The sequence below is a fragment of the Anolis sagrei genome, chromosome 4, assembly GCF_037176765.1.
Source record: "Anolis sagrei isolate rAnoSag1 chromosome 4, rAnoSag1.mat, whole genome shotgun sequence".
Taxonomy (NCBI): domain Eukaryota; kingdom Metazoa; phylum Chordata; class Lepidosauria; order Squamata; family Dactyloidae; genus Anolis; species Anolis sagrei.
Genome location: NC_090024.1, coordinates 4,816,479 through 4,872,169, shown reverse-complemented (window position 1 = coordinate 4,872,169; position 55,691 = coordinate 4,816,479). Strand labels below are relative to the sequence as shown.

General features: G+C 45.8%; 1 protein-coding gene across 1 annotated transcript; it reads left to right on the top strand.

Moving 5' to 3' along the window:
- Window positions 1-8,277: 8,277 nt before the first annotated feature.
- C4H8orf82 (chromosome 4 C8orf82 homolog) lies at window positions 8,278-32,048 on the top strand. Its single transcript, XM_060775991.2, has 3 exons — window positions 8,278-8,506; window positions 17,038-17,086; window positions 31,351-32,048. Exons 1-3 carry the CDS (start codon window positions 8,366-8,368, stop codon window positions 31,800-31,802), a joined length of 642 nt encoding a protein of 213 aa, XP_060631974.2. The 5' UTR covers window positions 8,278-8,365; the 3' UTR covers window positions 31,803-32,048.
- The last annotated feature ends 23,643 nt before the right edge of the window (window positions 32,049-55,691 follow it).

Below are 55,691 nucleotides of genomic sequence, written 5' to 3'. Positions count from 1 at the left end.
AAAATAATATAAATATAAAATAAATATAAAATATGATATAAAATAATATAAAGTAAATATATAAAATATACAAATAAAATATAAATATAAAATAAATATAAAATATGATATAAAATAAATATAAAATATACAAATAAATATAAAATATGATATAAAATAAATATAAAATATACAAATAAAATATAAATAATATAAATATAAAATGAAATATAAAGTAATAGAAAATATAAAACAAAATAAATTATATAAAATATAATATAAAATAAAATATAAAATAATAACACCTGAAATATAATACGAAATAAAATAAAGAAATAAAAATAAAATTTTCGCGTCCTGGGTAGGCCGAAACTGCATTCTCTTAAACTGCGGATACGGAAACCCATCGGGTCCCTTTATCCGCTAGTCAACGGATCGCTTCGAAAATGGTGTCATTCTTCTCCTGGGAGAATTCTAAGACTAATGGCTATCTCGGTTTCGCTCCGCTGCCCCTTCCACCCTGGGAATAACCTTTTTTGCCTCTGAAACCCCAACCTGGAGTCCAGCTGTTTTTCCAAAGACGTTGCCTCACTGCCACCATTTTATGGGAAGTATCTTGGGAAGTCTGACTTGGCCACGGTGGTACATGCTTTGGTCACATCCCGCCTTGACTACTGCAACGCTCTCTACGTGGGGCTGCCCTTGAAGACGGCCCGGAAGCTCCAGCTAGTTCAACGCGCGGCAGCCATGTTGTTAACCGGAGCGGGACGCAGGGAGCACACAACGCCCTTGCTGTCCCAGCTCCACTGGCTGCCGATTTGCTACCGGGCCCAATTTAAGGTGCTGGTGTTATCCTACAAAGCCCTAAACGGTTCCGGCCCAAAATACCTTGAGAACCGCATCTCGGCCTACGAGCCCACGAGGACCTTGAGATCATCTGGGGAGGCCCTTCTCTCGGTCCCGCCTGCCTCACGGGCACGCCTGGCGGGGACGAGGGATAGGGCCTTCTCGGTGGTGGCCCCCCGGCTGTGGAACTCCCTCCCTGCTGAAATCAGACAGGCGCCTTCCCTCATGGCCTTCCGCAAGGGCCTGAAAACCTGGCTCTTCGAAAAGGCCTTCAGTTAAGTGCTATGTTTTTGGAATGACCACCGGAATGGACCATGACTATGAGATTGATTATGACCCCAAACAAGACGAAGCGGATTTTTAGTTTAATTAGTTGTGTATTCGTAGGATGTGTTATGGTCTTGATCTATTGTAAATTTTCGTTTTCTATGTTCTATGTTTTGTACACCGCCACGAGTCGCCTTCGGGCTGAGAGTGGCGGTTAACAAGTGCAAATAATAAATAAATAAATAAATAAATAAATAAATAAATACAAGGAGCCTGCCAATCCTGGGAAACTGTTGCGGTCAACCCATGGGATCCCTAAGATGTGGGCCTTGGTCCTTGGTGTGGAGGGATCTGTAGTTCTTTCCATGGATCTCGACCTTCAGTGTTGGCGGACGGCCATAAGGAGTCTGTGGACACTGGGACACCTTTTTCCCCTTGCCTTTTCTGGATTTTGCAACTTTGATCAACTTTCCCAAACTCACAAAAACTTTTGAGAACTTTATGGAACTTCTTCCCCCAGCCCTATGGACTCCCTTTTCATGATTAAGGGGTAATATGATTTTGCTCATGAACTTATACTTTTGGACACTGGTGGGTGGAAAGGGTGTATATCACATTCCTTTATGCTTCGTTATCCCTTATGTATTGTGTATGTGTCTGTATATGAAATATACACCCTTTCGTGACCCCAGCATGACACCAGCCTTGGCTAGTCCATTTCCCAAGGCAAATTCCTATTGATTTAAGGACTGATTGCATGATAATAACCCGGCTCTCCTCGAGTCTCAGAGCAGGACCACTTGAGGGGAGCCCCCACGTGAACTAGTCATCTACCAACAAGGAGACATCCTGCTTTCCTCCCTTTTGTCATTTCCCCATGGACCGAGAAAATCCATAAGATAACAAGATGATCCAATATCCAAGACAAGGAAATACCAGGGCTTGACGATCGTGCCAGCCATATCTACGTATCTCAACCTTTCAAGAGACCCGACCGGCTTGAGGAGTCTATTCTTTGATTTATCGCCAGCCATCAGGACACATTAAATCATTTTAATTCACTTCATTGTTCATCCCAAGGACCGCCTCCTCCGAGAGCCCAAAGTGCCATTGGTTTTCTGATTGGCTGAGGCGTAGCTAAGTCAGCCCTGCCTCCCCTCCAGCTGATGACAACAGCCAATCAGGAGAATGCCGGCTGAGGGGCGGCCGGCAGGAAATTTGAACTTTGACGGCTCTGTTTTTCTATAAAAATGTACTACCATGTATTGAATGTATGTCTCTCCTTGCAAAGGCATTCGACACAGTGAATCACAGCGCTCTGTGGACCATCCTCCAAAAAATCGGGTGCCCTGACCAATTCGTGAACATCCTGCGGCTCCTCCATGATGACACGATGGCAACAGTTTTGGACAGCAGTGGCTCCCAAAGTGACCCATTTAAGGTGGAATCGGGTGCCAAACAGGGATGTGTTATTGCCCCAACTCTATTCTCCATCTTCATCGCTATGAGACTTCACCTTGTTGATGGGAAGCTTCCCACCGGAATGGAAATCATCTATCGGACAGATGGCAAGCTGTTTAACCTCAGCAGACTGAAAGCCAAAACCAAGGTGACAACAACATCTGTTACAGAACTCCAGCATGTTGATGACAATGTCGTCTGTGCGCATTCAGAAGAAGATCTACAAGCCACTCTAAACACCTTTGCAGAAGCATACAAGAAGCTTGGCCTGTCATTGAACATTGAGAAAACCAAAGTGCTCTTCCAGCAGTCACCAACCAACCCCTCTCCAATGCCAGCGATACAGCTTAATGGTGTAACGTTAGAAAATGTTGATCATTGACACTGAAATACAACGTCGCCTGAGCTCTGCGAGTGCAGCATTCTTCCGAATGAAGGAGAGAGTGTTTGAGGACCGGGACATCCATAGGGAGACCGAGGTGCTTCTTTATAAAGCCATTGTCCTTCCAACCCTGCTATACACCTACAAGACGTGGACTGTCTACAGACGTCACATGCAACTCCTGGAATGATTCCATCAGCGCGGCCTCCAAAAAATCCTGCAAATCTCTTCGGAAGACAAGCAGGGAAATTTCAACATGCTGAAAGAGGCAAAGACCACCAGCACTGAATCGATGGTCCTCCGCCATCAACTCCGCTGGACCGGCCATGTTGTCCGGATGCCTGACCACCATCTCCCAAAGCAGTTGCTCTACTCCGAACTTAAGAACGGAAAATGGAATGTTGGGGGACAGGAAAAGAGATTGAAAGATGGGCTTAAAACCAACCTTAAAAACTGTGGCATAGACACTGAGAACTGCATCTACACTATAAAATGAATGCAGTTTGACATCACTTTAACTGCCCAGACTCAATGCAATGCAATCATGGGATTTGTAGTTTGGTGAGGCACCAACACACTTTGGCAGAGAAGTCTCAAGACCTTGTAAAACTACAACTCCCAGGATTCCATAGTAGTTCACGTGAGGCTGAACCGCATTAATTATACAGTGTAGATGCACCATAAGTGAGGCAACAAAACCAAAACATCTTCCATACAAAAGCAGAGACAGAAGTATAAGAACAGGTGGTGGTTATTGTGCTTTTCCCCCCTGTGAAATGACATTGGCATTATTACAAATGAGTCTTTGGGTGGAGGTATGCATCAACATTTCGCTTTGAGAAAGAAAGCGGCCTCCAAGAATTCAAATGCTTCCTTCTTTGCATAGAGAGAATTCCACAATCGAGTTTTTTGTTGCTAAAATTCCACCTTTTTCTTTCTTTCTCCTTCCCGCACTGACTTGCCCTCTGCATTTAAATTCAAATTACAGGCAGCAAAGAACTGAAAATGCCACTGGAGCACAAAAACCAAACCCAGTGCTATTGTTGTCAAACCAAAGGAAAGCTTTCTATAGATGGACGGAACTGTCTTTGGTGCCAAAAGGTGTTTTTGTTCTGCGAGATCAATGTGGCTTTCATATACATTTCAAAGAAGGGAAGAGATGACAACCCATTTTTAAATGTGCTGCCCTCATCTCAGTGCTTTTGATTACATCCTTACAGCTGGAGCTGTGATTTTTACCAGGGTTGTAAACTCTCAAGGCCCATCGAGGCTGAGACATAATGTAGTTTCAAACTGCACTAAACGGTCAGTGTAGACCGGTGTTTCTCAACTTTTCGGTCAGGACCTCGGGTGGGGGGATCGTGAGGGGGTTTCAGCGGGGTCACCAAAAACCGTGAAGCAATGGCTTCAAACTACAAGAGAGGAGATTCCATCTGAACATGAGGAAGAACTTCCTGACTGTGAGAGCCGTTCAGCAGTGGAACTCTCTGCCCTGGGTGTGTGGTGGAGGCTCCTTCTTTGGAAGCTTTTCAACAGAAGCTAGATGGCCATCTGTCAGGGGTGATGGTCTTAGGAAGCCCTTTGGCAGAGAAAGCTGAAGATCTCTCCACCTGTTCTTCTCTTCCTTTTTGGAAACAGACTGTGCATCCTCCCACCTCCTCCTGCTCTCTGGATGTAGGTGAACTACAACTCCAGAACTCAAGGTCAATGCCCACCAAACACTTCCAGTATTTTCTGTTGGTCATGGGAGTTCTGTATGCCAAGTTTGGTTCAATTCGATCACTGGTGGAGTTCAAATGCTCTTTGATTGTAGGTGAACTATAAATCCCAGCAAATACAACCCCCAAATAACATGCTCTATTTTCCCCAAACTCCATTAGTATTCACATTTGGGCATATTGAGTACCCATGCCAAGTTTGGTCCAGATCCATCATTGTTTGCGTCCACAGTGGTCTCTGGATGTAGGTGAACTACAACTCCAGAACTCAAGGCCAATGCCCACCAAACCTTTCCAGTACTTTCTGTTGGTCGTGGGAGTTCTATGTGCCAAGTTTGGTTCGATTATCTCATTGGTGGGGTTCAGAATGTTCTTTGATTGTAGGTGAACTATACATCCAGCAACCACAACTCCCAAATGTCAAGGTCTAGTTCCCCCAAACTCCACCAGTATTTACATTTGGGCATATTGAAGATTCGTGCCAAGTTTGGTCCAGATCCATCATGGTCATGGGAGTTCTATGTGCCAAGTCTGGATCAATTCTCTCATTGGTGGGGTTCAGAATGCTCTGTGATTGTAGGTGAACTATAAATCCCAGCAACTACAACTCCCAAACGGCAAAATCAATCCCACTCCCCAAACCCCACCAGTGTTCAACTTTGGGCGTATCAGGCGTTTGTGCCAAATTTGGTCTAGTGAATGAAAATACATCCTGCATATCAGATATTTACAGGACGATCCATAACAGTAGCAAAATTACAGTTATGAAGAAGCAACAAAAATAATGTTATGGTTGGGGGTCACCACCACATGAGGAACGCTATTAAGAAGTGGCAGCATTAGGAAGGTTGAATACCACTGTGGTAGATTCATGTATTGCGGTTGCATGCGTCTACATGGAAGGAGTTAAATGAGGTAATTCATGGAAAGGGTTAAACGGGGTCATTCATGGAAGGGCTTAAATGAGGTCATTGACCCCGACCCCCCCTCCAAATAAAAATAAACACTACCTCCTCCACTCAGGTTTGACTTCTACACCTCAATTTCTAGCATTACACACTTTAACATTTGAAGTTTAGCAAGACAACAGCCTTCTTTGGCAGAAGAGGCAAAAAAGAACTTTGAAAACTACAACTCCCAGGACTCCATAGCATAGAACCACAGGCGTTAAAGTTGTATTAAACTGCATTAATTCTATGGTGGTGTTGCCTTTATTATACGCACTCTTGGACACAAAAGTGTGATGATCATTTCTCCATCAGCAGGTGGTGATGTTGTCTTGTTGGAAGCCGAAATGCCTTCTTGGTTTACAAAGTCAAGTCAAGAGCTCAGTCTGCAACAGGAAAAGAGAGATAGGAAAAGCAAAAATGGTCCAACGGAATCCATTAAAAAAATAAATACATTTTATTTATATATTTATTTTTAATAAAGCTTTATACTAATAATTAAAACATTTTGTTTACGTATTTAATTATATCCTGCTTCATTTCTCCATTCGGAGATTCAGAACGGCTCACAATCGAAATCATTACAACTTAAAATATACAAATATACAACAATAAAATAGTATTATCATTATAGATTATTATGTATTATTATTATATTATATATGAATAGTAGTATTATATTTAATATATCAGTATTATTATATTACAATATCAGAAGACGCTTCCTTCTTGGGTGGAGAGCAATGTCCAATCTCGAGAAAATCGTAAAGAGTAGAGACATCAGACTGGCAACCAAGATCCATTGCATAGTCAAAGCCATGGTATTCCCTGTAGTCACCTACGGATGTGAGAGCTGGACCTTAGGGAAGGCTGAGCCAAGGAAGATCGATGCTTTTGAGCTGTGGTGTTGGAGGAAAGTGCTGAGAGTGCCTTGGACTGCGAGAAGATCCAACCAGTCCATCCTCCAGGAAATAAAGCCCGACTGCTCACTGGAGGGAAAGATACTAGAGACAAAGCTGAAGTCCTTTGGCCACATCATGAGGAGACAGCAAAGCCTAGAGAAGACAATTATGCTGGGGAAAGTAGAAGGAAAAAGGAAGAGGGGCCGACCAAGGGCAAGATGGATGGATGGCATCCTTGAAGCGACTGGACTGACCTTGAAGGAGCTGGGGGTGGTGATGGCCGACAGGGAGCTCTGGCGTGTGCTGGTCCATGAGGTCACGAAGAGTCGGAGACGGCTGAATGAATGAACAACAACAACAAAAGACTACGCTTCATGATATTTCCCTTTGGATCTTGGGAACTTTGCCTTTGCATTTAGGACTCTGTTTTGTCTATTGAACTTTTGCATCTTTACTTCTCTGTTTGATTTTGCTTTTTCTCAGTAAACTACAAAACCTACAGCCTTGGTGTGTGGTGGTGTCTTGAGCAAGCTGAATCTATCCTGAGTGTTGCGACACATAGGTCAACAGCAAGCTAGACTATTAATGGTCAGGAACTCACTCCAACCCGGGCTGGCTTTGAACTCATGACCAGTAGTGATTTACTCCTTATACATTATTTGTATAATAAAACCTTTATACAAATAACGTGCCATAGCCCGGTCTTATATATAGATACTAGCTGTCCCCTGCCACGCGTTGCTGTGGCCCAACCTGGTGATCTGGAAAATAAAGTAATGAGAAAGTGTTGGTTTCTAATATAAGTAATGTCTTTCTGCTTGTGGATAAGCAGTATTTCTTGCTGTTTCTTTATCAGTGTTGATGTGGAGGTTGTCTGGTTTGCCTACTCTGGAACATGCAAGATATCATTGTCCTTCTTTAAGGGTCCCTTTCAAATCTAGGATACTATATCTCTCTGTGTATGAATCATATCTATCTCTATCTATGGCTGGATGGCTCTTTGTCAGGAGGACTTTGATTACGTTTTCTTGCCCTGATGAAGGGAGTTGGACTGGATGGCCTTAAGTATGGGGTTTCTGTGTGGGAAGTTTGCCCCAATTCTGTTGTTCGTGGGTTTCAGAATGCTCTTTGATTGTAGGTGAACTATAAATCCCAGCAACTACAACTCCCAAATGTCAAGGTCTGTTTCCCCCAAACTCCATCTGTGTTCATATTTGGGCTTATTGAGTATTCATACCAAGTTTGGTCCAGATCCATCATTGTTTGAGTCCACAGCTCTCTAGATGTAGGTGAACTACAACTCCCAAACTCAAGGTCAATGGCCACCAGACCCTTCCAGTATTTCCTGTTGGTCATGGGAGAACTGTGCGCCAAATTTGGCTCAATTCCATTTTTGATGGAGTTCAGAATTGTCTTTGATTGTAGGTGAACTATAAATCCCAGCAACTGCAACTCCCAAATAATAAAATCATTTTTATTTTATTTTTGAGTGATGGTCACTCCTTGTGTTGTGAGACGTTTCGTTGCCAAATTTGGTGTGATTTCGTTCATGGGTTCTTTTGTTTTTAAGGAACTCAATATGCACAGAGCATTTTTATATATAGATAGATAGATATAGATATAGATATATATATAAACCTTTATACAAATAATGTTTCCTAAAAGGTTAAAACCGTAAGTACTGTAGAGTAAGTCCAAAATCCCTGGAGGGAGGGCCCAAGTTGGGTGTTGCCAAGCGGAACTCTTCTGCGCGGCCTCAGAACCCGGAGGGGCGCGTGTGCGTCGCTGCAACGTTCCCCCGCGGATTGTTGTTTTCTCCGCTACGACTAGGCCTCACTCCATTTCTGACCCGCGTTCGCCGGGATGCGGCTCCTGAGGGGAGGGCTGGGCTTCTTGCTGCGGCCGGGAGTCCACCGAGGGCCCGAGAGGCCGCTTTACCAGCAAGGCCAGAGCCCCTCGCCCCGGACCCGAGAGTACTTCTACTACGTGGACCACCAGGGACAGGTAGGCCGCAAAGGCAGGGAAGGAAGGAAGGAAGGATCCCTCTAGAGCAGGCCTGGGCAAACTTTCGGCCCTCCAGGTGTTTTGGACTACAACTCCCACAATTCCTAACAGCCTACCTTGTTGTTGTTCATTCGTTCAGTCGTCTCCGACTCTTCGTGACCTCATGGACCAGCCCACGCCAGAGCTCCCTGTCAGCCGTTACCACCCCCAGCTCCCTCAAGGTCAGTCCAGTCACTTCAAGGATGCCATCCATCCATCTTGCCCTTGGTCGGCCCCTCTTCCTTTTGCCTTCCACTTTCCCCAGCATCATTGTCTTCTCTAGGCTTTCCTGTCTCCTCATGATGTGGCCAAAGTACTTCAACTTTGTCTCTAGTATCTTTCCCTCCAGTGAGCAGTCGGGCTTTCTTTCCTGGAGGATGGACTGGTTGGATCTTCTTGCAGTCCAAGGCACTCTCAGCACTTTCCTCCAACACCACAGCTCAAAAGCATCGATCTTCCTACCTTGATCAGCCTACCTTGATTAGCATACAATGGCCTGACTATGCCTGGGGCAATCTTTTGTTGAGAAATGATTAGATGTCCCTGATTGTTTCCTCTCTGTTGGTTTGCTGTTGTAATTTTAGAGTTTTTTTTTTAATACTGGTCAACAATTGGGTCACACCGTTTACAGAAAACCCACACACACAGATAGATATCTACATAAAAGCTCCAACCATCACCCAAGTCAAAAAAGAAGCCCCATTAAAGCCTTGGCAGAGCGTGCGAAAAGAACCTGCGAAGCCCACCTCCTTCAAGATGAACTGAACCACCTCAACTGGGCTTTACAGGCCAATGGAGACTCCACCTCAGACATCAGAAGAGCTGCAAGACAACCGAGAAGAAGCCACGAGAGTCAAGACGAAGATCCACCCAGAGGAAAAGTGTTCTTGCCAGACATCAAGGGAACCACTGATCGCATAGGGAAGCTGATGAGGAAACACAACATACAAACTATCTACAGACCCATCAAGAAAATCCAACTAATGCTATGTTCAGCAAAGGACAAGAGGGATCCTCTCACTTCTGCAGGAGTCTACCGTGTACCATGCAGCTGTGGACAAGAAGTCTCCAAAGGGACCACCAAACGCAGCAGCATTGCCCAAACACGAATCAAGGGACATGAAAGGCACTGCAGACTATTTCAACCAGAGAAATCAGCCATAGCAGAGCACCTGATGAACCAACCTGGGCACAGCAGATTATTATTGGAGAACACAGAAATGATGGACTACTCGCACAACCACCATGTCAGGCTACACAGAGAAGCCATTGAAATCCACAAGAAGCATGTGGACAATTCCAACAGAAAGGAGGAAACCATGAAAATGAACAAAATCTGGTTACCAGTATTAAAAAAACTCTAAAATTACAACAGCACAACAACAGAGAGGAAACAAACAAGGACATCTAATCACCTCTCAACAAAAGATTGCTCCAGGCACTGCCAGGCCATCAAATGCTAATCAAGGTGGTCAGTTGAAACATTCACACCTAGCTCCAGCAGACAAGAGTCCTTTGTCCCACCCTGGTCATTCCACAGATCTATAAACCCCTTTTCCCTAGTTCCAACAGACCTCACTACCTCCGAGGATGCTTGCCATAGATGCAGATGAAAGGTCAGGAGAGAATGCCTCTAGACCATGGCCATATAGCATTTTATTTGAGAACACAGAAATGCTGGGCCACTCTCACAACCACCATGTCAGGCTACACAGAGAAGCCATTGAAATCCACAAGAAGCATGTGGACAATTTCAACAGAAAGGAGGAAACCATGAAAATGAACAAAATCTGGCTACCAGTATTAAAAAAACTCTAAAATTACAACAGCACAACAACAGAGAGGAAACAAACAAGGACATCTAATCACCTCTCAACAAAAGATTGCTCCAGGCACTGCCAGGCCATCAAATGCTAATCAAGGTGGTCGTTTGAAACATTCACACCTAGCTCCAGCAGACAAGAGTTCTTTGTCCCACCATGGTCATTCCACAGATATATAAACCCATTTGGAACTAGGAAAATAGGTTTATAAATTATTATTTATTTATTATTTATTTCACAGTTTTGTATACCGAGCTTCTCAACCTCATTGAGGGACTCAGCCCGGTTTCCCAGCCATAAAAAACATATACACTCATTAAAATATCATATATCACAATTACAAAAACAACTTTAAAAACACTATATATAAAACTACAGTGGTCAGTCGTCCTATTAAGATGGATCTGCATCAACGTCCATCCAGGTTCCTATGGTGTTGTCTCATTCATCAGCCACGTCTTCACCCGTTTCCTAAATGTTAGGATGGATGGGGCAGTTCTGACCTCCAGAGGGAGAGAGTTCATTGTCTCATTCTTCGAAGGCCTGTCTCCATAACCACAACTTCACCTGTTTCCTGAATGTCAGGATTGTTGGGGCGGTTCTAACCTCTGGTGGGAGAGAGTTCCAGAGTCACGGGGCCACCACCGAGAAGGCCCTGTCCCTCGTCCCCACCAGGCGCGCTTGCAAGGCCGGTGGGACTGAGAGCAGGGCCTGTCCAGATGATCTTAGTAATCTTGATGGTTCGTAGGGGAGAATACGATCGGAGAGGTAAACAGGTCCGGAGTCGTTTAGGGCTTTATAGGTCAACACCAGCACTTTGAATTGTGCTCAGAAGCTAATTGGCAGCAAGTGGAGCTGGCGTAACAGCGGAGTGGTGTGCTCCCTGTACCCAGCCCCCTGTGGAATGACCAGGATGGGACAAAGGACTCTTGTGTGCTGGAGCTAGGTGTGAATGTTTCAACCGACCACCTTGATTAGCATATAATGGCCTGACAGTGCCTGGAGCAATCTTTTGTTGAGAGGTGATTAGATGTGCCAGATTGTTTTCCCTCTGTTGTTTTGCTGTTGTAATTTTAGAGTTTTTTTTTAACTGGTAGCCAGATTTTGTTCATTTTCATGGTCTCTTCCTTTCTGTTGAAATTGTCCACATGCTTGTGGATTTCAATGGCTTCTCTGTGTAGTCTGACATGGTGGTTGTGAGAGTGGTCCAGCATTTCTGTGTTCTCAAATAAAATGCTGTGTCCAGGCTGGTTCATCGTGTGCTCTGCTATGGCTGACTTCTCTGGTTGAAGGAGTCTGCAGTGCCTTTCATGTTCCTTGATTCGTGTTTGGGCAATGCTGCGTTTGGTGGTCCCTCTGGAGACTTCTTGTCCACAGCTGCATGGTATACAATGGTAGACTCCTGCAGAGGTGAGAGGATCCCTCTTGTCCTTTGCTGAACGGAGCATTTGTTGGATTTTCTTGGTGGGTCTGTAGATGGTTTGTATGTTGTGTTTCCTCATCAGCTTCCCTCTGCGGTCAGTGGTTCCCTTGATGGATGGCAGGAACACTTTTCCTCTGGGTGGATCTTCATCTTGACTCTTGTGGCTTTTTCTCGGTTGTCTTGCAGCTCTTCTGATGTCTGAGGCGGAATCTCCATTGGCCTGGACAGCCCAGTTGAGGTGGTTCAGTTCCTCTTGGAGGAGGTGGGGTTCGCAGATTCTTTTTGCACGGTCTGCCAAGGCTTTAATGGTGCTTCTTTTTTGTCCTGGGTGATGGTTGGAGTTTTTATGTAGATATCTATCTCTGTGTGTGGGTTTTCTGTAAACGGTGTGACCCAACTGTTGACCAGTATTAAAAAACTCTAAAATTACAACAGCAAACCAACAGAGAGGAAACAATCAGGGACATGTAATCACTTCTCAACAAAAGATTGCCCCTGGCACTGCCAGGCCATCAAATGCTAATCAAGGTGGTCAGTTGAAACATTCACACCTAGCTCCAGCAAACAAGAGTTTTTTGTCCCACCCTGGTCATTCCACAGATATATAAACCCATTTTCCTACTTCCAACAGACCTCACTACCTCTGAGGATGCTTGCCATAGATGCAGGCGAAACATCAGGAGAGAATGCCTCTAGAACATGGCCATATAGCCCGAGAAAACCTACAACAACCCAGAAAACAAGTGTGCCTCCTCCTCAATGGGACAACCTTTCTAATATGTAAACACAGCTCTTATGTCTCCTTCTCTCAACCTTCTCTTCTTCAAGCAAATATCCCCAGTTTCTTCAGAGGGGTTTGTGGTTTCCAGACCTCTGACCCTTTTGGACTGTGAGAACTGTTCAGCAGTGGAACTCTCTGCCCTGGAGTGTGGCAGAGGCTCCTTCTTTGGAGGCTTTGAAACAGAGGCTGGATGGCCATCTGTTGGGGCTGCTTTGAATGCAATTTTCCTGTTTCTTGGCAGAATGGGGTTAGACTGGATGGCCTACGAGGTCTCTTCTAACTCTATGATACTATGATTCCATAAGTGTTGCATTTGGCAAGCTTGAATTAGCATTTGAGTAAACCATGAAGTGTCTGCAAAGTCAATGCTTACTTTACTTAGCTGATCCCTCGTAGCTCAAGGATGGTGGTCCTCCAAGTGTAGTGTCTTGGCAGTGGGTTTGTAGGTGGCTGTGGAGCCCTATTCTTGATCTGCATGTTCTCCCACAGTAAGGACATTGGTTTCCAAGTGGAAGGTGGTTCCAGTTGGGGTTGGCTTGACGCGCCTTCCTCTTGGCATGTTTCTCACTTTCGCCTTCCATTCATGCCTCTTCGAATTCCGCAGCACTGCTGGTCACAGCTGACCTCCAGCTAGTGTGCTCAAAGGCCAGGGCTTCCCAGTTCTCCATGTTTTTAAGGTTGGGTTTAAGCCCATCTTCAAATCTCTTTTCCTATCCGCCAACATTACGTTTCCCGTTTTTGAGTTGGGAGTATAATAACTGCTTTGGGAGACGGTGATCGGGCATTCGGACAACGTGGCCAGTCCAGCGGATAGTGTAGGAGCATCGCTTCAATGCTGGTGGTCTTTGCTTCTTCCAGCACACTGACATTTGTCCACCTGTCTTCCCAAGCGATTTGCAGGATCTTTCAGAGGCAACGCTGATGAATCATTCCACGAACTGAGCGTGACGTCTATAGACAGTCCACGTCAATTAATGAGGGTACCTGCAGAGCGGTAACGAGTGTCTATATACCTGTGGAAAATTGTCCTGGGTGGGAGAAAGAACCCTTGTCTGGTGGAAGCAAGTGTGAATTTTGCAATTAGCAAGCTTGAGTAGCATTGAGTAGCCATTAATTTGCTAAGTTAATCAGTGAGGATATCTTCATAGAGGTAGTGAAGCAAATGGAGTGTATATATACCTATGGAATAATGTCCAGGGTGGGAGAAAGAACCTTTGTTTCACAACCTCTGGGGACAGCCCGGAAAACCCTTTATTATCACTCTGTACTGCATCTGAAGAAGTGAGTTTATATCCAAGAAAGCTCATGCTAGAGTAAAAACAAGTTAGTCTTGAAAGTGCTGGGGCATTCTGATTTTTCTCCCTCCCTCCTGTTGACACCTCAAGGGACTAACACAGCTACTTCATTGAGAACGACTCTCTGGGGAGAGACTTCCTTTCCTGGCTGGCTCTCAAACCCAATCAACAGTGGAGTGAAGCAAACCCTGTTTGGCCCATCTCCAAGCCCTGAAGCTGTTTGGACCTCTTATTTAATCCATTAGCGTTAACCGTGGAATCACACGCTCGCCTCCTCTGCATTAAGGGTGTATCGAATTAGCACTGAATTAATCGTTACAGGAGAGATTAGGAGTTGTAATTAGTGTTAAAAGACGGTTTTGTAGCTGGATGGATGCTGACGCTTCTGAGGAAGGTGGAAAACCTCCTCTTGTGAGCAGGCGTTCTCTTCCCATTTATCAGCCAGAGAAATTATCTTTTTCCACTGCAATTTGTCCCTTTGCTTCTATCAAGCCTATTTTGGAGGGTGCGTCTACACTGCAGAATTAATGCAGTTTGACAGCCCTGTAGCTGTCATGGCTGGATGCTATGGAATCATAGGAGTTGTACTTTCTCCTGCCCTGGACATTCCACAGATAGGTAGGTAGGTAGACACACACACACACACACACATATATACACACTCCATGTGCTTCATTTCCAACAGACCTCTGAACAAACCTCTAAGGATGCTTGCTACAGATCTAGATGAAACGTCAGCAGAGGATGCTACTGGAACATGGCCATAGAATCATAGAATCAAAGAGTTGTAAGAGACCTCATGGGCCATCCAGTCCAACCCCATTCTGCCAAGAAGCAGGGATATTGCATTCAAAGCACCCCTGACAGATGGCCACCCAGCCTCTGTTTAAAAGCTTCCAAAGAAGGAGTCTCCACCACACTCCGGGGCAGAGAGTTCCACTGCTGAACAGCTCTCACAGTAAGGAAGTTCTTCCTCATGTTCAGATGGATTCTCCTTTCTTGTAGTTTGAAAGCATTGTTCCCTTGCGTCCTAGTCTCCAAGGAAGCAGAAAGGAAGCTTGCTCCCTCCTCCCTGTGGCTTCCTCTCACATATTTATACATGGCTATCATATCTCCTCCCAGCTTCTCTTCTTCAGGCTAAACATGCCCAGCTCCTTAAGCCGCTCCTCATAGGGCTTGTTCTCCAGACCCTTGATCATTTTAGTCGCCCTCTTCCTCTGGACACATTCCAGCTTGTCAATATCTCTCTTGAATTGTGGTGCACAGAATTGGACACAATATTCCAGGTGTGGTCTAACCAAAGCAGAATAGAGCATGGGGAACATGACTTCCCTAGATCTAGACACTAGGCTCCTATTGATGCAGGCCAAAATCCCATTGGCTTTTTTTTTTGCCGCCACACCACATTTTTGGCTCATGTTTAACTTGTTGTCCACGAGGACCCCAAGATCTTTTTCACACGTCCTGCTCTAGAGCCAGGCATCATCGTCCCCCATTTTGTATCTTTGCATTTCATTTTTTCTGCCAAAGTGGAGTATCTTGCATTTGTCACTGTTGAACTTCATTTTGTTAGTTTTGGCCCATCTCTCTAATCTGTCAAGATCGTTTTGAATTCTGCTCCTGTCCTCTGGACTATTGGCTATCCCTCCCAATTTGGTGTTGTCCTCAAACTTGATGATCCTGCCTTCTAGCCCTTCATCTAAGTCATTAATAAAGATGTTGAACAGGACCGGGCCCAGGAAGGAACCCTGCGGCACTCCACTCGTCACTTCTTTCCAGGATGAAGAGGAGGAAGCCTTGGGGAGAATCACCCTCTGGGTTCGTCCATTTAACCAATTACAGATCCACTCACCATAATTTTGCCTGGCCCACATTGGACTAGTTTCCTTGCCAGAAGGTCATGGGGGACCTTGTCGAAGGCCTTACTGAAATCCAGACACGCCACATCCACGGCATTCCCCGCATCTACCCAGCTTGTAGCTCTATCGAAGAAAGAGATCAGATTAGTCTGGCATGACTTGTTTTTGATAAATCCATGTTGACTATTAGCGATGATCGCATTTGTTTCTAAGTGTTTGCAGACCACTCCCTTAATGGTCTTTTCCAGAATCTTGCCTGGTATTGACGTGAGGCTGACCGGACATTGGTCATTGTTTGGGTCATCCTTTTTTCCCGTCTTGAAGATTGGGACCACATTGGCCCTCCTCCAATCTGCTGGAACTTCTCCCGTTCTCCAAGATAGACAGACAGATACATACACACACACACACACACACACACACACACACACACACTTACACACATACACATTCCATGTGCTTCATTTCCAACAGACCTCTGAACAAACCTCTAAGGGTGCTTGCTACAGATGTAGGTGAAACATCAGGAGAGAATGCTACTGGAACGAACATGGCCATATAGCCCAAAACACTCACAGCAACCCTATGTCTTTACCTTTCTCTGCTAGAAAATGCTGATGTCTCACCAAATTCCCAGCTCCAAGATTCCATAACATTGAGCTATGGCAGTTAAAGTGACTTCGGACTGTATTTATTCTACAGTATAGATGTACACAAATCGAAACACAGGCTGGATTCCCCGCTGCCCCCTGCATTAGTTCTACAGTATAGATGTACAGAAACCCAAACACCAGCTGGAGCTCCACTGCCCCATATCCCAGGATCTGATCCCAGATTATTTGGCAGTGTAGACACGTGTAATCCAGTTCAGAGTAGATAACCTGGGATCAGATCTCTGGATATAGCTTGGGAGGAAAGGTAGAGAGGAGGCATGAGAGACATGTTGAAATATTTGAAAAGAGGTCAAATGAGGAGAGACCAGGACACAATGGAGGAAGTACAAATGACTTCCTGTTGGAACCCTTTGGAGTCTCCTTCTCTGGAAATTTTTAAGCAGAGGCTGCATGGCCATCTGTCAGGAGGGCTTCGATTGTGTCTTCCTGCCTGGCAGAAAGGGGTTGGACTGGATGGCCATTGTGCTCTTTTTTGATTCAAGGGTTATGTGACCATTGGGGGCCATTTATTCCCTTTTGGGGGGGGGGCATCTTCAATCCTTGTACTGAAGACCACCTTGATTCGCTACACTCATTTTCTTTCCCCCCTTTTTTCTCTCTTTTTCATCCTACCTCCCACTCTGTCACATTTACACAGCTATTCCTGGATGATGCCAAAGTCAAGAATTTCATCACGTGCTTCAAAGGTAAGTCCTGCTGCTTGCGTCCTAGACTACATACGTGTAGACAGCCCCTGACATGATCTGGCCAGCTAGCTGTGCATATTCACTGCGGAGATTGGTTTTTATAAAAGATGGAGGCTTTATTTGGGAACAAAAGTCCCCAAAAAAGGCAGAAACCCACTTGTGATTGGAATGAAGCTTCTGTGATTAAAAGCCCCAAAACAAAAGCTGTATTAAGCTGGAACTTTCTTCTCACTGAAAAACCTTTTGAAAACCCTTTGGCCACCACCAAACTTAGAAGCAATGTTAAGGCCTTGGCATACTGGAAATATCTTAGGCAAGAATGGGTTGGATTAGCCCTCAGGCTTGTGTTCTTAGGTAACACTAAAAGATTGTTCTTTTAGAGTTACCTAAGAACACAAGCCTGAGGGCTTTAAATTATATGCTGCCACCATTAGTCTCCTGTTTGCTGCAGGAAACTACTTTTAAAACTTCGCCCACAGAGGTACACGTGAGGCAGATGTTGAGAACAACAAAACAATGATGTTTATTTAGGAGAACTGGAACAATTCAGGTATAAAGCTTAGCTGTTTCAGAGTATTGACTTAAATGTGTGTGGTTACTTTAAGCAGTTCAGACTTAGTTTCACAGGAACACTTCTCTCCTCCTACGCAGATATTACTGACAGAATTTATTCTCTGAAAGTAATTTCTAAACACCAGCACAGATAATCCTACCCTCGATCTATCTCTACAGTCCTCCACCAGCTATTTCCCTCATAGCTGTAAAAATCCTTTCACTAGCTATCTCTACTAGCCAATTGACCAATTTCAGGCCTCTCCCACTAACCCCTCACCACTAACTCCCAGCTCCTTCTTCCTTGACTCCCCCAGTCAATCTCCCTTGACACTCAGATTCAATCTGCCTGACAGGGTTTTAAAACGTCCCTTTAAAGCAGTGTTTCTCAACCTGGGGATCGGGACTCCTGGGGAGGTCACGAGGGGACATCAGAGGGGTCACCAAAGACCACCAAAAACACACAGTATTTTCTGTTGGTCATAGGGTTCTGTGTGGGAAGTTTGGCCCAATTCTATCATTGGGGGGGATTCAGAATGCTCTTTGATTGTAGGTGAACGATAAATCCCAGCAATTACAACTCTCAAATGCCAAGGTCTATTCTGTTTTGGTTAGACCACATCTGGAATATTGTGTCCAATTCTGGGCACCACAATTCAAGAGAGATATTGACAAGTTGGAATGTGTCCAGAGGAGAGCAACTAAAATGATAAAAGGCCTGGAGAACAAGCCCTATGAGGAGCGGCTTGAGGAGCTGGGCATGTTTAGCCTGAAGAAGAGAAGGCTGAGAGGGGATATGATAGCCATGTATAAATATGTGAGAGGAAGCCACAGGGAGGAGGGAGCAAGCTTGTTTTCTGCTTCCCTGGAGACTAGGACACAATGGAGCAATGGCTTCAAACTAAAGGAGAGGAGATTCCATCTGAACATGAGGAAGAACTTCCTGACTGTGAGAGCCGTTCAGCAGTGGAACTCTCTGCCCCGGAGTATGGTGGAGGCTCCTTCTTTGGTAGCTTTTAAACAGAGGCTGGATGGCCATCTGTCAGGGGTGATTTGAATGCAATATTCCTGCTTCTTGGCAGAATGGGGTTGGACTGGATGGCCCATGAGGTCTCTTCCAACTCTTTGATTTGATTTGATTTTAAGGTCAATTTCCCCAAAATTCCATCTGTGTTCACATTTGGGCATATTGAGACTGTGAGCCAAGTTTGGCCCAGAGCCATGATTGTTTGAGTCCACAATGCTCTCTGGATGTAGGTGAATTACAACTCCAGAACTCAAGGTCGGTGCCCACCAAACCCTTCCAGTATTTTCTGTTGGTCACAGGAGTTCTGTATGCCAAGTTTGGTCCAATTCTATCATTGGTGGGGTTCAGAGTGTTCTTTGATTGTAGGTGAACTATAAATCCCAGCAACTACAACTCTCAAATGACAAAATCACACACACACACACCCCTCCCCAACCCCACCAGTATTCAAATTTGGGCATATTGGGTATTTGTGCCAAATTTGATCCAGTGAATGAAAATCTGTCCTGCATATCAGATATTTACATTACAATACATAACAGCAGCCAAATTAAGGTTATGAAGTAGCAACAAAAATAATGTTATGGTTGGGGGTCACCACAACACGAGAAACTGGATTAAGGGGTCGCTGCATTAAGAAGGTTGAGAAACACTGCTTTAAAGTCATTTTTTTCTTTTTCTATGTAATTTTGATGATGTTGCTTGTTGTTTATGTTTTGGTTTTATTTTGCTGTAACATGTTGTCCGGGCTTTGCCCCATGTAAGCCGCTCCAAGTCCCCATTGGGGAGATGGTGGCGGGGTATAAATAAAGATTATTATTATTATTATTATTATTAGGCCTACTTTTTCCTAAGCTTTTCCTTTTTTAATTTTTAATAATTTCTCCATACAGATAACAAAACAATACAATACGAACCTTAGCCATCTAAAAGATAGCATCAAAAACTGTTTACAATTTTTATAGCTAGGATACAGGTTCTAATTGTGCTTCCTTTTACCGTATATCTTGATTGCTAACCCCTCTAAACCACCCCCCATCCCACCCACCCACCCACCTTTACCGCCCTCTTCCCACCTCCCTCCTACCCCCATCTGGGTTACTTGAATCAATACATTGATTTAATTGTCTGGAAGGCCTGATTTAATGTTCTGTACCTATCTTTTCCTTCCGTTTTGTCGATTAAACAAGACCATAGAATCATAGAATCATAGAATCAAAGAGTTGGAAGAGACCTCATGGGCCATCCAGTCCAACCCCCTGCCAAGAAGCAGGAATATTGCATTCAAATCACCCCTGACAAATGGCCATCCAGCCTCTGCTTAAAAGCTTCCAAAGAAGGAGCCTCCACCACACTCCGGGGCAGAGAGTTCCACTGCTGAACGGCTCTCACAGTCAGGAAGTTCTTCCTCATGTTCAGATGGAATCTCCTCTCTTGTAGTTTGAAGCCATTGTTCCGCGTCCTAGTCTCCAAGGAAGCAGAAAACAAGCTTGCTCCCTCCTCCCTGTGGCTTCCTCTCACATATTTATACATGGCTATCATATTGCCTAAACAAATCTTGTCTTGACTGAATATTCAAATATTTATTTTTCTTTTCATAGATGAAATGATTAATTAAATATTCAGAGAGATTTATTTATTTATCGTGTCAGGGGCAACCAGACAATTGTATTACATTTCTAACAGAACAAAACAAACAGACAAAACACAAAATTTGCAAGCTTGGTAGTTGATTAGATGTCCTTTGACCAGTATCAGGCCATTTGGAGTGCCTCTGGTGTTGCCACAAGGAGCTCCTCCATTGTGCATCATGTGGCAGGGCTCAGGTTGCATTGCAGCAGGTGGTCAGTGGTTTGCTCTTCTCCGCACTCGCATGTCGTGGACTCCACTTTGTGGCCCCATTTCCGAAGGTTGGCTCTGCATCTCGTGGTGCCGGAGCGCAGTCTGTTCAGCGCCTTCCAAGTCGCCCAGTCTTCTGTGTGCCCAGGAGGGAGTCTCTCATTTGGTATCAGCCATTGGTTGAGGTTCTGGGTTTGAGCCTACCACTTTTGGACTCTCGCTTGCTGGAGTGTTCCAGCGAGTGTCTCTGTGGATCTTAGAAAACTATGTCTTGATTTAAGTCGTTGACGTGCTGGCTGATACCCAAACAGGGGATGAGCTGGAGATGTCTCTGCCTTGGTCCTTTCACTGTTGGCTCCTGCTTCCCGGCAGACGTGAGGTGGTGCAATACCGGCTAAACAATGTAATTTCTCCAGTGGTGTAGGGCGCAGACACCCTGTGATAATGCAGCATGTCTCATTAAGAGCCACACCCACTGTTTTAGCATGGTGAGATGTGTTCCACACTGGGCATGCGTACTCAGCAGCAGAGTAGCATTGCGCAAGGGCAGATGCCTTCACTGTGTCTGGTTGTGATCCCCAGGTTGTGCCAGTCAGCTTTTGTATGATATAGTTTCTAGTGCCCACTTTTTGCTTGATGTTCAGGCAGTGCTTCTTGTAGGTCAGAGCACGGTCCAGAGTGACTCCCAGGTATCTGAGTGCGCTGCAATGCTCCAGTGGGATTCCTTCCCAGGTAATAATCCTCAGAGCTCGGGATGCTTGTCTGTTCTTAAGGTGAAAAACACATGTCTGTGTTTTAGATGGACTAGGGATCAGCTGGTTTTCCCTGTAATAGGCAGTAAGAGCACCTAGAGCTTCGGAGAGCTTCTGTTCAACCATCTCAAAGCTCCCTGCTTGAGCGGTAATGGCACGATCATCAGCATAGATGAAACTCTTTGTCCCTTCTGGCAGTGGCTGGTCATTTGTGTAGATGTTGAACATGGATGGAGGAAGCATGCTCCCTTGAGGCAGGGTTGGGGAGGGTTGGGGAGTGATCTCTTCAAGGGTTGGGAAGTGATCTCTCCAAGGTATCACTGAGGCTACTTTGGCACAGAGCACTAAGCAGCATCTCTTGAGTAGTAGGAAGTCATGCCATCTGTCAGGGATACTCTGATGGTGCTTTTTTTTGCACGGCAGCAGGTTTGACTGGGTGGCCCATGTGGTCTCTTCCACCTCGATTATTCTATGATACTAAGTTATGCAACCTTTTCTAGCAGATGGGTTGTTCCTGAGCACTCCCCATACGTTGTGTAAGTGAGATCTCTCGGCGAGACTTTAAGGATGCTCCGCTAAGCCTGCGCATGATCCCGCAAATCCCCGGCTTTGACACTTTTATCTTCTTCCGGAACCACACTCATCCCCTTCGGTGTCCCAGCATTAAGACCTGCCGGCGTAATCTTTAATCGGGGTATTAAAACCCAGGTCAGCTCAGCTCCTGCACCACGTCAAGTTGGTACAGGATCAGATCCTTCAGGGGAAGAACAGGCAGTGTTTACAATCCTGCACTAGTGGAGAGTTTCGTGGAGAAATTAGGGCAGATACTTTGGGAGAACCTCTCCCTGACCTCATTTGCTTGACCTCCTCCATTAATGGAATGAATATTGAGTTCCAGATGTTCTTCTGCTCTTTTTTACAGATGTTTCTGCCCCGTCTGTGCCCCTGACCCCTATCCCTTGATGCTTTTTGATAATCCATAACCCTCCATAATCATTCACGGTAGTCAACAAGGGATGAACCAAATCTCTGGCTAAATGAGGCCTTGCACGGCTTTAAGGCCTAGTGATATTCTGCCCATTAGCTGGCAAATAGGATTTTTGTGTCTTAAATTATTTTGAGCTGCACACTCTTGAATCTGAGGCTAAAACCCATTGAGCAATGCATTCGAAGCATCAGTCTTGAAGCTATGTATTGTCGAAGGCTTTCTTGGCTGGAATCACTAAGTTCTTATGGGTTTTTTTCGGGCTGTATGGCCATGTTCTAGAGGCATTTTCTCCTGATGTTTCGCCTACATCTATGGCAAGCATCCTCAGTGGTAGTGAGGTCTGTTGGAAGTAGGAAAATAGGGTTTATATATCTGTGGAATGACCAGGGTGGGACAAACGACTTTTGTCTGCTGGAGCTAGGTGTGAATGTTTCAACTGATCACCTTGATTAGCATTTGATGGCTTGGAAGTGCCTGGGGGAATACAACAGCAAAACAACAGAGAGTAAACAATCAGGCACATCAAATCACCTCTCAACAAAAGATTCCCCCAGGCACTTCCAAGTCCTTTGTCCCACCCTGGTCATCCCACAGATATATAAACCCTTTTTCCTAATTCCAGCAGACCTCACTACCTCTGAGGATGCTTGCCATAGATGCAGGTGAAACGTCAGGAGAGAATGCCTCTAGAACATGGCCATATAGCCCGAAAAACCTACAACAACCCAATAATAAATAAACTTATTAGTATTTCAATGGGAAATGTGGGCCTACTTTGGGCTGATGAGATAGAATTGTTGTTGTTGTTGTGTGCTTTCAAGTTGTTTCAGACTTAGATTGACCCTGAGCGAGGGCCAGGTAAATGACCTTGGAGGGCCGTATCCGCCCCCCGGGCCTTAGTTTGAAAAAGGGTTTATATATCTGTGGAATGACCAGGGTGGGACAAAAGACTCTTGTCTGCTGGAGCTAGGTGTGAATGTTTCAACTGACCACCTTGATTAGCATATGATGGCCTGGCAGTGCCTGGAGCAAACTTTTGTTGAGAGGTGATTAGATGTCCTTGATTGTTTCCTCCCTGTTGTTGTGCTGTTGTAATTTTAGAGTTATTTAATACTGGTAGCCAGATTTTGTTCATTTTCATGGTTTCCTCCTTTCTGTTGAAATTGTCCACATGCTTGTGGATTTCAATGGCTTCTCTGTGTAGTCTGACATGGTGGTTTTTGGTGTGGTCCAGCACTTCTGTGTTCTCAAATAAAATGCTGTGTCTAGGTTGGTTCATCAGGTGCTCTGCTATGGCTGATTTCTCTGGTTGAAGTAGTCTGCAGTGCCTTTCCTGTTCCTTGATTCGTGTTTGGGCAATACTGCATTTGGTGGTCCCTCTGGAGACTTGTCCACAACTGCATGGTACATGGCAGACTCCTGGATTTTCTTGGTGGGTCTGTAGATAGTTTGTATGTTGTGTTTCCTCATCAGCTTCCCCATGTGGTCAGTGGTTCCCTTGACGTATGGCAAGAACACTTTTCCTCTGAGTTGGTCTTTGTCTTGACTCTCGTGGCTTCTTCTCGGTTGTCTTGCAGCTCTTCTGATGTCTGAGGCGGAGTCTCCCTTGGCCTGGAGAGCCCAGTTGAGGTGGTTCAGTTCCTCTTGGAGGAGGTGGGCTTTGCAAATTCTTTCTGCACGGTCTGCCAAGACTTTAATTGTGCTTCTTTTTTGACTTGGGTGATGGTTGGAGCTTTTATGTAGATATCTATCTGTGTGTGTGGGTTTTCTGTAAACGATGTGACCCAATTGTTGATCTGGTTTGCGGATGACTAGGACATCTAGAAAAGGCAGTCTTCCTTCATTTTCTTTTTCCATGGTGAACTGGATGTTTGGGTGGATGCTGTTCAGATGTTCCAGGAACCTGTTGAGTTCTTCTTCTCCATGGCTCCAAATGGTGAAGGTGTCATCCACATATCTGAACCATATCGTGGGCTTTTTTGTTGCTGTCTCCAGGGCTTGTTTTTCAAAGTGTTCCATGTAGAAATTAGCTATGATCAGGCTGAGAGGGCTCCCCATATGACCATAGGATTTAATCATAGAATCAAAGAGTTGGAAGAGACCTCATGGGCCATCCAGTCCAACCCCATTCTGCCAAGAAGCAGGAATATTGCATTCAAATCACCCCTGACAGATGATCCAGCCTCTGTTTAAAAGCTTCCAAAAAAGGAGCCTCCACCACACTCCGGGGCAGAGAGTTCCACTGCTGAACGGCTCTCACAGTCAGGAAGTTCTTCCTCGTGTTCAGATGGAATCTCCTCTCTTGTACTTTGAAGCCATTGTTCCGCGTCCTAGTCTCCAAGGAAGCAGAAAACAAGCTTGCTCCCTCCTCCTCCCTGTGGCTTCCTCTCACATATTTATACATGGCTATCATATCCCCTCTCAGCCTTCTCTTCTTCAGGCTAAACATGCCCAGCTCCTTAAGCTGCTCCTCATAGGGCTTGTTCTCCAGATCCTTTATCATTTTAATCACTCTCCTCTGGACACATTCCAGCTTGTCAATATCTCTCTTGAATTGTGGTGCCCAGAATTGGACACAATATTCCAGGTGTGGTCTAACCAAAGCAGAATGGAGGGGTAGCATGACTTCCTTGGATCTAGACACTAGACTCCTATCGATGCAGGCCAAAATCCCATTAGCTTTTTTTGCCGCCACATCACATTGTTGGCTCATGTTTAACTTGTTGTCCACGAGGACTCCAAGATCTTTTTCACACGTATTTGTAGTCAAAGTGGTGTCAAAACTGCATTAATTCTACAGTGTCCATGGTAGTTACCTTTTTCTGGTTTGTGATTTAAAGAGCCATGAGCAGGAATCTCATTTTGGGCTTTTGAATGTTTCCAGCCACATCCAGACAGGTTCCATTTCAGCACAGATTTCAGGTTCAGCCGTTCGCCTGCAGTTTTCCCCCCTCTTCCATGTGCCTCGTTTACTGCCGCCATACAAAACAAAGACAGTTCCTTTTTGCATCTTAATTTCCTTTCCCCAATTACCTGGCTGCAGCTGCACTATTAATAACTTGGATTTACGACCCGCGTACCTGCTTTGGCTTGTAAATACCGCCGAGCCGGCCGAGCCTGTGGACCGCGGTGGTTCAGGCTTGGCGCCAAAGAAAAGGAGCGAGATGCCAAGGAATTGGGAGAAAAACACAGCAGAAAGACATCCTCCTGTGCAGGAAATAAACGATGCTCATCAACAAGGTGCTTTGCTTGCCTACTTTAATTAAGCCTCGTTGCTTACATTCCTCGATCGGGTCCCACTGCTTTTAGGGCTGGTTTCGCACGTAAACACTACAGTAAGGCAGAAATCTCAAGCACAGGCCTCTTTAAAGGCTTGCTCAACGTCTTTTGCTGCTATTATTATTAGTGTTATTTACACTCACTTTTATGGAACGGCGCTCCATGCAGTCCTGTAGAATCATAGAATCATAGAATCAAAGAGTTGGAAGAGACCTCAAGGGCCATCCAGTCCAACCCCCTGCCAAGAAGCAGGAATATTGCATTCAAATCACCCCTGACAAATGGCCATCCAGCCTCTGCTTAAAAGCTTCCAAAGAAGGAGCCTCCACCACACTCCGGGGCAGAGAGTTCCACTGCTGAACGGCTCTCACAGTCAGGAAGTTCTTCCTGTAGTTTGAAGCCATTGCTCCATTGCATCCTAGTCTTCAGGGCAGCAGAAAGGAAGCCTACTCCCTTTTCCCTATGACTTCCTCTCACATATTGATCCATGGCCCTCATCATGGCACCTTTCAGCCTTCTCTTCTGCAGGCTCCACATGCCCACCTTTTTAAGCCACTGCTCAGCCACAGATGTGGGTGAAATGTCAGGAGAGAATGCTACTGGAACATGGCCACGCTCCGAAAAACTCACAGCAACCCAATAGAAAGAACTTTCTGTTTCATGAGGAATTATTTCTCCTAGGCATCTAGTTTGGTTTCTTTCTCTAGATATTTTTAAATAGAGGCTGGACAGGTATCTGTTGGGAGAGTTTAGATGGTGCTTTTCCTGCATAATGGCAGAACGGAATTGGACTGGATGGCCCTTGAGATCTTTCATAGGATTCTATGAATACCTAGAGAGTAACAACGATGAGGCTGAAGCAAAGGTCTTCATCTATATAAATAAAAATGTAATGTTTATTTGTGGGATTAACATAAGTCAAAAACCTCTGGACCAATTGACACCAAATTTGGACACAAGACACCTCTCAGGCCAACAAGTGACCATCACTCATAAAAGCATTGAAAAACACAGTGGAAGGGACCTTAAAAAGCCAAAAAACCAAAAAATGCTTTACAACGCATGCGCAAATCCACATATATAAATACAAACATCTTCTGCTGTATTTTTCAATGTTTTTATGAGTGATGGTCACTCACTGGCCTGAGAGGTGTCTTGTGTCCAAATTTGGTGTCAACTCATCCAGTGGTTTTTGAGTTATGTTAATCCCACAAACAAACATTACATTTTTATTTATATAGATCATTTTATTTCATACAAGCCGTCCCCTGCCACGCATTGCTGTGGCCCAGTCTGTGTATATGTGTTTTGTGTGTGTATATATCTGTGTATATGTGTATATATGTGGTTTTGTGCATGTGTTGTATTTTTTTTGGCTTTTTTAGTCTCTTCTGCTGTGTTTTTCAGTGTTTTTATGAGTAATGGTCACTCATTGGTCTGATAGGTGTATTGTGTCCAAATTTGGTGTCCATTCGTCCAGTGATTTTTGAATTATGTTAATCCCACAAACAAACATCACATTTTTATTTATATAGATGTAAAACAAATATATACAGACTGGGCCACAGCAACGCATGGCAGGGGACAGCTAGTATATAGATGTGTGTGTGTGTGTGTGTGTGTGTGTGTGTGTGTGTGTGTATATTAGAGCTGGGCGGTTTCGTTTCGTTAATTCGTAATTCGTTAATAATTCGTTAATTTTTTCAATTACAAAACGATAACGAACCATTCTGGAGCAATTATTAAAAAAAACGAATTTTCAAAAACGTTTTGTAAATGCTTCGTATTTTGATATTGTATTCGTTTCGTTATTGTTTTGAGGTCGTTTCGTTATTATTTCCGCATGTCTGGGCCAGTTTTAGGGTTTAATTAGTGAAAAAAAATTATAATATCACACCAACAGTCAACAACAGAGGGAGAGGGAAGCTTCAGAAGGTTTTGGAGGCTTTTTAGCGTATTTCGCGGTCGCGTCCGCCATTAACGAATTGATTCGTTATTGGTTCGGAAATCGATTCGTTAATTTTTTACCATTTACGAAATTTCGTAAATATCGAACTTTTTAAAAGGAAAATTTTGTAATTATTTTAAATATCAAAACAAAAAACCCCCCAAATACAAATAGATTTAAGAAACAAATTTTTCCGTTGTTACCCAGGCCTAGTATATATATATATATATATATATATATATATATATATATATATCTCCCCAGTGGCACAGAGGTTGGAACCACTGAGCTGCTGAACTTGCTGACCAAAAGATCAGCAGTTCAAATCCAGGGAGCGGGGTGAGCTCCTGCTGTTAGCCCCAGCTTCTGCCAGCCTAGCAGTTCGAAAACATGCAAATGTGAGTACATCAATAGGTTCCGCTTCGGCGGAAAGGTAGCGGCTCTCCATACATTCATGCCAGTGGCCACGTGACCTTGGAGGCGTCTACAGACAACGCCGGCTGGAGTTAATGCCAAGGGAAACCCTTTACCTTAACCTTAATGTCAGAAACTGAGACTCAAAGCAGTACACAGTCTTAAAACCTATAATAATAATAATAATAATAATAATAATAATAATAATAATAAACCTTTATTTATACACCGCTACCATCTCCCGCAGGACTCGGTGCGGCTTACAAGAGGCCGAGCCTAAACACATCATAAAACAGAACAACAACAATAAATAACTCATAAAAGAAAAAAAACACAATACAATAATAACATGACACATTTCAAAAACCTGTGGCAGGGCCAAATGTAAGAATTAAAATTTTAAAATGCTGGACATGTCCAAGGGAAATAGGAGGGATATTTTTGGGATAGGTGGGCGTGCAGACACTTCTAAGTCTCTCGTAAAGTGCATTTAGGATGTATTGCTTAGGATTCCTTATTCTGGGAAGGCACACTGGAACATCCACGTTTTCAAGCTCCTTCTGAAGACTGCCAACGTTGGGGGCTGCCTGATGTCCTTGGGGAGGGAGTTCCAGAGTCGTGGGGCAACCACTGAGAAGGCCCTGTCCCTCGCTCCCACCAATTGCGCTTGCGAAGCAGGTGGGATCGTGAGCAGGGCCTCTGCAGATGAACGAAGAGATTGTGTGGGTTCGTATACAGAAATGCGATCACACAGGTAGATATGTCCCAAATCGTTTAGGGCTTTGTAGGTAAGCACCTGCACCTTGAATTGGGCCCGGAAGATGAACGCCAGCCAATGGAGCTCCTTGAACAGGAGGGATATCATCTTCAAAACCTCCAGCCTACTGGAAGGCTGTTAGGAATTGTGGGAGTTGGAGTCCAAAACACCCAGAGGCCCAAGTTTGCCCATGCCTTGGTGTAGATGCATCCTTTGTGACAATCCTTTCCCTCCTCCTTCCTTGCTGGATTGCAATTGAGATTTAATGTCTGTATATCAAGCATTTGTGAGCTCAGCGGGACCCCTGCCTGCCTATAACATTGAATATACAAATCAAAGCAAGGTCTCCTTGGTTGTCATTTTAGAACCACTTCTGGGGGGGAAACTGCAACTCCCAAGAGCCATTAAGGATGGCTTTTAAAGCGGGATAAAAGTGCTGCACTTGTCCAATGCAAAAGCCGAGCCAGATCTCTCCGCGGTTTCCCCCAAAGGCGAAACCCGCAGCGCTTTCATGGAAAAGGAGATGTATTGAGCAAGCCAGGCGCAGTCTCCAGCGAGTAAATAAAGGCTGCATGCAAAGCGGCTGCTCTCCTTCATTGCACAGCTGCCTGGTTAATGAGTGGAAGAACGGCCACCGGGGAACGGTCCTCATTAGCCCACTCTGCCGGCGGGTAGCCCTCCCTTTGCAGCACAGCTGGCCCTTGCCTCTTCCCATCTGCCGGCTTCTCGGGGGACAATTAACCCCAGCTCTGGGGACACCTCTGTTTTCAGGCAAAAAATAATGATAGCATTGGGAAGGATCCCCCAAAGGCCATCCAATCCAGCCCCATTCTGCCAAGCAGGAAGACACAATCCAAACCTTCCCTGCAGATGGCAATCCAGCATTCTGGACTCCAAGGCAGCAGCATATTCTACTGCCAGACAGACCTTGGTACCGGCATGGGCAAACTTCAGCCCTCCGGGTGTTTTGGATTTCAACTCCCACAATTCCTAACAGCCTACCGATTGTTAGGAATTGTGGGAGTTGAAATCCTGAACATCTGGAGGGCCAAAGTTTCCCCATGCCTGTCTTAGCATTACCATTGTTCCTGATTTCTTGCATTTTATTTGGGAAGTTTTGACTTGTTTCTATGGACATTGCTGGACTACTTTGTTCCTGCTTATCTTCCTACCTAATGGGATTTACCTATTTCTTTAAAGTGCTTTTTTACTTTCCTGCTTTTTTAAATTATCTATATAAATAAACATGTAATGTTCGTTTGTGGGATATTTATTTATCGTGTCAGGGGCAACCAGACAATTGTATTACATTTCTAACAGAACAAAACAAACAAACAGATAAAAAGAACACAAAGTTTGCAAACTTGGTAGTTGATTAAATGTTGTTTTTTTTACCAGTATCTGGCCCCTTGGAGTGCCTCTGGTATTTCCGCAAAGAGGTCCTCCATTGTGCATGTGGCAGGGCTCAGGGTGCATTGCAGCAGGTGGTCAGTGGTTTGCTCTTCTCCACATTTGCATGTCGTGGATTCCACTTTGTAGCCCCATTTCTGAAGGTTGGCTCTGCATCTCGTGGTGCCAGAGCGTAGTCTGTTCAGCGCCTTCCAAGTCGCCCAGTTTTCTGTGTGCCCAGGGGGGAGTCTCTCATTTGATATCAGCCATTGGTTGAGGTGCTGGGTTTGAGCCTGCCACTTTTGGACTCTCGCTTGCTGAGGTGTTCCAGCGAGCGTCTCTGTAGATCTTAGAAAACTATGTCTTGATTTAAGTCATTGACGTGCTGGCTGATACCCAAACAAGGGATGAGCTGGAGATGTCACTGCCTTTGTCCTTTCACTATTGGCTGCTACTTCCCGGCGGATGTCAGGTGGTGCAATACCAGCTGAACAGTGTAATTTCTCCAGTGGTGTAGGGCGCAGAGCCCCCATGATCATTTTGTTTGTTTGTGGGATTAGCATAACTCAAAAACCACTGGGCGAATTGACACCAAATTTGGACACGATACATATATCAGGCCAACAAATGACCATCACTCATAAAAACATGAAAAATCACAGCAAAAGAGACTTAAAAAGCCAAAAAACAAAAAATACATTACAACACATGTACAAAACCACATATATATAGGCAAACACACATATACACAAATATATACACACACATATATATATACACACAAAACACACATATACGCTCTGCAACTATTATGTGAGGAACACAAAATGCAAAATTTCCCCACCTCAAAACGCAGGTGCAACTATTATGTGATGAAATGCAGTAATGCACCTTTTGTAGCAAAAATCAATATAAGACCCAGGGGAGAATCAGCCCCAAATGGCTCTACAACTATTATGTGAGGAACACAGAATGCAAATTTTCCCCACCTCAAAAGGCACGTGCGACTATTATGTGATAAAATGCAGTAATGCACCTTTTGTAGCAAAAATCAATATAAGACCCAGGGGAGAATCAGCCCCAAATGGCTCTGCAACTATTATGTGAGGAACACAGAATGCAAATGTTCCCCACCTCAAAAGGCAGATGCGACTATTATGTGATGAAATGCAGTAATGCAGTTTTCATAGCAAAAATCAATATAAGACCCAGTCTTATTTTTGGTACCTCTAGCTGGCACTCCAGATAAACTTTGTATTAAAGTTTTCTGCTCAAACGTCTCATTGAAAGCTCCTCTGCTTGATTTCTCTCTTCTCCAGACAAGCAGTTCCTGGTGTTCTTCTTCAAGCAGCTCCAGGTCAACCGCAGCGGGCGCTACGAAGATGCCTTCCCCTTCCTCTCACCTTGCGGCCGGGAGCACAACTACATCCGCTGCGACGACGTCCCTGTCGTCTTCACCCACCTCTTCCAAGGAGCGTCCGGTGAGGAACGGCTGTCCTACTGCGGCGGAGCGGAGAAGCTGGCGGTGCCTTTCCAGCCCGAGAAGCTGGTGATGCTGCCTGAGAATGGGCGCCTCTACCACCCAGGTCCAGAAAAGGCTGGCGGAATTGGGCTGGTGAAGTCGGCCCTGGCCTTTGAGTTGAGCCCTTCCTTCGAGTACGAACAGGGGCCCGGGAAGGCACCCACCCACTTTCTCTGGAAGGACAGGCGCCACCTCCTCACCAATGAACTGCTGCCCAAAATTCAGGGCAAAGAGAAAGAGGGAGGCTGAGAGAGCTTGGAACAGAATAAGAGACAAATTTGGGCCCCTAATTGTGCCTGGATAAATACAGGAGTCCCAGTTACCTTCCTCCATGGCAATTGGAGACACTCCGGGCCACACATGTGCCGATATCTCATGTGCCTTCCCCTTCTGCCAATCCAAGGAAGGCCCTGCGAAGTTTCCATTCAGCACCAGACACTTTCCTGAGAATAATCACAATGAAAGGTACATGGAATAAAATGATTCTGCCTCTTGTGCCGTGAGCATGATGTGAGCTTCAAAGCTTTTCACCCAGGGGCCCTGGCGACCCAATGGGGCCATGTACCTGTGGTTCCATAATCTATATATATAAATCTGGAAAGGGCGTCCATAGGCAACGAAAAACGGGAAAACCCCCGGAGGAAAACTCACCAAACTTGACGTACACATTCCTCATGCCCCAAGGTATGACCAACAATCATCACAATTCCAATACACATCACAACAAACTCACAAGTTTTAAATAACATGGAGCATGCGCAGAGGCGTCCTGGGAGGCCCGGCGCGTGCACATGGCTGGACCACGCCCCCTCCGTGCAAGACACGTCCCCGCCCTGACCCAATCCTTCGCTCCTCCCCCGCCTCCTCTGCCACCACCCATGCCCCCTCCCTTTGCCGGGCCGCCCCTTCCCGCCCTGACCCAATCCTTCGCTCCTCCGGGAACGCTTCTGGCATTGCTTTTGGGCCTCTCTCGCAGTCACCACGGGCCTCTCCCACACAATTCCTCACAGCCGGTAATAATTTAAAGTAATAATGACACAATCTATTGAAATGCATTATAATCTTTAGAAGTGGCAGTGATGGGTCTCTTTTGGGGGGTTTTCGGCACCGAAAACTGTGAATACAAATACAACATTGACCTTGAGTTTAGGAGTTGTAGCTCACCTACATCCAGACACCACTACAGAGCCCACAAACCCTTCCAGTATTTTCTGTTGGTCATGGGAGTTCTGTGTGCCAAGTTTGGTTCAGTTCAATTGCTGGTGGGGTTCAGAATGCTCTTTGATTGGAGGTGAACTATAAATCCCAGCAACTACAACTCCCAAATGACAAAATCAATCCCCCCCCCCCAACCCCACCAGTATTCAAATTTGGGCATATTGGGTATTTGTGCCAAATGTGGTCCAGTGAATGAAAATTCATCCTGCATATCGGATATTTACATTACAATTCATAACAGTAGCAAAATTACAGTTATGAAGCAGCAACAAAAATAATTTTATGGTTGGGGGTCACCACAACATGAGGAACTGGATTAAGGGGTCACAGGATTAGGAAGGTTGAGAACCACTGTGCTGGGGGAAAAGGAAGGAAAAAGGAAGAGGGGCTGACCAAGGGCAAGATGGATGGATGGCATTCTTGAACTGACTGGCTTGACCTTGAAGGAGCTGGGGGGTGGCCACGGCCGTCAGGGAGCTCTGGTCTGGGATGGTCCAGGAGGTCACAAAGAGTCGGAAGCGACTGAACAAATATGACCCTATGAATGAAGGACCTCCAAGGTGTTGATTAGTCCTGCTCAGGTCTTGCAAAGTCAGGGCAGTTTCCAGAAGTCCTTCATTTCAATAGAGTTCCATAATACCCACGTTTTCACACATCCACACAAAGTTCAGGAGTGGATCCTCCACAGATACAATGTCCGTAATATATTTCCACGTTAGGAAAAATGATCAGCATCTTGCTTTCTTGTAGACAATGGCAAGGCATTCCTAGCTGATGTTCCCTCGCCCGGCGATAAGAATTTGCATTCCAGATATCGCCCTCAGGCTGTCTCTACCTCAGAAGTGCCGCAGATGTGAAATGTTTTGCAACTGACCTTGAAATGTCAGTTCCGGTGACCGGTGGAGCCATAAAGGCGGGCATATAGAGCAGGAGCTCAAGGCAGTTAGGAATACATGTGGCTGCCATGCACCAAGTCAAACCATGTGTCCATTAAACTCAATATAGCCAGCTTTGACTGGCAGCAATGGCTCTACAGCAGGCATGAGCAAACTTCGGCCCTCCAGGTGTTTTGGACTTCAGCTTCCACCATTCCTAACAGCTTCCACCATTCCTAACACCATTCCTAACACCATTCAGCTTCCACCATTCCTAACACCATTCCTAACAGCCTACCAGCTGTTAGGAATGGTGGGAGTTGAACTCCAAAACACCTGGAGGGCCGAAGTTTGCTCGTGCATGCTCTCCAGGATTTCAGGTGGATCTTTTCGATTTGAAGCTTCCGAACAGTCTCCAAAGGCAACCCTGCGTAGAGCGCGTTGCAGTAGTCTATCCTGGATGTACCGAGAATGTGAACTACTGTGGCCTAGTCTGACTTCCCAAGGTACGGGCACAACTGGCGCACAAGTTTTAATTGTGCAAAAGGTCCCCTAGCCACCACCACAAGAGGACTCTCAAGCTGCGAACCTTGTAGCCTTCTGTTCTCCAGGCTAAACATACCTAAGCCACTCCTCAGTAGGATTTATGGTTTCCAGACCTTCTCCAGACACCACCTGTCTCGTCTGTCTCCTTGAATTGCTTTGCCCAGAAGCAGCCTAGAATTGCATTGGCTTTTTAGCTGCTGCAGCACACTATTAAGTCCTGATCGAGCTTGTGGTCTGCTAAGACTCCTGAATCCATTTCACATGATCTGCTTTCAAACCAGGTGTCACTCATCCTATTTATTTATTGTATTTGTATACCGCCTTTCTCAGCCGATCGGCGACTCAAGGCAGTTTCCAACAAAACAGTACACATAATATCATAAAACAGATTAAAACAGTATAAAACAACACGCAATAAAAACAACATCATTGGCGTCTACTTATTATCAAGCATTGTCCAGTTCCATCATCAAGTCATTTAATTTCCTATATCGGTTACTCTGCGTTTGTAAACGCTTGCTCAAACAACCATGTTTTAACTTGCCTCCGAAACGTTAAGAGAAAAGGAGCCGATCTGATCTCCCTGGGGAGGGCGTTCCATAGCCGAGGGGCCACCACTGAGAAGGCCCTGTCTCTCGTCCCCACCAGACGTGCTTGTGAAGCAGGTGGGATCGAGAGCAGGGCCTCCTCCGATGATCTCAGATCCCTAGTGGGTTTATAAGGGGAGATGCGTTCGGATAGATAAGCTGGGCCGGAACTGTTTAGAGCTTTATGGGCTAAAACCATCACTTTGAATTTTCCTCGGAAGCTAATTGGCAGCCAGTTGAGCTGGCGCAACAGGGGAGTTATGCGCTCCCTGTACCCTGCTCCCATTAGTAACCTGGCTGCTGCCCGTTGGACCATTTAAAGCTTCCGAACAGTCTTCAGAGGCAACCCCACGTAGAGCGCATTGCAGTAGTCTATATGTAACCAGAGTGTGGACCACCGTGGTCAAGTCTGACTTCCCAAGGTACGGGCACAACTGGCGCACAAGTTTTAATTGTGCAAAAGTTCCCCTAGCCACCACCACAAGAGGACATTTGTAAATGCTTGCTCAAACAACCATGTTTTAACTTGCCTCCGAAGCTACGGGTGTAGCTTGTTCACAAGTTTTAACTGTGCAAATTCTCCCCTGGTCACCGTCGAAACCTGAGGTTCCAAGCTCAGCGATGAGTCACTATTGTTGCACACCATGACAGGAATAACCCTCTAACTTTAAAAAACATGTTGAGGGGGGAAAAACAATCCTTTTTACTGAAAATAAGTAAAAGCAGCAAAGTAAAAAAGCACTTTAAAGGAGTAGGTAAATTCAATTAGGTAAGAAGATAAGCAGGAAAAAATTAGTCCAAAGTAAGGTCCAGCAAAGTCCAAAAACAAAGTCCAGATTTCTCTAATAAAATCCAAAGAACCAGGAATCATTGATCCAAGGCATGAGTATGTCATCACAAGAGACAAAGAGTCAAACCACGAAACAAGAAACCTTAAACATAAATCTTCCCAGCAAAGGCTTCCATGAGACAAGAACAAGAACTTAGCAGGATTCTAAACAATGCTTCATCTGACTATTTCCCATGCTTGGAACTTTATATCCCCTTGTTGAGCCATTCCAAGCACTCAGAAATTGGTTTCGTTTTCCCTGAACACCTCTTATCTTTTTCTGTCGAAGCCTGGCAGAACGCCAAAGACCTTGGTCGAGCTGTCTGTTTTGGCTAATTTCCACCCGGCTGTCTATATGCCCATTAGTTTCTGCAGTTGCCAAGTTGTTTTCAAGCCCCCAATCCTGGGAACTCTCTGGGAGCAATTCAGGGAATAAACCATCATCCCTAGACTCTGTAGGAACATTATTATGGGAAACTACACTTTGAACAGGCGTCTCTCTGTCATTCTCTGCATCAATATCACTGACCAAACCATTGCCATCTCATTGACATCATTCCCCACTGTTGGGACTCAGCCTATGATTGAACCTGAGCCTGTGCTTGAACCTGTGAATGTGTTGCATTCTCCTGATGTTTCTGTGTCTGATGTGGGTAATGAGGAGGGAAAACAGTCCCCTGTTGCTTCTGATGTGGGGGATGCTGGGACTGACTCTGAGGTGCAAGATGGAGACATTTTGGTCAGAGTTTCATGCAGACACTGACAGAGAGGGTTCGATGCAAAGGGCAGATTCTCATGAGAATGTTCCTGTCAGGCCTTGGGAGAAAGGTTTACTCCCTCCGTCTGGGAGCCCTTCAGATTCTAGTTTGGAAAACAGTCTGACACCTGCTAAAGTTAATGAGGAGTCAGATAAGCAGAGTCAGCGGCTGTAGATGAGCCAGCCGCCAACTGGCTAATCTCCAACTACGTAAACATTGGGCCCAACAAGAAGCCCAATGTTTACGTAGATCCGAAAGAATTCGTCAATTAAAGTCAAAGACTGGGGGAAAACAAAACCAGGTTTTGGGATTTAAGGTTTGCCTATAGAAAATCTTGTCAGATCAGGCATCGTTTGGAAACCACGTTCTTGTGCCATGGAAGTCTTGTTCAAGGGATCTTGTTTCTGTGGAGTTTTTTTTAGCCTTTTGGATTGTCTTTCATAGAATCAAAGAGTTGGAAGAGACCTCATGGGTCATCCAGTCCAACCCCTTGCCAAGAAGCAGGAATATTGCATTCAAATCACCCCTGACAGATGGCCATCCAGCCTCTCTTTAAAAGCTTCTAAAGAAGGAGCCTCCACCACACTCCGGGGCAGTGAGTTCCACTGCTGAACTGCTCTCACAGTCAGGAAGTTCTTCCTCGTGTTCAGATGGAATCTCCTCTCCTGTAGTTGAAGCCATTGTTCCATTGTTCCTAGTCTCCAAGGAAGCAGAAAACAAGCTTGCTCCCTCCTCCCTGTGGTTTTCTCTCACATATTTGTACATGGCTATCATGTCTCAGCCTTCTTTTCTTCAGGCTAAACATGCCCAGTTCCCTAAGCTGCTCCTCATAGGGCTTGTTCTCCAGACCCTTGATCATTTTAGTCGCCCTCCTCTGGACACATTCCAGCTTGTCAATATCTCTCTTGAATTGTGGGGCCCAGAATTGGACACAATATTCCAGGTGTGGTCTAACCAAAGCGGAATAGAAGATGGGGAGCATTATTTCTACTGTTTATGGACTAATACTTTTTGGAACCTCCTGATTTTCTTACAAGCATTTATTTCTACTGGCTATTTACCAAGCTTTAATAAAAGAAGATTTGATTCTTCACTCTTCGTGCGGTGTGTTTTAAGTCAGAGGGCTTCTTCTGGACCTGGAGCGTAACACCCACATCCAAAGCACGCTGATCCTGAAACACAATCACAGGCTGAACTCCAACAACTATTGACTCTTGTCCAAGCTTGTGGTCTGCTAAGATTCCTGAATCCATTTCACATGGTCTGTTTTCAAACCAGGTGTCACCCATCGTAAATCTGTGCATTCTTCCCTTGCTCATTCTCCCCTTGCCTCTTGCGTTTTGCTTGCTTTCTTCCATCCTCCCGTGTGCCAGAGCAGAGCCTGCTGCCAAAGACAGGTAGTTTTATCTTCTGTTTTCTAATAAAACCGTCTCTCAGTTCCCAAGGAGACATCGCATCCCATCCTTCCCTCCATCCATCCGTGCTGTTTTAAGTCTCCTTTTTCTAGAGGCAGAAGGGAGCTTTCTTGACAGCTTTCCGATCGTAAGCCTGACCTTTCCTGCCAGGCTTCAGCCGAATCCTGCCAATTGTCTGCAACGGAAATCTTCCCCTTTCTCTCTCTCTCAATCTCTCCCTCTTGGGAGATGTTTACTCTTTGATTCTCTTTAATGCTTTTAGAAGATTGCATGTGCTACAGAGAGGAAAGCTTCCACGGAGCAGCTGGAGCAAAGCCGGTGGGGAAAAGAGTGGGAAAGGGTTTTGCTCTTCAATTACAAAGGTGCTGCTCGGAGAGTAAATTCTTAGTCTTGCTCCAAGGTGATGTGCAGAAGAAATGTTCTCTGTTGGGTTGGAGGATGTGAGTGCAATCGACCTATAGAGGGAAAACACAGCCAGACCTCCACATTTGCAGTTTGGATAATTGTTTGCAGATTAGGTTAAGATATTCTAAGAACCTCTTGTCCTCCAGTGCAACTATGCAGTCATTTTGCAACGGGATGTACACAAAGCTTGGCCTGTCACTGAACATCAAAAAAACCAAAGTGCTGTTCCAGCAGGTACCAGCCATCACCTCCCCAATGCCAGTGATACAGCTTAATGGTGTAACATTAGAAAATGTTGACCATTCCGCTACCTTGGCAGCCACCTCTCCACCAAAGTCAACATCGACACTGAAATACAACACCGCCTGAGCTCTGCGAGTGCAGCAGAGAGTGTTTGAGGACCGGGACATCCGTAGGGATAGCAAGGTGCTTGTCTACAAAGCTATTGTCCTCCCAACCCTGCTCTATGCCTGCGAAACGTGGACTGTCTACAGATGTCACATGCAACTCCTGGAACGATTCCATCAGCGCTGCCTCCGGAAAATCCTGCAAATCTCTTGGGAAGACAAGCGGACAAACGTCAGCGTGCTGGAAGAAGCAAAGACCACCAGCATTGAAGCGATGGTCCTCTGCCATCAACTCCGCTGGGCTGGCCACGTTGTCCGTATGCCTGACCACCGTCTCCCAAAGCAGTTGCTCTACTCCGAACTTAAGAATGGAAAACGGAACGTTGGCGGACAAGAAAAGAGATTGAAAGATGGCCTCGAAGCCAACCTTAAAATCTCTGGCATAGACACTGAGAACTGGGAAGCCCTGGCCCTTGAGCGCTCCAGCTGGAGGTCAGCTGTGACCAGCAGTGCTGCAGAATTCGAGGAGGCACGAGTGGAGGGTGAAAGAAAGAAACGTGCCAGGAGGAAGGTGCGTCAAGCCAACCCCAACCAGGACCGCCTTCCACCTGGAATCCAATGCCCTCACTGTGAGAGAAGATGCGGGTCAAGAATAGGGTTCCACAGCCACCTACGAACCCACAAGGAAACGCATAATGGAAGACCATCTTACTCGTCCAACGAGGGATCGCCTAAGTAAGTAAGTAAGTAAGTAAGTAAGTAAGGTGTGTTACCCCATAGCATAACTCACCCAACATGTATTTCCTTCCTTAATTACTTAGGCGATCCCTCGTAGCTCGAGGATTATTGTCTTCCAGATGTGGTGTCTTGGTGGTGGATCCATAGGTGGCTGTTGAGCCCTATTCTTGACCCGCACATTCTCCCGCAGTGAGGACAGGTGGAAGGTGGTCCCGGTCAGAGTTGGCTTGACGCACCATCCTCTTAGCATGTTTCTCCCTTTTGCCCAGGAGGGAGTTTCTCATCTGGTCTCAGCCACTGATTAAGGTGCTGGGTTTTAGCCTGCCACTTTTGGACTCTCGCTTGCTGAGGTGTTTCTGCAAGTATCTCTCTCAATCTTAGGAATCTGTTTCTTGATTTAAGCTGTTGCCATGCTTGTTGATATCCGAACAGAGGATGGGCCGGAGATGTCACTGCCTTGAACCTTTCATTACAGGCTGCTACTTCCCAGCGGATGTCAAGTGGTGCAATACTGGTTAAACAATATAATTTCTCCAGCAGTGTAGGACGTAGACATTCTGTGAAAATGCAACATGTCTCATTCAGAGCCACATCCACTGTTTTAGCGTGATGAGATGTGTTCCACACTGGGCATGCATACTCAGCAGCAGAGTAGCATAGCGCAAGGGCGGATGTCTTCACTGTGTCTGGTTGTGATCCCCAGGTTGTGCCAGTCAGTTTTCATATGATATTGTTTCTAGCACCCACTTTTTGCTTGATATTCAGGCAGTGCTTCTTGTAGGTCAGACCACGGTCCAGAGTGACTCCCAGGTATTTGGGTGCGCTGCAATGCTCCAGTGGGATTCCTTCCCAGGTCATCCTCAGAGCTCGAGATGCTTGTCTGTTCTTAAGGTGAAAAGAACATGTCTGTGTTTTAGATGGATTAGGAACCAGCTGGTTTCCCCTGTAAGAGGCAGTAAGAGCACCTAGAGCTTCGGAGAGCTTCTGTTCAACCATTTCAAAGCTCCCTGCTTGAGCAGTGATGCCACAATCATCAGCATAGATGAAACTCTCTGTCCCTTCTGGCAGTGGCTGGTCATTTGTGTAGATGTTGAACATGGATGGAGCGAGCACGCTCCCCTGAGGCAGGCCGTTCTTCTGTTTCCGCCATCTGCTTCTCTGGCCCTGGAACTCAACAAAAAAGCTCCTGTTTTGTAGCAGGTTTCCTATGAGGCGGGTGAGGTGGTCGTCCTTTGTGATATTATACATTTTTCTCAGGAGGAGGCAGCGGTGGTTCACAGTGTCATAGGCTGCCTTTCGAAACCATCTGCTATGTGCTGAGTCAGGTTCAGCACTTGTGACGTGCAGCTTTGGCCTTTCCTGAAACCAACTTGCTGTGGAATCACAGTAAAGGTAAAGGTTTCCCCTGACATTAAATCTAGTCGAGTCCGACTCATTCAAAGGATGCTTGGTGCTGAAAGTTTCACCTTTTAGCATCTTGGCTGTGGATTTTGGCTTTGCATTTGTTGTTCAGACCTAACCGTTGTCCATTGGCAACCCCAAGTTCTCCTCGGAGCCAAAGCCAGCTCCTTCCGGGCCAGGCCTGCTTTCAGGCATCTCTGGAGCTATTGGGAAGCCTCGAGACAGAGTTAATGAATTGCAGGCTTTAATTTGCCACCAAGGAGAGTGGCGGTCGGTGGAGCGTGGTGCATGCAGCCTCCAAGCCCTGCAGCAGTAGGAGGGAAACCTCTGGGGAGCGCAGGCAGAAACAGCGCTTGCTCTTTGCTTTCCATCTTCAAAGTGCTCCGCAAACATTTGATCCTAATGCCGCCTTCCCTGGAGGGACCGGCCAAGCTTCAAACTACAAGAGAGGAGATTCCATCTGAACATGAGGAAGAACTTCCTGACTGGGAGAGCCGTTCAGCAGTGGAACTCTCTGCTCCGGAGTGTGGTGGGGGCTCCTTCTTTGGAAGCTTTTAAACAGAGGCTGGATGGCCATCTGTCAGGGGTGATTTGAATGCAATATTCCTGCTTCTTGGCAGAATGGGGTTGGACTGGATGATTGCCCATGAGGTCTCTTCCAACTTTTTGATTCTAGGATTCTATAAGTGGACATTTCTGCTCCGGAGGGTGAAATTGAGCCCAAGGTTGACCGGGAGAAGTGGTGCACCCCATCGCATGTCACCTTTGAAGCCTATAACTCTGCTTAACATTCGCTCCATCATTCATGACATTTTATATGTGCCATTTTTACAATCAGACTGTACAATAAAAACAGCATTTGCAAACAACACTATGTTCCTGGGTTAGAAATGTCATTTCCTAATTGATGCTATCATAAAAACACTGCAAAAACTTTTGCTTTTGCAGGAGGGACATCTTGCTGCAGATTTTGCTCTAGTTCTGCATTGTTGTTCATTTGTTCAGTTGTTGACTCTTCGTGACCTCATGAAGCAGCCCACGCCAGAGCTCCCTGTTGGCTGTCACCATCCCCAGCTCCTTCAAGGTCAATCCAGTCACTTCAAGGATCCCATGGGGATCACAACCAGACACAGTGAAGACATCTGCCCTTGCGCTATGCTACTCTGTTGCTGAATATGCATGTCCAGTGTGGAACACATCTCACCACACTAAAACAATGGATGTGGCTCTGAATGAGACATGGCACATTATCACGGGGTGTCTGTGCCCTACACTACTGGAGAAATTACACTGCTTAGCCGGTATTGCACCACCTGACATCCGCCGGGAAGTAGCAGCCAATAGTGAAAGGACCAAGGCAGTGACATCTCCAGCTCATCCCCTGTTTGGGTATCTGCCAGCAAGTCCACGACTTAAATCAAGAAATAGTTTTCTAAGATCTACAGAGACACTCGCTGGAACACCTCAGCAAGCGAGAGTCCAAAAGTGGCAAATGAGAGACCCGGCTTTCCTAGCTCCTACCTTTTGATTTCTTCCTTTTTGCAGCAGCGCTGCCCTCTTCTTCCTCTTGCTCCTCATCTCGGGGACGCTCACCAGTTTAACCCGCTGCATCACCAGTGGCTCACCTCAACACCGCAGTGAGTTGCCCCTGGGTTGAGAATTGCGGTATATAAGCGAAGTAAATAAATAAATAAATCTTATATCTGCATTTTATTTTCTTTCAGACCTTGGAGAGCAACCTTGGAGTCCAATCTTGGCCATCTCCTCAAATCACTTCTCAGAGGGACTCATAGTTTGCAAAGTATTTGGGTTGCCTTTCTCTGGACACCTTCCCAACTTGCCTATCTCTTTCTAGAATGGCCCATCTCCAGGTGTTTGGGACTCCAACGTATTTATTTATTATTTATTTACAGCTTTTATATTCCGCCCTTCTCACCCCGTAGGGGACTCAGGGCGGATTACAGTGTACACAAATATGGCAAACATTCAATGTCAATTTTTGACATGCAAACATATACAGACATACACAGAGGCTATTTAACTTTTTCTGGCCACCAAGGGAGCTGTCGCTTTCATCGTCCATCTGCGACGCTGATGAAGTACTTCCGCATTCCCCACATGCTTCCCCGCTGGAATGCTCTGCTAGAGTCTTCTTTATGGCCTCATAAATTAATTAATTTAGCCTCCCCACACTTTAAGTTGGTACCTAATTTTCCTACTTGACAGATGCAACTGTTTTTCGGGTTGCAAAGGTCGACAACACACTACACACAATTGGTTGGAAACCCACTCCAACCCAGGCTGGCTTCGAACTCATGACCTTTTGGTCAGAGTGATCTTAATGCAGCAGACACTCAAATTCCGGTGCCTTCCAGCAGCCCGAGCCAACTTGGCCAGATGCCAGGGATTCTGGGAGCTGAAGTCCCAATCTCCTGGAGGACCAAAAGCTGAGAAGCCTTGCTGTCAAAGAAAGGTTCAGATAAGGTTGCGGGGAGTGATTGGCATCTCGCTCCAGCTTCTGGTGACACTTGCTTTCATTCTGGAACGGCTGGGATCATGATGGAAGCCAGCCAAGGAGAGAGACCTGAAGGGGAATGGAAGGATGTTCCTGCCTCCAGACCAGCCATAAATTCAGTCCATGAATCACATCCTTCGCGTGGGAGCAGGTGGGAAAAGGTGGATCCAGATGGATCACCTTCACAGGTCCATCTCCAATTAGATCTCCAATTAAACCAGAAAGGGCTCCTGACTTTTGGAGAGGTCAACAAGGGGAAAAGGTGACTGTGAATCCCCTTTGAGACTGTCCCCACACAAAGAAAGAGGAAATAAACACCTTTGTGTCTTTGCTGATACCTTCCTTCCTTCCTTAGGCGATCTCTCGTAGTCCGAAGATAATGATGGTCCTCCAAATGTAGTCTCCTGGCGGTGGGTCCGTAGGTGACTGTGGAGCCCTATTCTTCTCCCACAGGCATTAGTTTCCAGGTGGAAGGCGGTCCCGGTCGGGGTTGGCTTGACGCACCTTCCTCTTGGCACATTTCTCTCTTTCTCCCTCCATTCGTGTCTCTTCAAATTCTGCAGCACTGCTGGTCACAGCTGACCTCCAGCTGGAGCACTCAAGGGCCAGGGCCTCCCAGTTCTCAGTGTCTATGCCAGAGTTTTTAAAGTTGGCTTTGAGCCCATCTTTCAATCTCTTTTCCTGTCCTCCCACATTCCGTTTTCTGTTCTTGAGTTCGGAGTAGAGCAACTGCTTTGGAAGACGGTGGTCGGGCATCCGGACAACGTGGCCAGTCCAGCGGAGTTGATGGCAGAGAAGCATCACTTCAGTGCTGGTGGTCTTTGCTTCTTCCAGCATGCTGATGTTTGTCCGCTTGTCTTCCCAAGAGATTTGAAGGATTTTCCAGAGGCAGCGCTGATGGAATCGTTCCAGGAGTTGCATGTGACGTCTGTAGACAGTCCACGTTTCGCAGGCATTTGGCAGGGTTGGGAGGACAATAGCTTTATAGACAAGCACCTTGGTATCCTTACGGATGTCCCAGTCCTCAAACACTCTCTGCTTCATTCTGGAAAATGCTGCACTCGCAGAGCTCAGGCAGTGTTGTATTTCGGTGTCGATGTTGACTTTGGTGGAGAGGTGGCTGCCAAGGGAGCGGAAATGGTCAACATTTTCTAATGTTACACCATTATGGAGAGGGGTTGGCTGGTGACTGCTGGAAGAGCACTTTGGTTTTCTCGATGTTCAGTGACAGGCCGAGCTTCTTGTATGCTTCTGCGAAGGTGTTTAGAGTGGCTTGTAGGTCTTCTTCTGAATGTGCACAGATCATGTCTCCACGACATGCGAGTGTGAAGAAGAGCAAATTACAGACCGCCTGCTGCAATGCAACCTGAGCCCTGCCACATGCACCATGGAGGACCTTCTTGCAGCAGCACCAGAGGCACTCCAAGTGGCCAGCTTCTGGTCAAAGGACATTTAATTAACTACCAAGCTTGCAAACTTTGTGTTTTGTCTGTCAGTTTGTTTGTTTGTTTAAAAATGCAATACTGTTTGGTTTGCTCCTGACACGATAAATAAATGTCTCCTCTCAGCCTTCTCTTCTTCCAGCCTCTGTTTAAAAACCTCCAAAGAAGGAGCCTCCACCACACTCTGGGGCAGAGAGTTCCACTGCTGAACAGCTCTCACAGTCAGGAAGTTCTTCCTCATGTTCAGATGGAATCTCCTTCTTTGTAGAATCATAGAATCAAAGAGTTGGAAGAGTCCTCATGGGCCATCCAGTCCAACCCCATTCTGCCAAGAAGCAGGAATATTGCACTCAAATCACCCCTGAGAGATGGCCATCCAGCCTCTGTTTAAAAGCTTCCAAAGAAGGAGCCTCCACCACACTCTGGGGCAGAGAGTTCCACTGCTGAACGGCTCTCACAGTCAGGAGGTTCTTCCTCATGTTCAGATGGAATGTCCTCTCTTGTAGTTTGAAGCCATTGTTCCTTGTCCTAGTCTCCAGGGCAGCAGAAAACAAGCTTGCTCCTTCCTCCTCCCGGTGGCTTCCTCTCACATATTTATCCATGGCTATCATATCTCCTCTTAGCCTTCTCTTCTTCAGGCTAAACATGCCCAGCTCTTTAAGCCACTCCTCATAGGGCTTGTTCTCCAGACCCATGATCATTTGAGTCACCCTCCTCTGGACACATTCCAGCTTGTCAACATCTCCCTTCAATTGCAGTGCCCAGAATTGGACACAGTGTGATCCCAGGTGTGGCCTGACCAAGGTAGAATAGCGCATGGGGAGCATGACTTTGCTGGATCTACAAATAGAAATGAAAGTGTTTATTCATTTTCCTGCTTCTTTGTGTGGGAATTATATCAAGTGGCTCCCCGGTGGTCCTTAATGAAAAGATAAAGCATTTGAAGGCAGACACAAAGCACATTGAACCCTCCCTCACGTGGGACGGAAATGTTCTACTAAGAATAACACACGCGCACACTTAACCAAATCCCTAATTAGCAAATTGATGGAAGCGGGCGATGGGGCTTTCAGCGCTAATTGCAACATAAGTGCGCCCTTTATGCTCTCGATCGATACATCCGTGCGGAAAACAACCAGCGACCGGCTGGGCTCTGCTGCACGCATGAATGCGCGCATGATGCGCAGGAGCCAGGCCAGAAGGGAGGGAGGGAGGGAGGGAAGGAGGCGCAACTAGGCCACGTCTTGCTCTGTCCTCTCGCGTCTGCTCTTCTCTTTCTGCTTTGTTTCTCCTGTCCTTCAGAACCAGAGGAACAAGACCCAGGAGGGCTCTATGGGGTGCGGAAGGAAGGAGAGAGAAAGGAAGGAAGGAAGGAAGGAAGGAAGGAAGGAAGGAAGGAAGGGAGGAAGGGAGGAAAGGGAAGATATCTCATTACTGTGGCAATGCCAACAAAGCCAGGCTTTTATGAGCCATGTCTCAAAGGTACAATTCCTCCAGTAGCATCATTACGGATTTGAAGAAATTATGATGATGATGATACCACAGCTACGCTGCAGTCTGAGGATGTGCACAGGCCACTTCTGCCCCATCTCTAAAGTAATGCATGGCACAATCAATGGAGAAATGCTCTGCCATGCCAACGTCCATGGAAAAGAACGAGGAGACAGACAGACAAGCTGGAATGTGTCCAAAGGAGGGTGACTGAAATGATCAAGGGTCTGGAGAACAAGCCCTATGAAGAGCGGCTTAAAGAGCTGGGCATGTTTAGCCTGAAGAAGAGAAGGCTGAGAGGAAACGTGATGAGGACCGTGTAAATATGTGAGGGGGAGTCATAGGGAGGAGGGAGCTGATCAAGGGTCTGAAGAACAAGCCCTATGAGGAGCGGCTTAAAGAGCTGGGCATGTTTAGCCTGCAGAAGAGAAGGAGGGCAACTGAAATGATCAAGGGTCTGGAGAACAAGCCCTATGAGGAATGGCTTAAAGAGCTGGGCATGTTTAACCTGAATAAGAGAAGGCTGAGAGGAAACATGATGAGGACCATGTGTAAATATGTGAGGGGAAGTCATAGGGAGGAGGGAGCAGATCAAGGGTCTGGAGAACAAGCCCTATGAGGAGCGGCTTAAAGAGCTGGGCATGTTTAGCCTGAAGAAGAGAAGGCTGAGAGGAGACATGATAGCCATGTATAAATATGTGAGGGAAAGTCATAGGGAGGAGGGAGCAAGCTTTCTGCTTTCCTGGAGACTAAGATGCAACGGAACAATGGCTTCAAACTACAAGAGAGGAGATTCCATCTGAACATGAGGAAGAACTTCCTGACTGTGAAAACCGTTCAGCAGTGGAACTCTCTGCCTCGGAGTGTGACAGAAGCTCCTTCTTTGGAAGCTTTTAAACAAAGGATGGATGGCCATCTGTCGGGGTGCTTTGAAAGCAATTTTCCTGCTTCTTGGCAGAATGGGGTTGGACTGGATGGCCCATGAGGTCTCTTCCAACTCCTTGATTCTATGATTCTATGATTCTATGATGGAAATTTCCCCTGGCCCAGCGAAGCATTTATTATCGTAACAAACCACTTGCCACTGTGCGTTTTGTGTGTGTGTGTGTGTTTTTATGAGTGATGGTCACTCTTTGGCCTGATAGGTGTTTTGTGTCCAAGTTTCATGTCAATTCATCCAGAGGTTTTTGAGTTATGTTAATCCCACAAACGAACATCAATTTTTATTTATATAGACTTATTTATTTACAGTATTTATATTCTACCCTTCTCACCCCACCTGAGACTCATGGCGGATTACAATGCACATATACATGGCAAACATAGACATGCAACATATATAGACAGCCACAGAGGCAATTTAACATTCCAGCTTTCCGGCTTCATGAGGATATGCTCAATTCCGGCCACAGGGGGAGCTGCTGCTTCACTGTCCACTTGTGACACCAGGTCCTTTGATGGAGCACTTCCTCATTCTTCTGCACCCTGCTGGAAGGTTTTATGGCGTCGTAAATTAGTTAAATTAGCCTCCTCACCTAAAGCAGTACCTAAATTTCCTACTTGACAGATGCAACTGTTTTTCAGGCTGCATAGATCAACAGCAAACTAGACAATGGTCAGGAGCTTACTCCGACCTGGGCTGGCTTCAAACTCATGACCTGTTGGATTCCAGCTGTTGGGGTTCAGCCTGATCTGTGTGAACCTGAGCCCCAGCCCCAATCTCTGTGTGAACCTCATTCTCTGATTGTATTTCCAACTGAACATGTATCTCTCCCTGACAGTGTTGAAACTGTTGTTGATGTTGAGGTCAGTGGCGAGGAAAGTGAAACTGAACAGCTGGATAAAATGTTTTGGAATCCAGCCGTGACAGCTCTCCACCTGGGTTTTTTAATGAGGACCGAAGGGAACAGATAGCTAGAGACAGAAGTGATTCACAGTTTCTACGAAGGTCAAATAGATTACAGGAGAGACAGGCCCAGGCTTCAAAGTCAAGGGGCGTTTCAAGGAATAGTTTCTTTGGTTTAAGGGGCCTCCTTCCGGATGTCTTGTTAGATCAAGCAACGTTTTGGACTGCGGCTGTGCCTTGGCAGAATTCCTGTGTTCCATGGCCGGTAATCCCAGAGGCTTCTAGTTTTCAAGTACCTGGTTAGCGAGAGGCTAACAGGTTCCTGGTTCTTGTATTGTGGTTTTTGGAATTTTGCTCAAGTTCAGAGATTTTCCTGACTGCTGTGTTTCTACTGTGGCTTTTTGACTTTGCATTTACCTTTCTTTTGTAACCAATTTTTCATCAATAAAAAAAGGATTGTTTCTCCTACAGTCCAGTGTGGTGAATTTAATCTTATGGTCTCGTTTCCTGATCTGGGATGCAACACCAGCCTGTGATTGTGTCTAATGACCAGGGTGCTCTGGATGTTGGGAGTGACAATGAGGTTCATGTGTGTAATGATGAGGTTGCTTTAGATGCAGTGAACGACAATGGGATGCCTGTTCAAAGTGACTTTTCTGATGGGAATGTTCCTGAAAGGTTTGGGGATGATGGTCTGTTCCCTGGGCCTGAATTGCTACCAGAGAATTCCCAAGGCTTTGAGCCTCAGAAAAGCTCGGCACCTGGGCGAGCTGCAGAAATTAATGAGCCAGTAGAGAGGAGAAATGCTTTCAGTCAGCTAAGGAAAACAAACCAGGCTCTCAGGCGCACTGCCAGATTGCAGGAGAGACTGATAGCAGAGTCAAGGCTGAGAAGAAATACATTCCTGGCGGCTTGGGATATAGAGTAGATTAGGGGATAAAAGTGCCAAGTACAGAATCTGTAGTCAAACGAAGCAACGTTGGAATTGAGTCAAGAGGTTCTCTCAGGTCCCTGGAAGCCTTGCCTTGGATAGATTCTTGTATCAAGTATTCTTCTCTTTAAGCTAAACATTCCTGACCTGGAAGGAATAGGTTGGACTAGATGACCTCTGGGTGCCTCTTCCAGCTCTATGTATGATTCTAGACTCTTAAATTTGAATGCTCTTTCGCTGAATGGACAGCACTTTGGCTAATAGGCAGAAAGGTCAGGCTGCCTGGCACGGACTCAGCAGGGTCTGCTATCAAAGGAAAAGAGAAAGCGGGAAGTTGACAATAGAATCTCTCTGCAGACTCTCTCGTTCGTTATCATTCCAAAACGATTACACGTTGGACATCCCATTGCACTTGTTTTAGCATTCTGACAATCAAGGCCTTCAGAGGGGAGGAGTCCATGACTCTCCCAGAGCAGTCTGTTCGACTGTCAAATGGCTTCTGCAATCCTAATCTATATAAATAAAAATGTAATGTTCGTTTGTGGGATTAACTCAAAAACTACTGGATGAATTGACACCAAATTTGGACACAAGACACCCTTAACAGACCAATGAGTGACCATCACCTATCTAATCCCCCCAAAAAAGCAGCAGAAAAAAACTTAAAAACTCCAAAAAGCTGAATGACAATACAGATGCCGATGCCCTGCTTACTAACCATGGAACCCTTGCTTGCCTTCGAGACCAACTCTTTTCTGGCCTATGTCTAGAGGGAAGGAATGAAGGAGGGAAAGTAGGAAGGAAGGAGAGAAGGAGGAAGGGAAAGAAGGAAAGAAGGAAAAAAGCAGAGAAGGAAGGAAGGAAGGAAGGAAGGAAGGAAGGAAGGAAGGAAGGAAGGAAGGAAGGAAGGAAGGAAGGAAGGAAGGAAGGAAGGAAGGAGGTAGAGAAGGAAGGAAAGAGTGAATGAGGGCAGGAAAGAAAAATGGGGGTACGCAGGAAAGAGGTAGAGAAGGAAGGAGAGAAGGAAAGAAAAAAGAGAAGGAAGGAAGGAAGGAAGGAAGGAAGGAAGGAAGGAAGGAAGGAAAGAGAGAGGGAAGCAAGGAAGAAGGAAGGAGAGAAAGAGGGAGGGAAGGAAGGAAGGAAAGACAGAAGGAAAGATGGAACCAAAGAACAAAGGAAGGAAGGAAGGAAGGAAGGAAGGAAGGAAGGAAGGAAGGAAGGAAGGAGAGAATGCGGGCAGGAAAGAAAAATGGGCGTACGCAGGAAAGAGGTAGAGAAGGAAGGAGAGAAGGAAAGAAAAAAGAGAAGGAAGGAAGAAAGAAAGAGGGAAGCAAGGAAGAAGGAAGAAGGAGAGAAAGAGGGAGGGAAGAAAGGAAAGAGAGAAGGAAAGATGGAACCAAAGAGCAAAGGAAGGAAGGAAGGAAGGAAGGAAGGAAGGAAGGAAGGAAGGAAGGAAGGAAGGAAAGAGAGAATGCGGGCAGGAAAGAAAAATGGGGGTACGCAGGAAAGAGGTAGAGAAGGAAAGAAATAAGAGAAGGAAGGAAGGAAGGAAAGAGAGAGGGAAGCAAGGAAGAAGGAAGAAGGAGAGAAAGAGGGAGGAAGGGAAGGAAGGAAAGAGAGAAGGAAAGATGGAATCAAAGAGCAAAGGAAGGAAGGAAGGAGGTAGAGAAGGAAGGAAGGAGGGCAGGAAAGAAAAATGGGGGTACACAGGAAAGAGGCAGAGAAGGAAGGAGAGAAGGAAAGAAAAAAGAGAAGGAAGGAAAGAGAGGGAAGCAAGGAAGGAGAGAAGGAAAGAAGGAGAGAAAGAGGAAGGGAAGGAAGGGAAGAGAGAAGGAAGGATGGAACCAGAGCAAAGAGGGAGGGAGGGAGGGGGGGGGAGGAAGGAAGGGAGGAAGGAAGGAAGGAAGGAAGGAAGGAAGGAGGTAGAGAATGAAGAAAGGAGAGAAAAGGGAAGGGAAAGCAAAAGGGAAAGAAAAGGGGGGAAGGAAGGAAAGAGGGAGGGAAGGAAGAAGAGAAAGAAAGAAAGAAAAGGAAAGAGAGGGGGGGGAGGTTGGCCACAGCAACGCATGGTGGGTAAAGCTAGTGTATGTATGTATGTATGTATGTATGTATGTATGTATGTATGTATACATATAAGGTGCAAACTCTTTCCTGCATGAGCTGCAGAGCTTTTGGATGTCTAAACTTGGTGCAGTGCTGCACAAGGCAATGCTCTTTAAACAGGCATGGCATCCAGTCCTGTCGATGCACAATGCACCACTTGCAAAGCAATGCTTTCTTAACCTTGAACAGAGGGCAGGGGCTCAACACCAAACAAAAAATGCCTAACTGGCTTCTGTATACATTCAAATGGTAAGAAAAGTGATACCGGTTAAGAAGTTTTGGGAGAGATAAAGCAGGAAATAATAATAATAATAATAATAATAATAATAATAATAATACCTCACCTCCGAAGAGGGACTCAGAATGGCTTACAGACACCATCTAGACCAGCCTTTCTCAACCTGGGGGTCAGTACCCCTGTGGTCAGAGGGGTCACCAAAGACCATCAGAAAACATCTATTTCTGATGGTCTTAGGGACCCCTTTTGCAGAGAAGACTGAAGATCTCTCCACCTGTCCTTCTCTTCCTTTTTGGAAGCAGATGGCAAATCCTCCCACCAAAAACTCTCCTCTACTGTGATTGGCCAGCCTCTCAGGCAAGGGGAGGGCTGTTTCTGAGACTCCAAGTTGGGAGGGGAGAGCAGGTGTGCTCAGCGCATGGCAGCGTGGTGTGCAAACATGAGTGAGGGAGAATGTGCGAGACTGGAAGGAGGCTCACACCAGCAAGTCCCTTCAAGGCATGGAGGTTCTGTGTGGGAAGCTTGGACCAATTCTATCATTGGTGGGGTTCAGAATGCTCTGTGATTGTAGGTGAACTATAAATCCCAGCAACTTCAACTCCCAAATGTCAAGCACTATTTTCCCCAAACTCCACCAGTGTTCACATTTGGGCATATTGAGTATTCATGCCAAATTTGGTCCAGATCCATCATTGTTTGAGTCCACAGTGTTCTCTGGATGTAAGTGAACTACAACTCCAAAACTCAAGATCAATGCCCACCAAACCCTTCCAGTATTTTCTGTTGGTCATGGGAGTTCTGTGCACCAAGTTTGGTTCAATTCCACTGTTGGTGGAGTTCAGAATGCTCTTTGATTGTAGGTAAACTATAAATCCCAGCAACTACAACTCCCAAATGTCAAGGTCTATTTTCCCCAAACTCCACCAGTGTTCACATTTGGGCATATTGAGTATTCATGCCAAGCTTAGTCCAGATCCATCATTGTTTGAGTCCACAGTGCTCTCTGGATGTAGGCGAACTACAACTCCAAAACTCAATGCCCACCAAACCCAGTATTTTCTGTTGGTCATGGGAGTTCTGTGTGCCAAGTTTGATTCAATTCCATCGTTTACCTTTACCTTTACCTTTATCCTTACCCATACCCATACTCATAACAATACATATACATATCTGCTCAATGATTTATCTCCAAACTCCCTTTCTGCCACTCGATCCGGTCCTCTCCCGTGTCACCAAGAACAATCGATCGGCCGGTCTTTTCTTAGAAGCGATGCGCAGGGTCCTTTTTTTAGCAGCGGCCTGCCTTTGACCCTCTTGTCCCCACGGACCCCTTTCAAAGGGACTCGGAGTCTTTGTTCGGCTCTTGTTTCAAGCTCTTCCGTGCCCTTGGTTGCCTCTTTGGCTGGGTTTGCAGCACCTTCCTCCACTGGAATAGTTCAAAACAAGGACATGACACGTGAGTACAGAAAGCAAGGCAAAAGGTGCATCTGCACCAGGAATGAGACAACTTGGGCCCTCCCTCCAGGTGTTTTGGACTTCAACTCCCATTATTCCTAACAGCCTCAGGCCCTTTCCTTTCCCCCCTCAGCCGCTCAAGAGGGATTAGATGGTATCCTTCTGTTTGACAGAACAGGGTATGACTAGATGGCTCTTTGATATCTCTTCCAACTCAGTGCTATGAACGTTCAAGATGGAAACATTCATTGATGGTGGAGTCTCCTTCTTTAAAGAAGCTGGATGGCCATCTGTCGGGAGGGATTGGATGGTATCCTTCTGCTTGGCAGCATAGGGCACGACTGGATGGCCCTTTGATATCTCTTCCAACTCAATGCTATGAACGTTCAAGATGGAAACATTCATTGATGGTGGAGTCTCCGTCTCTAGAGAAGCTGGATGGACATCTGTTGGGAGGGATTGGATGGTATCCTTCTGCTTGGCAGCATAGGGCACAACTGGATGGCCCTTTGATATCTCTTCCAACTCAATGCTATGAACGTTCAAAATGGAAACATTCATTGATGGTGGAGATTCCATCTCTAGAGAAGCTGGATGGCCATCTGTCAGGAGGGATTGGATGGTATCCCTCTGCTTGACAGAATGGTACGACTATATGGCCATTTGATATCTCTTCCAACTCAATGCTATGAACGTTCAAGATGGAAACATTCATTGATGGTGGCGTCTCCATCTTTAGAGAAGCTGGATGGCCATCTGTCGGGAGGGATTGGATGGTATCCTGCTTGGCAGAATGGTACGACTAGATGGCCATTTGATATCTCTTCCAACTCAATGCTATGAACATTCAAGATGGAAACATTCACTGATGGTGGAGTCTCCGTATCTAGAGAAGCTGGATGGACATGTGTCAGGAGGGATTGGATGGTATCCTTCTGCTTGGCAGAATGGTATGACTAGATGGCCATTTGATATCTTTTCCACCTCAATGCTATGAACATTCAAGATGGAAACATTCACTGATGGTGGAGTCTCCGTATCTAGAGAAGCTGGATGGACATCTGTCGGGAGGGATTGGATGGTATCCTTCTGCTTGGCAGAATGGTATGACTAGATGGCCATTTGATATCTTTTCCACCTCAATGCTATGAACATTCAAGATGGAAATGTTCATTGATGGTGGAGTCTCCATCTTTAGAGAAGCTGGATGGCCATCTGTCGTGAAGGTTTGGATAGTGCCTTCCTGCATTGCAAAGCGTGGGCCTGGAAAGCCCTTAAGTGCCCCTTCCAAGTCTAATAGTCCTTTGATATCTCTCCCAACTCAATGCTATGAACATTCAAATGGAAACATTCATTGATGGTGGGGTCTCCGTCTTTAGAGAAGCTGGATGGCCATCTGTCGTGAAGTTTTGGCTTGTGCCTTCCTGCATTGCAAAGCTTGGGCCTGGAAAGTCCTTAAGTGCCCCTTCCAAGTCTAAAATTCAGAATCTGGAGAGGCTTGGTCATCTGTTGGGATGGCTCTGATTGTGACTTCCTACGAGGGCTGATACGGATGATCTTTGGGGGTCCCTTCCAAGCTGTAGGATCCTATGACTCTTAAGTTCTAATGCTATGAACGTTCAAGATGGAAACATTCATTGATGGTGGAGTCTCTGTCTTTGGAGACGCTGGATGGCTCTCTGTCGGGAAGGTTTGGATTGTGCCTTCCTGCATTGCAAAACGTGGGCCCTTAAGTGTCCATGTTAAGGGAAAGCCCTTAAGTGTCCCTTCCAAGTCTAAAATTCAGAATCTGGAGAGGCTTGATGGTCATCTGTTGGGAGGGCTATGAGGCAGAAGAGGGCTGGTTTGGATGATCTTTGGGCATCCCTTCCAAGCTGTAAGATCCTATGACTAATGCTATGAACGTTCAAGATGGAAACATTCACTGATGGTGGAGCCTCCATCTTTGGAGAAGTGGGATGGCCATCTGTTGGGAATGTTTGGATTGTGTCTTCTTGTACAGCAGGAGAGGGCTGGATTGGATGATCTTTGGGAGTCCCTTCCAAGCTATAGCATTCTATGACCAATTCTATGAGTGTCCAAGATGAAAACATTCATTGAAGGTGGAGACTCCACTTTGGAGAAGCTGGATGGCTATCTCCTGGGAAGGTTTGGATTGTGTCTTCCTGTACAGCAGAAAAGGGCTGGATTGGATGATCTTTGGGAGTCCCTTCCAAGCTATAGCATTCTATGACCAATTCTATGAGTGTCCAAGATGAAAACATTCATTGAAGGTGGAGTCTCCGTCTTTGGAGAAGCTGGATGGCTATCTGCTGGGAAGGTTTGGATTGTGTCTTCCTGTACAGCAGAAAAGGGCTGGATTGGATGATCTTTGGGAGTCCCTTCCAAGCTATAGGATTCTATGACCAAGTCTGTGAGTGTTCAAGATGAAAACATTCATTGAAGGTGGAGCCTCCAACTTTGGAGAAGTGGAATGGCCATCTGTTGGGAATGTTTGGATTGTGTCTTCTTGTACAGCAGAAGAGGGCTGGATTGGATGATCTTTGGGAGTCCCTTCCAAGCCATAGGATTCTATGACCAATTCTATGAGTGTTCAAGATGAAAACATTCATTGAAGGTGGAGTCTCCGTCTTTGGAAAAGCTGGATGGTTATCTGCTGGGAAGGTTTGGATTGTGTCTTCCTGTACAGCAGAAGAGGGCTGGATTGGATGATCTTTTCAAAATGAAAACATTCATTGAAGGTGGAATCTCCGTCTTTGGAGAAGCTGGATGGCTATCTGCTGGGAAGGTTTGGATTGTGTCTTCCTGTACAACAGAAGAGGACTGGATTGGATGATCTTCGGGAGTCCCTTCCAAACCACAGAATTCAACGACTCCGTAGGACTGGGTTATAGATGCCACTTCTAAATCTATGATTCAGTGTATTGTTGTCTCATTCTTTGGGCGTTTCTGAGTAGAAGCTGGATGGTCATCTGTCGGGAGAGCTTGCATTGTGTCT

Excerpts from the sequence above, each read along its gene's own strand:
- C4H8orf82 (XM_060775991.2), top strand. The coding sequence starts at position 8,366 with ATGCGGCTCCTGAGGGGAGGGCTGGGCTTCTTGCTGCGGCCGGGAGTC. Across the intron at positions 8,507-17,037 it reads ACGTGGACCACCAGGGACAG|CTATTCCTGGATGATGCCAA; the intron begins GTAGGCCGCAAA and ends ACATTTACACAG. Across the intron at positions 17,087-31,350 it reads TTTCATCACGTGCTTCAAAG|ACAAGCAGTTCCTGGTGTTC; the intron begins GTAAGTCCTGCT and ends TCTCTTCTCCAG.